The following is a 72,089-nucleotide window of genomic DNA, read 5'->3' on the forward strand; positions in this document are numbered from 1 at the left end:
TGTTCACCAAGTAGCAAGCAGTGTTGACTGCCTCTTCCCAGAAGCTTTTTTCTATGCCACTGTCAATTAGCATAGTTCTTGCCATGTCTTCAAGAGTTATATTTTTCCTCTTCATAACACCATTTTGTTGGGGTGTTCTAGGAGCTGAAAAATTGTGGCTTATGCCATTTTCAGCACAGAATTCATTGAATTTTACATTGTCGAACTATGTGCCATGATCAGACCTTCTTCTTACAACATTATGACTCATCTTCACTTAAATATTCTTCACAAATGCAACAAACACTAGAAAGGTTTCATCATTAGTTCTAAGAAACAAGGTCCATGTGAATCTCGAGTAGTCGTCAACTATGATAAGGATGTACTTCTTTCCTTCTCTATTGGGCACCCTCATAGGTCTACATAGATCCATATGGAGTAGATCAAGTGGCCTTGAGGTGCTTACTTCATTCTTGGGCTTAAAAGAGGACCTGACTTGCTTTCCTCTTACACAAGCATCACACACCTTATGCCTTTTGAACCTTGACTCGGGCAACCCATGGACCAGGTCCTTCTTGACCAACTTGTTAAGCAATGAAAAGCTTGTATGTCCCAATCTTCTGTACTAAGCATCATCATCAACAACACGCAGACATGTAAGATCCCCATTGTGCAAGGACTCAAAATTAGTAACATAGATATTTTTGTATCTTTTTGCCAATAGTACCACTTCACCAGTCACGAGATTTGTGACTATGCGGGTTTTTTTATAAGAATTTCACTTTGTTTCCTTTGTCGCAGATTTGAGAAACACTCTGTAGGCTATATTTCAAACCATTCACATAGTACACATTCTCAATTGAGTGAGTGAGCGTCTTCCCAATTCTTCATACTCCCAGAATATATTCCTTTTTACCATTGCCAAAGGACACACTCCCTCCTTATAGAACTTTGAGTGAAAGGAAATCATCGATGCTTCCAGTCATATGCTTAGAACAGCCATTATCCATATACCATTTCTGGTTGCTTCCTTTCACTGCTCCCTGCACAAGAAAATCAAGGATTAAACTTAGGAACCCAAACAAGTTTGGGTTCCTTGTAGCGAGGAAACGGGAGAATTAAACTTCTTCTTGTCCAAGCAGGTAATACACATTTTTTAATGAAGGAACCATGTTTATTAGCAGTAGTTACCTTTTCAACAAAAAGTTGGTTTTTCCGTTGCAACTGAATTCTAGCCTTACAGTTTTCTTTAAAGTGTCCAGTGTTGCCACAGTGAGTGCAAAGCTAATTATCAGGGACAATAACATACTTGCTATGTGGATTGTAGGGAGTCCTTTCCTTTTGAAACCCGACTCCCTGCATGTTCCCACCATTGCTTATAAACATGGCAGTGATTGTATCAGAGGACCAGGTCCACTTTAGAGATTTTTCTAGGTCATTTTTAACTCTGCCTAGATCTTCCTAAAGTTGTCTATTTCTTTCAAGTTCAGCACACATACTAGATTTCACAGATTTGAGTTTATTTTCAAGCATAATGTGTGCCTCACTTGCAACTTCCTTTCCCTTTTGGATATTCCAAGAACTGTTTCCCCTTTTTAGTTCCTCTGTTGTTTCTTTTAGGTCCACAACAACTATCAACAGGTCATCTATCTCATTTTCTACGTTTTCAATTTTTTTAGTCAGAACATCTTTTTCTTTCTTTAGAACCTTGATGGTTTCTTTTAGGTCAACCACTACGACTACTGAATAATCTCTCTCATAATCTACCTCTCTTAGTTCCACAGTTAATGCATCTTTATCATTTATAAGACTATGATAAGCATCAATTAAAATATTTGCCAAAGATATAAGCTTCTTCTGAGAGTAAGACTTCAAATTTCTTTGAACGTCTAGAAAGTTTACCTCATCATCATCATTATCAACTTCATCATCGTCAGATTTTGCCATCAGGGCAAAGATAAAGTCATATCCAGCTGCTTCACTTTCAACTGCCATCATGGAGGTATAACCTTGTTCACCATCTTCTCCAGATTCGCTGGAAGAATCTCCCAATACAGCAAGAGCTTGTTTCACAACATTGCCAGCGACATATTTTCTCTTGAATCTTTTGTCAGGAACCGGGTTCCTTTTGACTGCTTTGTTTGTGTTGTACTTGTACTGGTCTTGCTTGAGGAGAGGACAGTATTTGATGAAGTGTCCTGGCTTACCACATTTATGACACAAGTCATAACCTCTTGGGTTGCTGGAGTTGCCTCTTTTTGGAATGCCTCCATTCTAGCGATCATTTTCAGAAATCACTTCGTTAGGTAGGCCATGTCAGCATCCTCACCACTTGAGTCATTATTGTCTGCCTTGAGGACCAGGTTTTTCTCTTTTTGGGGCTCTCTTCTTTCATGGTCCTTCTTCTTCTTCATTTCACAAGCCTTCAGATTTCCAATGAGTTCATCAATGGTCAAGTTTTGCAGATCCTTTGCCTCTGTGATAGCATTTACTTTGCTTTCCCAGGAACTAGGTAATACACTGAGTATTTTCCTGACAAGTTTGTTTCTTGGAATGATCTCTCTTAGAGAGTGGAGCTCGTTGATGATAGAGGTGAATCGAGTGTGCATGTCCTGAGTGGACTCATCGTCCTTAATCCTGAACAGTTCATACTCAATGGTGAGCATGTTGATCTTCGACTGCTTGACTTGAGTTGTTCCTTCATGTGCTGTTTGGAGAGCTTCCCATATCTCCTTGGTAGATTGACAGGCAGAGATTCTGTTGTACTCATCTGCTCCAATACTACAGACGAGAATCATTTTTGCTCGGAAGTTCTTCTCTATGGATTTTCGGTCACCATCGTTGTACTCCTTCCTTGTCTTTGGAACTATCACTGCTGGCTCGCCAACCGTTTTTATGTGGACGAAGGGTCCATCGCAGATAACATCCCAGAGTTCTGAATCTTCAGCCATGATAAAGTCATGCATCCTTGTCTTCCACCATCCGTAGTACTGTCCATTGAATCTTGGTGTCCTGTAGGTTGATTGACCTTCTTCAAAGTTTGGTGGAGCAGCCATTTGGATCCTTTCTAGGTGTTAGCCTCATAGAAAGAACCCGCTATGATACAATTTGATGGAAACTTAGGGTCCACTAAACTATATAGGGAACCGGGTTCTCTATCAGTTCCCACTAAATACACACAATAAGAGATAAGTAAATGACACAGCAGAGTTTTACGTGAAAAACTCTCAGCTCACAGGATTAAAAACCACGACCTACACTCGTAGGATTTCAACTTCACTAACCGAGCAACTTTAGATTACAACCTATTGTAACCTAGGAATTAAACTCTTAACCCCTTACTCACTTGTAATAACTCTATTACAAGCCTCTTTGTAATAACTCTATTACAAAGCTAACAACTTGACTAACTCTAGTCAAGACACAAACACAAGTTTTATGATTTTACAAATGGTTTTCTACACAATACTTTTAGCTAAGCTAAGTAGGAATTACAAATAGTTCGTTCTAACAAAGGCATAACACAACTAAGGACATATTGATAACACAGAGCTAGAAATTGGTCCTTCGTTCCATTGTTCTTTGTTCTTGAAGCCTGGAAGTCACTTGCAAGATGGCAACACACTTGAGAGAAAACTTGATTAATTTTTTGGATGTGCAAGTGTGTGTTTTCTTCATTGCTTCACGTTAATAATATCCAAGTGATATCACTTGGATGATGCAAGCAATATCCGGTACAAGGCATTCCCCATAAAGTGACTGTTGCACTGTTCACACTGTTGCGTGTGTGCAGAGGAACAGTTGCAATAACTTTACAACTGTGAGAAGTTGATTGGTACAATTAGCAAGGGAACTAATGTTCATCTGTTTCCTCTGTCATCTCTTTGACTCTAGCTGTTGGAACTTGTGCCGATTTGAGATTTGTTGTATTTTGGCACCTTGAGGATGTGTAACATGTTCCCCATCTGGTTCTTACCATAAAGTTTGTTAGATCATCAAAATATGAAAATGCACACATAACATGAAAAGGCACACATAACTTATCAATTTTGGTTCTAGATTTTGAAATAATACGAATTTTCCTGAAAACCCTCTTAATTTTAAACAATTTTACAGAGTTCCTGATTGAGCTCAAGAAGTCTAATAAAATCTTTAGCTCAAGTTTTTCATATTACCTCAGTAATTATTAGTTTCATTTGATTTAAAGTTCCTAAACAAGAAAAGGAGAAGTGAAGAAAGTTAGGGTGTTTGGCTAAGCTTATAAGCTGGTCAAACTAGTTTATAAGCACATTTCGGCTTATCTATGCATTTGATTAAGTTAAAAGTGCTTATAAGCCAAAAGTCATAAGCTGGCCACCCCCTTATGAATTTTTAGCTTATAAGCACTTTAAGTTTGACCAAGAAAACTCTTACATCTATACTTAGTGCCTCAAGTATTATTTTAAACCTAATCCTCCCTCCCCCCCCCCCCCCCCTTCAAGTCTATAATTCTCATTGACTATTTAAGATAAGTAAATTCTCTATTCCTTTGCATATTTGTATCTATGTGATTGTGTATTAATCTTTGAACTGTATGTAATAAATGAAGACATATCAAATTCTTGGTGTATTGCTTTCTAAGTGTTGTGGTGATGAAGACAATGTTTGTTTCTCTTCAATATTTTTTCCTATTTAGGTTTATTTTCTACTGAGAAACTTTTATCAATTTATTAATTATTATAACTTATGATTATATGCTTATCATAAAATAAATTATATTTATCATAAAAATTATCTTATCTAAGCACAATTATATTTAAAATAAAATGATAAATAGAATATTTTATGTTTGAATCGATCTGGAATCTAAAATGTTGAAAAAATTACGCCCTTATAAGTGTAAACAGTTCTAAGGTAATTTAAATTATTTTAACAGAAAAAGAGCTTATTAGCACTTTTTTATCAAATACTGCAGCAACTTATTATCAATTTTAGCACTTGAATCCAAACATGTAATTACTTATTTATTAAATCAGTTTCAACACTTAAAAGTGCTTTTCAGCACATAATGCTTATCAACTACTTCAAATCAGCTAATCCAAACGGGCTCATAGTCTTGTTTGATTTTGAGTTCCTTGACAATATGTTATGTTCTAAAACATTGGATACTATATTAAACCATGGCACCTTCAAGGTGATGGTGGGGAAGTTAGAAACTTGAAAATGTGATTCTTAATCTACTCTTCACACTTTTTCAGACATCGCTTAACTTATATAATTTAAAAGGGTAATGGATTTTTTACATCACAAATATGATTAACAATATAAAATATAAGACATGTAACTTGTCACAACATGTATATTATAATAATTCTTTACATAATCAATATATGGTCACACATGCGGAGAAGTTACTCGTACAAATATGACCCGCCAATTAGTCCAAACATGTTAATTTGGGCTAAATGCGTGACTCAATGGAAAAACTGTCAATCTATTTTAAAAGACTTTTTTTTTATTAATACATTTGATATAGCATAATTAAAAATAAAATTTTGTTATTTTAGTTGGTAATTAAATTTATAAGAAAACAAATAAAGAAATTAAAACTTCGTTAGAATTGTTAGTAAACTTCCAAAATGTTATAAAATAAAGACCGTAAAATAAAGACAAGTATAGAGAAACTGATATATTATTCTGACTTCAAACTTCTGTACATAATGAACTCAATTCTCCTCTATTTATAGAAGAAAGGAAGCTGATGTGTAAGCTGCTACTGCAAGTTGCTGTGTAAGCTGCTACTGCAAGTTGCTGTATAAGCTGCTTGTGCCAGATATAGATAATCTTCTATCATGAGTAATATTTATCCATAACGGAGTACCGAAAGGATAAGCTTCTTCAGGAGGCTTATTTCTAATAGAGTACTAAATAGATGAATATATTTATGACGGAGTCTAATTTGAATAAATTTCTTCAGAAAACTTATTTACAACGTAGTACTAAATGAACATCCATAATATAATATATTCATAACGTTCTTATTTTCGCGAAAATTGGATGAAAAACTTCTATAGTAGCTTTGCTAGTATTGACTTAAGTCAAAGTATTCGAGAAGTATTAAAGCGGTTCATCATTATCTATTCCCGCTATCTAATAATACTAACGTACTAACCGCCAAATTACTTAACTCAAAGAAAGAAGACAAGGGAACCAAACCTCACAAATTTAAGCCGATAAACTCGAACAGAATCACAGAGATGGGTATAGGAGAAAAGGGTCGTCTTAACAAGAAGATTAAATTCTCAATTAGGCCTACAATTATTGAATCAGAAGACGAAGAAGAAGAAAATGGAGATAATTATTTCGATTCTGAACTCCTAATTTATGACAGTGACAATAAAGGAGTAGAATTACTGAGAGATTTTACTAAGTTAGAGCTCAAACCTGATCATGAAAATCGTCCGTTGTGGGTTTGCTCCGACGGTCGTGTTTTTCTGGAAACTTTCTCTCCGCTTTACAAGCAAGCTTCTGATTTCCTTATCGCCATTGCTGAACCTGTTTCTCGCCCTCAATCAATTCATGAATTTAACCTCACACCTCACTCTCTATACGCTGCCGTTTCGGTCGGCCTTCACACTCATACTATTATCTCTGTTTTCAACAAATTATCAAAAACGAAACTTCCCGAAGAAGTCGTTGATTTTATTCAAGCTTCCACGTCTAATTACGGTAAAGTAAAATTAGTACTCAAGCAAAATCGTTACCTCATCGAATCCCCGTACGCAGAAGTGTTGGAAAAGTTGCTTATGGATGATGTTATATCTCGAGCAAGAATTGCAAGTAGTGATTTAGGGTTATTATCAGAGTTGACGAGTGAAGAAAAAGAGACGCGATATTCATTTGAAATTGACTCTGCACAAGTTGAAAGTGTAAAACAACGTTGCTTACCAAATGCTTTAAATTATCCAATGTTGGAAGAGTATGATTTCAGGAACGATACTGTAAATCCTGATTTGGATATGGAGTTGAAAGTTAACGCGCAGCCGCGGCCTTATCAAGAGAAGAGTCTTAGTAAGATGTTTGGGAATGGTAGAGCTAGATCTGGTATTATTGTGCTTCCGTGTGGCGCGGGCAAGTCATTGGTGGGTGTTTCTGCAGCCACTAGAATTAAGAAAAGCTGTCTTTGTTTAGCTACAAATGCAGTATCTGTTGATCAATGGGCTTACCAATTCCGGTTATGGTCAACAATTCGAGATGAACAGATATGCCGTTTCACTGCTGATAGTAAAGAACAATTTCGCGGGGATATTGCTGCTGGTGTAGTGGTGACAACTTATAACATGATTGCTTTCGGAGGGAAACGTTCCGAAGAATCTGAGAAACTTATTGAAGAAATAAGAAATAGAGAATGGGGATTACTTCTCTTAGATGAGGTCCATGTTGTTCCCGCTCAAATGTTCAGGAAAGTTATCAGCCTCACAAAATCTCACTGCAAACTTGGACTTACTGCAACATTAGTTAGGGAAGACGAACGGATTACTGATTTGAATTTCCTTATTGGTCCCAAGTTGTACGAAGCGAATTGGTCCGATTTAGCCAAAGGAGGATTTATTGCAAATGTGCAGTGTGCTGAGGTTTGGTGTCCCATGACTAAGGAGTTTTTTGCCGAGTACTTGAAACAGGAAAATCAAAGGAAGAGACAGGCATTGTACGTAATGAATCCGAATAAATTCAGGGCGTGTGAGTTTCTCATCAGGTTCCACGAGCAGCAGCGTGCTGATAAGATCATCGTGTTTTCTGATAACCTGTTTGCACTAATGGAGTACGCAATGAAGCTTCGGAAGCCTATGATCTATGGTGGTACCAGCCACGCGGAGAGGATGAAAATACTCGAGGCGTTTAGAACTAGTCCAGAAGTGAACACCATTTTTCTTTCAAAAGTGGGTGATAACTCCATAGACATTCCTGAGGCAAATGTGATCATTCAAATTTCGTCGCATGCTGGTTCAAGGCGCCAAGAGGCACAACGACTAGGTCGTATACTCAGGGCAAAAGGGCGCCCTAGAGGGAGATCAGGGATAGAGGAACATGATGCCTTCTTTTACTCGCTCGTTTCAACGGATACACAAGAAATGTACTACTCAACAAAGAGGCAGCAATTCTTGATTGATCAAGGTTATAGCTTTAAGGTGATCACAAGTTTGCCTCCGCCGGATTCAGGACCTGAGTTGAGTTATTACCATGTTGAGGAGCAGCTTGGGCTTCTTGGGAAGGTACTAAGTGCCGGCGAAGATATGGTTGGCTTGGAGGAAATAGAAGAAGAAGAAGAAGAAGATACAGATGGCAAAGCGCTTCGTAGAGCAAATCGCAGTGTGGGATCAATGAGCACTTATTCAGGAGCCAAAGGAATGATCTATATGGAATACAATGGAGACCAGAAGAAACCTGGAGTTGGAGGACTTGTCCAGACAAAGAGCAAGCCCAAGGATTTGTCCAAGAGACACTTCTTATTCAAAAAACGCTATGTTTGAATAGGGATTGTATTGGTAAAAATGCGTTATATAAGGTTTGTCTTAGATAGTGTGAAGTAGTAGTTAGATGTGGCATCCAGCTGCTTGTCTAGAGCCTTTTGTGAATAGTTTTAGGTTCATTTAGTAGGAATGAGTATCACCTGTAGTTTCAGCCACTTAACTTCTTCTTTTCTCTTCTTAATTTGGGGTGGAAAGATTTTTCTTAGGACTGGAAATTGGAATTCCGAACAACAACAATAACTATGCTTTAATACTAAGAAAGTTGGGATCGACTATATAAATCCTTGCTGTCCATGTACAAATATGACTAAACCATAATCCTTACTATTGGTATCGCCAATATAGATATTTTTCTTTCATTGTACCCTATGGGTTCCAGGACATTGTAGGTTTTCGAGACAATTCCTGTCGATGTGATTTTAGGTCTATATCATTTTCTTTAACACCTTCAATCACCCCTATAAACCAGTGCATCTAGAGGTCCATGTGGTCGATGTAGGGCATGATCAAGTAACCTGGAAATCCAAAGAACACCAAAAAACTTCGTTACAATTTTTTGCTTGCATTTGAGATATAATTGCAATATCACGTACAGCTACAGCAAGAATGCCACGGGCAGATTCTGAAGGAACGTCACCTGGATCTCTTAACATCTTCCCCCAAGATAGGGCAGCCTTGACTGTAAAAATTCCTCAACCTCTGTATCTCCCTTTTCTTTGATCCACCTGGGATTATATCGCCATCACATCTCCTGACTGAACTCCTCAGCGAGGCACTAAAACCACGACTCTATGAGCTGCAATTCTCGTCTGCCGACCTTTGGTTAAGCCTATTCTCAAGCTCCAGCTCTTTCTGTTGGTATTATTATTACTTGGTAATGTAAAGTCAAAGATTTCTTTGTGATCCTTTTTTTTTGTGAAAGATAAAAGTCCCTCGAAATAAAAAGTTCATTGTGGTTAATTACCTTAGGTACGTTTCCGATGTTGCATTGATCCTTTTAGACTTCTCTCTTCCATAAGCTGTTCTTTAGCCTTTTTTGGGGCCTTGCTATTGACATCCGTCTAGGTTTTCTTTGATAGTTCAATCCAGAGATAGAAGAGAAGTCAAGTCCTACTCAGTTCCTGTAAAACTCTTTGTAATCTCGGAATTGTGAAGTGCGAAACTCAAATCTAAGAGAACAGAGATGGAATATTTTGTGTAAAATATAAAATGAGCATCCGAACCTTCTAGAGTCGGATCCCCTCTAATATATACAGAAACAATATGGGTCGGGTAGTTACAACTCAAAATGAAAATGAATATCCTACTCTATTATAATTGGGCCTAACTATACAACTAAGTAAATAAATACAATTGGGCCCTAAGAATATCTGCTAAATAACTACTCGCCCTTTTACTAGCCAACACCCCTCCCCCCCCCCCCAGTTGGAGGGGGGAAGCACCTTCAACTTGGAGAGGAAACCATGATGGGATAAACCAGTGAGGGGCTTAGTCAATATATCTGCCAATTGATTTGCACTGCTAACTGGAAACAAGGCAATAAGACCATCAGAAAGCTTTCCCCGAACAAAATGACAATCAACCTCGATAAGCTTAGTACGCTCATGGAACACAGGATTACGAGCAATATGCGAGGCTAATTGATTATCACAAAACACAGACACAAGAGTAACACCTTCCACACCCAAATCTGCTAACAATCGAGTCAACCAAGTCAACTCTGCAGCCAACTTACTCAAAGCACGATATTCAGCTTCAGCACTACTGAGAGAAACAACTGATTGTTTCTTGGACTTCCAAAACACACGACTCCAGCCAAGAAGCACAAAGAAACCAGTCACAGACTTGCGGGAATCGGGGTAAGCAGCCCAGTCACTATCACAATAACCATGCAAAGCAAAATCAGAAGAATCGTTAAGAAGTATACCTTAATCATATGTCCCTTTGAGATAGCGCAGTAAATGGAGAGCAACGGAATAATGTGGAATCCGAGGAGATTGAAGAAACTGGCTGAGATGTTGTACAGCAAAACTTAAGTCAGGTCTTGTATGGGTAAGGAAATTGAAATTTCCAATGAAACTTCGATAGAGCTTGGGATTAGGAAGCAAATCCCCGTCAGCAGCCTTCAATTTCAAAGTAAGATCCAGAGGAGAAACTACTGGAGAAACTTCAGTGCACTTGTGATCAAACAACAAGTCCAAAATGAATTTCCTTTGATTTATCAACAGACCAGCAGAAGTGGAAGTCACTTCAACCCCCAAAAAATGGTTCAAATGTCCCAAATCCTTTATTTTGAATTGATCATCAAGATAAGATTTTAATGCAGAAATTTCTGATGCATCATTCCCTGTTAGAATAATGTCATCTACATATACAACCAAAATTATCACAGAATCACCACATCTTTTTGTGACCAGACTATAATTATTTAGAGAATGAACAAACCCCTTAGCACAAAGTGAATTGGAAAGCTTGGAATACCATTGCCTAGAAGCTTGTTTGAGCCCATAAAGAAAATTTTCAAGTTTGCAAACAAAAGGCTGGGCAGAACTGGTTTAAGATTCAACAAAAGAACCTTAAGGGAGTTTCATATACACTTTTTCATCCAAATCCCCATGAAGAAAGGTGTTGTTTACATCAAGCTGGAAAAGTGGCCAATGTTTCTTTACAGCTATGGCAATGAGACATTTGACAGTAGTCATCTTGACCATTGGGAAAAAAGTTTCATTGTAATCTACTCCAGCAGTCTGTGTATCACCCCTAACCACTAACCTAGCTTTATACCTTTCCACAGACCCATCAGCCTTAAATTTGATTTTATATACCCATTTACTCCCAATAGCCTTTTTCCCAACAAGTAATGGAACAACAGACCACGTACGATTAGCCTCTAAACCCTAAAATTCTTTTCTCATTGCTTCTTGCCATTCACGCACCAAAGCAGCTTGAAAATAAGAGTGAGGCTCAGAAAGTATTGTTTGTGCCTTAGGTTGCTTAGACTTAGACCCTGGAGGAAAGGAAGAAGATACAGAGGGGGCAATGGATATTGGGCTGGTAAGGAAATAGAACTGAGCAGGAGTGACAGAAGAAGAAGGTTCAGAAGTGGAAAGGGAATCAGGAAGTGGAGCAGAATATGAAGAAGAATGTAACGACCTGGCCAGTCGTTTTAAAAGCCGTAGCCTCGTTCCCCTATTTAATTCTCATTTTGTACCTTATAACTGTTATATGACTTACCGGATAATTGGTTCGGGTCCGATGTGATTTTTAGAATGAATTGGAATACTTAATTCCAAAGTTTAAAAACTTGAGTTAAAAAGGTAGGCTGGATATCGACCTAACAGTTAAAAAGGTGTTATGAGTCACAAGCAGGTTTAGTAGAGTCTTGTGGATCGGTACGGAGACGTCTGTACTTATCTTCGGGGGGATATGGAACTATTAGGAAAATATTTACTTCTTCGATTCCTTATCGTGCGCATTTGTTGATTTCAAAGTTCTAAACCATCGTCTTTCTATTCTCTCACAGATGGTGAGGACACGCACAACTAGATCCGATGATCAGACACCCGCGCCCCCTGTTGGAGCAGCAAGAGGCCGGGGGTCGGGGCAGAGCCAGAGGCCGAGGAAGACCACGTGGTGCAGCCAGAGCACCTGCACGAGCTTCTGCACCAGAGCCATCAGTAGCTCCAGTTGGAGAGCAGGCACCTGAGACGCCTGTTACTACTCCTGCACTTCAGGAGACTCTTGCCCAGTTTTTGAGCATGTTTGGCACTCTAGCTCAGGCAGGGTTAATGTCACGACCCCAAATTTCCTCCGCAGGAGGTCGTGATGGCACCTAATCTCTAAGACTAGGTAAGCCTATCAATGCGGAATAATCATAAATATCTTAAATTAATAAACCACAATTCAAATAATTACAACTCTAAAAACCCGGTAGAAATAAGTCACAAGCTTCTAAAATTTTATTCTCAAATTCTTTATGTATCAAGGTCTAAGGAAAAATAAGGAAACAACATAAAAATAATAGAAGGGGACTCCAGAGTCTGCGGACGCTGGCAGATATACCTCGAAGTCTCCGTGCTCAGGTAACTCACTGACGTCTAGACTGGTAAGATGTACCTGGATCTGTACAAAAAGATGTGCAGAAGCATAGTGTGAGTACATCACAGCAGTACCCAGTAAGTGCCAAGCCTAACCTCGGTAGAGTAGTGACGAGGTCAGGTCAGGCCCTACTGGAGAATAGATAATGACATGAAAAAATGTTTAAACAATTTAATAAGATAAAATGACTATGGAAATAAATCAAATAGTATGTCACATTTAATGACACCAAATAATTTCAAATAATATCTCGTGGAATCAAAACAGAATTCCTTTCAACTTAATGAAAATCACAATAATTAATCGAAGGCAACTATGGCCATAAATCAATATCAACAAGGGCACTACCGAGGTACCACCTCGTAGTCCCAAATCATAAATAAATTCACAATATCTCATTTCCTTATCTCACCGCGGGAGCCTTCACAATTTATTTTAAAGAAAACGTTTTTCCCAAAATAGCATCCCGCGTTTTAGCCATCCTTATTACACCACATGACTTCTAGTAGTTTCTCCTACTAGCCACGTGTATCAAGCCATCCTTATATCACCGCATGCGTTTCAATATCACTATATATCACAATTTGTACCTCAAGTGCTCAAATAATTTAACGTGCCAACATAATTCAACAACAATGTTTTTCAAAATAAAGAGCTCACGGATCATGCCAAAATAAGTCATCAATAATATTTTTCCACAATAAAGAGCTCACGGCTCCATCACAATGAGTACAGAAATCTTACACAAATATTCAGGAATAAATAATTCAGCAAAATAATATATCAAAATCCTTAATACATTGCTTCAATAGCAAATTTAAAATGTCAAATATTCCATATTAATAATATTTAAATTTAAGAAAATCAATTTCAAATAATGCACCGAATAAAAGGAACCAAGTTTCAACTAAGCAGGTAAAACAATTAGCAGGAAAAGGTCAAACAAATTTAAAGTATACAAATCAAATCAATGATGGAAAATATAACAAGATTTAATAAATTAATTAATATGAAACAGTGATCTTCACAATTTAAAAACATAATCCTTCACATTTAGTCCGTGTACACACTCGTCACCTCGTGTACACGACTTCCATCACATTACAATTAATACCAATCCTAGGGAAAATTTTTCCCACACAAGGTTAGACAAGTCACTTACCTCGACTTGCTCCAATTTAACCAAGTAGTATGCTTTTTTCTCGATTTTTCGATTTTGGTCGACTCGTATCTAGTCATAATTAATTCGATACAGTCAATAAAAATTATAGAATTAATTCTGTAAGAAAATACTATATTTTTTAATAAAAATCCGAAATTAACTCAAAAATGGCCCGTGGGGCCCACGTCTCGAAATCTAGCGAAAGTTATGAAATATGAACGCCCATTGAACCACGAGTCTAACCATACCAAAACGACTAAATTCCAATAAGAGTTCAACCCTCAAATCCCCAAATCTATCTAAGAGTGTTTTCAAATTTTTCCAACTTAAATCATCAATTAAATGTTAAAAACAGTGATAGATTCGGGTAATCTAACAAAGATTGAGTTAAGAACACTTACCCGAACGTTTAAATTAACTCTACGCGATCGCGTATATCCTCACGCGGTCGCAGAGCACAAAATTTCCAGCTTTACGCGATCGCAGTCCTCTTCACGCGTTCGCGAGTCACAAGGTCTCAAAGCTACGCGATCACATCCCGCTTCACGCGATCGCGAAGCACAAAACTTAGCAGCCCTCAATTAACCTTATGCGATCGCGAACAATGCCACGCAATCGCGATGCACATCTTGCCAAACCTATGCGATCGCGGTTGACCTCACGCGATCGCGAAGAACAAAATTAACACTGCCTTTACTAAGCCTACGCGATCGCGTCCCAATCTTCACGATCGCGAAGAAGGTTTAAAATACCAGAAATCAACAGCTACCAGCAGTGCCAAAATGAAGGAAAATACTCTGAATACCATCCGAAACACGCCCGAGCCCCTCGGGACTTCAACCAAATATACCAACAAGTCCTAAAATATCATACGGACTTAGTCGAGTCTTCAAATAACATCCAACAACACTAAAAACACGAATCAATCATAGATTCAAGCCTAATGAACTTTGAAACTTTCAATTTCTACAAACAACACCGGAACCTATCAAATCAAGTCCGATTGACCTCAAATTTTGTACGCAAGTCATAAATGACATAACGAGGCTTTGAAAATTTTCAGAAATGGATTTTGACCCCGATATCAAAAAGTCAACTCCCCAGTCAAACTTCCAAACTTAATTTCCTATTTTAGCCATTTCAAGCCTAATTTCACTACGGACTTCCAATTAAAATTCCGATCATGCCCCTAAGTCCAAAATCATCATAAGGAGCTGTTGGAATCATCAAATTCTATTCCGGGGTCGTCTGTACCTAATTCGACATCCGATCACTATTTGAACTTAAACTTTTAATTATTCATCAAAATTCCATATCTCGAGCTAGGGACCTCAGAATTTAATTTCGGGAATACGTCCAAGTCCCAAATTATGATACGGACCTACCGAAACTGTCAAAATACTGATCCGAGTTCGTTTGCTCAAAATATTGACCAAAGTCAACTCAGTTGAGTTTTAAAGCTCAAATTCAAATTTTAATCCATTTTTTTCACATAAAAACTTTCCATAAAATTTTACGGACTGTGCACGCAAGTCGAGGAATAATAAATAGTACTTTTTGAGGTCTTAGAATATAGAATTAATTATTAAATTTAAAGATGATATTTTGGATCATCACAGTTAATGCCACTTGCTCCTGGCACATCTCAAGCCGGGGGAGGAGCACAAACTCCCGCCGCCCGTACTCCAGAGACACGGGCCCAAGTTGACCATACCCTAGAGGTTATACCAGTGCAGCCAGCTGCCCCAGTTCGGCCTGATATTAGGACAATAGTTTCAGAGGGGGAGCAGCTCAGGCTCGAGAGGTACAAGAAGTACCACCCTCCCACTTTCAGCGGTTTAGCTTCAGAGAATGCGCAGGGTTTTTTGGAGGAATGTCATTGTATCCTTCATACTATGGGTATTGTGGATTCCAGTGGGGTTTCTTTCACGGCATTCCAATTTAGAGGAGCAGCCTACCAGTGGTGGCGGGCATATGAGTTAGATAGTCCCGCTGAGGTATCTTCACTCAATTTTCAGATATGTTCTAAAGGGAGTATATTCCTCAGAGTCTTAGAGATGCATGGAGCGTAGAGTTTGAGCAGCTGTGCCAGGGTTCTATGACCGTGTCAGAGTATGCGGTCTGATTTAGTGAGTTGGCTAGGCATGCACCAGCCTTAGTTGTTACTGTTCGAGAGCGGGTTCGCAGATTTATTGAGGGTCTCCACCCTAGTATCAGATTCAGTATGACCCGAGAGCTAGAGATGGACATCACATACCAACAGGTGGTGTCAATTGCTAGGAGATTGGAAGGTATGCGGACTTGGGAGAAGGAAGAGAAGGAAGCTAAGAGACCCCGAGATTCTGGCACATATAGTAATTCTTGTGCCCAGTTGCAGCCCGTCATGGTAGAGGTTATGTGAGCCGTCCTATTCATTCAGCACTTCCAGCTTCCAGTGGTATTCTGGCTACTCCCAGACCTTAGGTTCCATATTATGCACCGCCAGTGTCTACTGTACCTCCTGTATGGAGTACTTTCAGCGGGCAGTCTAGTCGATCAGGCCCGAGCCAATCCCAACAGCCACGTCCTCTGAGGGCTTGTTTTGAGTGTGGTGACACTCGTCATATCATGAGAGATTGCCCCAGATTTAGGAGAGGTGCACCTCCACAGATTTCTCAGGCCCCACACATTCCACAGGGACCTTAGGCTTCTCAGGCCATGATTACTGCACCAGTTGCCACTCCACTTGTACAATCAGCCAGAGGTGGAGGTCGGGCAGGTAGAGGTCGCCCTAGAGGGGGAGGCCAGGCTAGATATTATGCCCTTCCTGCTAGGATAGAGGCCGTTGCATCCGATTCTGTTATCACATGTATTATTCTGGTTTGTCATAGAGATGCATCAGTCTTATTTGATCCAGGCTCCACTTATTCTTATGGGTCATCTTATTTTACCCCGTATTTGGGCGTATCACGTGATTCCTTGAGTTCTTCTATTTATGTATCTACGCCCGTGGGTGAATCTATTATTGTGGACCATGTGTATCAGTCATGTTTAATTGTTATCAGTGGTTTTGAGACCAAAGCTGATTTATTATTGCTTAGTATGGTGTATTTTGATATTATTTTGGGCATGGATTGGTGGTTGCCCTATCACTCTATTCTTGATTGTTACGCCAAGAAGGTGACATTGGCTATGCCAGGTCTACCGTGGCTAGAGTGGAGAGGTACCTCGGATCATGTTCCTAGCAGGGTTGTTTCATTTCTTAAAGCTCAACGAATGGTTGAGAAGGGGTGTAATGCGTATCTAGCCTATGTGAGAGATATTAGTATTGATACTTCTACCGTAGAGTCAGTTCCTGTAGTAAGGGATTTTCCTAATGTATTTCCAACGGATCTTCCAGGTATGCCACCCGACAGGGATATTGGCTTTGGCATTGATTTGTTATCGGTCACTCAACCCATTTCTATTCCACCATATCGTATGGCCCCAGCAGGGTTGAAAGAATTAAAAATAGTTACAGGAGTTGCTTGATAAGGGCTTCATTCGGCCCAGTGTATCGCCTTGGGGTGATCTTGTCTTATTTGTAAAGAAGAAGAATGGTTCTATGCGGATGTGTATTGATTATCGCTAGCTAAACAAGGTTACAGTGAAGAACAAGTATCCATTGCCACGTATTGATGACCTATTTTATCAGCTTCAGGGTGCCAGAGTGTTCTCTAAGATCGACTTACGTTCAAGCTATCATCAGTTGAAGATTCGGGAGCCAGATATCCCCAAGACTGCTTTCAGGACTCGGTACGGTCATTACGAGCTCCTTGTGATATCTTTTAGGCTGACCAACGCCCTAACAATATTTATGCACTTAATGAATAGTGTATTTTAGCCCTATCTTGATTCTTTCGTCATTGTGTTTATTGACGATATTCTGGTATATTCCCAGAGTCGGGAAGATCATGAACAACACCTAAGGACTGTGCTTCAGACTTTGAGAGAAAAGAAGTTATATGCAAAAATTTTAAAGTGTGAATTTTGGCTTGATTCAGTGAGATTTTTGGTTCATATAGTTTCGTGCGAGGGGATCAAGGTAGATCCGAAGAAGATTGAGGAAGTGCAGAGTTGGTCCAGATCGTCCTCAGCTACGGAGATCCGTAGTTTCCTTAGTTTGGTAGGGTATTATTGCCGATTTGTAGAAGGTTTCTCTTTTATTGCTGCATCTATGACCAAATTGACCCAGAAGGGTGCTCCGTTCAGGTGGACCGAGGGATATAAGGAGAGCTTCCAAAAGCTCAAGACAGCTTTGACTACAGCCCCGGTATTGGTGTTACCTACAGGTTTAGGGTCTTATACTGTGTATTGTGACTCGTCGTGTATTGGTCTCGGCGCAGTGTTGATGCAAGACGGTAGGGTGATTATCTACGCATCCAGACAGTTAAAGGTACACGAGAAGAATTATTCGGTCTTTGACCTTGAGTTAGCAACTATTGTTCATGCCTTGAAGATTTGGCGGCATTATTTGTACGGTGTCAATTGTTAGGTCTACACCGATCACCGGAGTCTACAACATCTGTTTAAACAGAAGGATCTTAATTTGCGGCTGCGGAGATGGTTGGAGTTGCTTAAGGATTATGATATCACCATTCTCTATCATCCTGGGAAGGCCAATGTAGTGGCCGATGCCTTGAGTCGTAAGGTGGAGAGTTTGGACAGCTTAGCATATTTACAGGTAGCAGAGAGGCCTTTAGCCTTGGATGTTCAGGCCTTGGCCAATCAGTTTGTCAGGTTGGATATTTCCGAGCCGAGCCGAGTTTTGGCTTGTATGGTTTTTCAGTCTTCTCTTTATGATCGTATCATAGAGCGTCAGTACGATGACCTCCATATGTGTGTCCTTAAGGATACAATTCAGCACGGTGATGCCAAGGAAGTCACTATTGGATATGACGGTGTATTACGGATGCAAGGCAGGCTATGTGTGCCTAATGTAGATGGTTTGCGTGAGTTAATTCTCCAAGAGGCTCACAGTTAGTGGTACTCCATTCATCCGGGTGCTACAAAGATGTATCAGGACCTGACACAACATTATTAGTGCAGGCGGATGAAGAAAGACATAGTGGAGTATGCATCTCGGTGTCTCAATTATCAGCAGGTAAAATATGAGTATCAGCGGCCAGGTAGATTGCTTCAGAAGTTAGAGATTCCGGAGTGGAAATGGGAGCGAATCACTATGGATTTCATTGTTGGACTTCCACGGACTTAGCAGAAGTTTGATGCAGTTTGGGTGATTGTGGATAGGTTGACCAAGTCAGCTCATTTCGTTCCTGCGATGACTACCTACTCTTCCGAGCAGTTGGCTCGAATGTATATTCGCGAGATTGTCAGACTTCACGGCGTACCAGTATCTATCATCTTTGACCGGGGTACGCAGTTTACATCACGGTTCTGGAGGGCAGTACAATGTGAGTTAGGTACTCGGGTAGAGTTGAGTACAACATTTCACCCTCAGACGGACGGGCAGTCCGAACACACTATTTAGATACTTGAGGATATGCTTCGTGTGTGTGATAGATTTTGGGGGTGCTTGGGACCAGTTCTTACCACTTGTAGAGTTTGCTTACAACATCAGCTACCAGTCGAGCATTCAAATGGCTCCGTATGAGGCCTTGTATGGTAGGAGGTGCCGGTCTCCAGTGGGTTGGTTCGAACCGGGCGAGGCTAGGCTATTGGGTACAGAATTAGTTCAGGATGCCTTGGAAAAGGTTAAATTGATTCAGGACCAACTTTGTACAGCCCAATCTAGACAGAATAATTATACAGATTGGAAGGTTCGTGATGTTGCATTCATGGTTGGTGAGCGGGTCTTGCTCCGGGTTTCGCCTATGAAGGTGTGATGAGGTTCGGGAAGAAGGGCAAGTTGAGCCCTAGGTATATTGTACCTTTTGAGATTCTTGAAAGAGTTAGAGATGTGGCTTACAGACTTGCACTACCACCTAGTCTCTCTGCAGTTCATACGGTATTCCATGTTTCTATGCTCCGAAAGTATCACGGCGATCCGTTTCATGTGTTAGACTTTAGTTCAGTTCAGTTGGAGAAGGATCTATCTTATGTTGAGAAACCAATAGTTGTTTTGGACAGGCAGGTTCGAAAGCTGAGGTCAAAGAACATTGCTTCCGTGAAGTTTCAATGGAGGGGTCATCCGGTCGAGGAGGCGACTTGGGAGACCGATCATGATATGCGCAGCTGTTATCCTCATTTTTTCACCACTCCAGGTATAATTCTAAACTCGTTCGAGGATGAACGTTTGTTTAATAGGGGGAGGATGTAACAACTTGGCCAGTCATTTTAAAAGTTGTAGCCCCGTTCCACTATTTAATGCTCATTCTGTACCTTATAACTGTTATATGACTTGATGGGGCAATTGGTTCAGGTCCGATGTATTTTTTAGAATAAATTAAAACACTTAGTTCCAAAGTTTAAAAACTTATGTTAAAAAGGTAGGCTGGATATCGACATATGTGTAAATGACCCCGGAATAAAATTTTAATGATTCCAATAGCTCCGCATGCTGATTTTGGACTTAGGAGTGTGTCCGAAAAATTATTTGGAGGCCCGTAATTAAATTAGGCTTGAAATGGCTAAAATAAGAATTTAAGTTTAGAAGTTTGACCGGCGAGTTGACTTTTTGATATAGGAGTCGGAATCCAATTCTGAAAATTTTTATAGCTCCATTATGTTATTTATGACTTGCGTACAAAATTTGAGGTCAATCGGACGTGATTTGATAGGTTCTGGCGTCGTTTGTAGAAATTGAAAGTTTCAAAGTTCATTAGGCTTGAATCTATGTGTGATTCGTGTTTTTAATATTGTTGGATGTGATTTGAAGACTCGACTAAGTTTGTATGATGTATTAGGACTTGTTGGTATATTTAGTTGAGGTCCCGAGGGGCTCGGGCATATTTCGGATGGTTAACGGATCATTTTTTGGCCTTGGTGAGATAACTAATATGTGCAGCTGCAATTTTTCTGGTTTCCTCTTTCGCGTTCGTGAGAGGAGCCTCGCGTTCGCTAAGAGTGTTCTGAGATGGTGAGATTTTTATTCTACGCGTTCGCGGAGGAGAGGACGCGAACGCGAAGGGTAGGGCAGTGTGTACATCGCGAACGCGTGAGTGGCATCGCGTTCGCGAAGGAGAGTGAGGCAGCTGGGAACCCCAGTCTTTTGTTCTACACGTTCGCGAGGTAAGGGACGCGTTCGCGAAGGTCTGAGTTTGGAAAGCTTCGCGTTCGCAAAGCGTAGGTCGCGTTCGCGAAGAGGAAAGTTGGGCAAAATATTTTTGTGCTTCGCGAACGCAAGGCAAGGGTCACGTTTGCGAAGAAGAAACCACTGGACATAATGTTTAAGTTCAGAAAATGGGACTTCGTCCCATTTTTTATTTTTAACGATTTGGAGCTCGGATTGAGGCAATTTTTGGGAGATTTTCAGAGAAACCAAAGGGTTAAGTGTTCTTAACTCAATCTTGGTTAGATTACCCGAATCCATCACTGTTTTTAACATTTAATTGGTGATTTAAGTTAGAAAAATTTGAAAACCCTCTTGGATAGATTTGAGGATTTGAGGGTCGAATTGTTATCGGAATTTAGTTATTTTTGTATGGTTAGACTCGTGGTTGAATGAGTGTTCATATTTCATAACTTTCGCTAGATTCCGAGACGTGGGCCCCACGGGCGATTTTTGAGTTAATTTCGGATTTTATTGAAAAATATAGTATTTTCTTATGGAATTGATTTCATAATTTTTGTTGACTGTATCGAATTAATTATGACTAGATTCGAGTCGATCGGAGTCAGAAAGTCGAGGAAAAGGCATATTACTTGATTAAATTGGAGCAAGTCGTGGTAAGTGACTTGTCTAACCTTGTGTGGGGGAAATTTCCCCTAGGATTGGTATTTATGTGATAATTGTAATGTGTTAAAAGTCGTGTATACAAGGTGACGAGTGTGTACACGGGCTAAATGTGAAAGATTATATTTTTAAATTGTGTAGATCACTGTTGCGCATTAATTCAATTATTTTATTTTGTTATATTCTTCATCATTGATCTCATTTATATACTCTAAATTTGCTTGACCTTCTCTTGCTAATTGTTTTACTTGTTAGCTGAAACTTGATTTCTTTTATTCGGTGTATTATTTGAAGGTGGAATTTCTTTAATTTAAATATTATTAAAAAAATTATTTTACATTAAGAATTTTGATATTTAAAACAAGGTCATAAATTTGTGAAATATTATATTTGCTGAATTTTTTTGTGAGATTTTCGTACTAATTGTGATAGAGCCGTGAGCTCTTTATTGTGGAAAAATATTATCATTTAATTATTTTGGCATGAACCGTGAGCTCTTTATTATGGAAAAATATTGTTGTTAATTTATTTTGGAAAATTGAAATATTTGGGCACTTGAGGTACAAATTGTGATATATTGTGATATTGATACGCATGCGGTGGTATAAGGTTTGGGTGTTGAAACGCATGCGGTGAGATAAGGGTGGATTGATACGCGTGGCTAGTAGGGGAATCTACTAGAAGTCATACGGTGTGATAAGGGTGGATAAAACATGGGAAGCTATTTCAGAAAAAATATTTTCTTTAAAATAAATTATGAAGGCTCCCGCGGTGGTATAAGGAAATGAGATATTGTAAATTTATTTATGATTTGGGACTACGAGACGGTACCTCGGGAGTGCCCTTGTTGATATTGATTTATGACCGCAGTTGCCTTTGATTATTATTGTGATTTTCTTAAAGTTGAAAAGAAATTCCGTTTTGTTTCCACGAGGTATTATTTGCTATTATTTTTTATTATTATTATTAAATGGTGACATATTACTTGATTCATTTCCATTGTCATTTTATTTTATTATATTGTTAAACTTTTTTTTTATACCTTTATTATTTCCAGTAGGGCCTGACCTGACCTCGTCACTACTCTACCGAAGTTAGGCTTGGCACTTACTGGGTACCGCTATAGTGTACTCATACTATGCTTCTCCATATATTTTTATGCAGATCCAGGTACATCCTATCAGTCCAGACATCATTGAGCTACCTATGTACGGAGACTTCGATGTATATCTGCCAGCGTCCGCAGACTCCAGAGTCCCCTTCTATCATTATTATGTTGCTTCCTTATTTTTCCTTAGACCCTAATATATAGATACATTGAGGATAAATTCTTAGAAGCTTGTGACTTATTTCTACCGGGTTTTGGGAGTTGTAATTAAGTGAATTACAGATTTATTTATTTCATATTTCTATTATTATTCCGCATTGATAGGCTTACCTAGTCTTAGAGACTAGGATCCATCACGACTTCCTACGAAGGGAATTTGGGGTCGTGACAAAGAAGAAGGACTAGAAGTAGATGAATCAAAAAGAAAAAGAGCAGAAGGAGGAGAAGAACCAGAAGTAGGTGCAGAAACAGGGTAAGAAGAAGGAGGAGGTGAAGGAATATCATTGCCATAAGCAAAAATGGTAGGAGAAAATATGGAGGAAGAGGAAGAAGTAGAGGATAGCATAGCAAAAGGAAAAATTGATTCATAGAAGATAACATCTCTAGAAACAAAAAATGTTTTAGTATCTAGACTAAGAAATTTGTAACCTTTCTTCCCAAAAGGGTATCCCATGAAAACTGCAGAAATAGACCTGCTGGTAAATTTATCTCTATGAACATGAGGCTTAGAAGCATAGCAAAGGCAACCAAACACCCTCATATGAGAATAAACTGGAGTTGAACCAAAAAGCAACTCAAAAGGAGATTTATTCTGAAGAAATGTAGAAGAAAATCTATTGATCAGATAAGTAGCAGTGAGTACACATCCCCCCCCCCCCCTTCCCCGTATTTTATAGGTACCTTAGAGTGAAAAAGACGAGCACTGGATGTTTCAAGTAAATGTCTATGCTTCCTATCCACAACCCCATTTTATTGAGGGGTATAGGGACATGGAGTATGATGAATAATGTCATGTTCAGCAAAAAATGAAGAGTTAGAAGGGCCAGATCCCAACTCTAAGGCATTGTCAGTTCTCACAGTTAGTACCTTAGAATTGAATTTTATGTGGACCATAGCAATAAAAGTTTTTAGAATAGGAAAAGCATTTGATTTGGTCTTTAGTAAATGAGTCCATGTAGTTCTTGTAAAATCATCAACAATTGTTAGAAAATATTTGCGCCCATCATGTGTAGGATCATGATAGGGGCCCCAAGTGTCAACATGAATTAACTGAAAATGTGAATTGGTGTGAATTGTGTTATCTGAAAATGGTAGTCTAGTTTGCCTTGCCGTTGGGCAAATATTACAAATAAAATCCTGTTTATGAGAAAGTAAAGAAGAAATAGAAGAAATAGACTTCAGATTAACAAAAGGAATATGTCCCAATCTACTATGCCAAAGAGTGTCCATTTTTTTCAGATGTGAAGTATTTATAAATAGAACAGAAGAAACATAACACTTAACATCTTTCTTATCAAAAGCATGTAAAGCAGAATTATGAGAACAGGTAAAAGCAAATGGTTGAATAGAAGTAGTATAGGAAGTAGATGATGTTGAGGGAGGTAGGTGCAAGATGTAAAGGCCATGCTGTGTTTTACCAAACCCCAGAGGCTTCCTCATGGAAAGGTCTTGTATAAACAGGCAAAGGAACTAAAAATCAGCAAACAATGCAATTGTGAAACCAACTTGTGTACAAATATCAAATTAAAATGAAAATTAGGAACCAGAAGGACATGAGACAGAGTAGTTCCATTGGACAGAGGTAAATCTCCAACACATGTTACTTTGACTTTATAACCATTAGGCAAGGCTACTAAGTAAGGAATAGGCAAAGGTTTAATGTTTAGGAGGAGATTACTGTGTGAGGTCATATGATCAACGACCCCAAAGTCTAAAATCCAAGAATGTTTATCAACCTTACACAACAAACAACTACTAACTAAACATTCAGGCTTATTACAAGAAAAGAAGCTAAGGATACCTGCAAAGTTTGCAGAAGTAGTAAGATTTGGAACAAAGGTGGACAACTAATCAGAGACATGTTATCGTTGTAACAGAGAAAGGAGTCGGCTGCATTGTTTATATGTCAAGCCTGGAATAACTGAAGTAGTGGATGCATTGTTCATATTAGAAGTTAGTGTCTCAGTGGAAGACTTAGTCTCAGGCTAAGCAAATTGCTTAGAAACATCTAGCTCAGTTTGGACATTGGCAGTAGACCTTTTAGTGCTCTTGGTGAACTTGAAGTTTGGGGGAAATTCATATTTTTATAGCATTTCTCCACTGTATGATCGAGTTTGTTGCAATAACTACACACCATATTGGGCCTCCTGGGATAAAAAAAGGTTCTAGGATGAGAAAACCTCTGAGATCTCACTGAGAAAGAAGCAGATTCTGATTTGAAATGAGGAGGAGGTTGGATCTCTCTTTGACGCTCGTCGTACCAAGAGGGAGTATGCCTTGTTAATGGTAGGTAAAGGGCTAATCATAAGTAGATTAGTTATAGCATTGCCATAACTTTCATTCAGGCCCATCAGAAATTGATACAACCGTTGATCCTCCTCGCGTTTGTGAATATCTAGTCTACCACCCCCACAAGTGCATTGAGATTGAGAATGAACACTCATGAACACTCAAAGTGTTGAGTTCATCCTAAACACTCTTCATCCCCGCATAATATTCAGGAATACTCATAGAGCCCTGAGACATGGAAGCAAGCTCTTTCTTAACCTGATAAACTCTAATCCCACTAGGCTGTCCATACATGTCTTCTAATTCCATCCAAACATCTTTGGCAAGCTGACAATAAAGGACACTCTTACGAATTACTGGAGAAAGAAGGTTGTGAATCCACGAGATTACTATATTGTTACATCGATCCCATTGACAGGAGAAAGGTGAATTTGGAGGTGGCCTTTCACAATTAGGTTGAATGAAATACAACTTATTCTTAACAGAAAGAGCAATGAGCATGCTCCTTCGCCAGTCGCTATATCCAGTCCCATCAAAAATACTTCTCCCTAGTGAAACCCCCAAATTATCCGATGGATGAATGTAAAGGGGATGATTGTGATCGATTGTATCATCGGACGAAGTATTACAACCGGAATGATCAGAAGAGGTAGAATGAAACTTATCAGCAATAGGAGAAACCATAATGAAAGAGATGAATCTAGGGTTGTCGCAAATTTAGGGTTTCGCTATTGTAATAATACAGTGATCGGAACAACCAAATTTCAGCAAAGTAACAAAGAACAAACAAAATACAATGTAAATCAAGAGGAAATTGTAAGAAATCACCGGCGAAATGCAGAAATCCGATGAAATTTCGACGAACGAAAAATGCGATCTTTTTACCGAGAATGAAAAATAATAGATGCCCATGTAACTGAAGAACTCTGCTCAAATCACCCGGGTAAACTAAAGAACTCTGCTCTGATACCATGTACAACTCATTGTAATCTCGAAATTGTGAAATGCGATACTCGAATCTGAGAGAGATAGAGAGAGAACACAGGTGGGATATTTTGTGTAAAATGTAAAATGAGCATCCAAACCTTCTAGAGTCGGATCTCCTCTATTATATACAGAAACAATATGGGTCGGGTAGTTACAACTCAAAATCAAAATGAATATCTTACTCTATTACAATTGGGCCTAATAATACAACTAAGTAAATAAATATAATTGGGCCCTAAGAATATCTAACATAACTACTCGCCTTTTACTAGCCAAACAGTTCCCTAAGGAGGTAGAAACAATTCTTCCAATCATCGAGCGAGTAAATATACTACTAAAACCCAAGTAATAATAAATAATTTAAATCTTCTGAAAAAATTATTTACTATAACATAAGCTAATTTAGCACCCTAATTTTGAAAAAACTATTCCTCTTATGCAATTTGCAATTTCTAGTGCGTCGGTTTGTAGTAACATAAGGATTTGTGTTTTTAGAACCGTAGCTTAAGGTAAGTATTTATTACAAGAGATTGACAATATTTTATCTCATTGGGCTGCGATTCTTATGATTCTCAGAATCATTTACGTATCTCTTTTATTTTGTTACCATTATAATAAAAGTCTTCTTTATGATTTGTTTCCTATTTTTTTGTTCAATTCTTTATGTTGTGTTACCACTAATTTCCACTTTGCATTAAGGAAAAAGAACTAAAGAGGAAAATGATAAAAACGAAAATACAAGAAAGGCATAAGCTAGAGGTACTAAAATGTGAATATTAAAAGTGGAGTGATAATAGATAGTCACTTTTTACATTTTATATTATATGTGGGTATTTTTAGTAAGTTGTGAATATAAATGTGAACTTTTGATTTTATGTGACATACTAACAATATTTGAGTATTTGACTAAAAAGGTAGTTATGATTTTTAATTTGAATTACTTACATTAAAGAATGTGGAAGAAAAATTTAAAAAATATTTTGATAAAATAGAAAAATTACATTAAATTTTCTAAAATGAATTAGTATGAAATTTGTATGAAATTTATATAAGAATAAAATGATATCATACATTTAGAACATGGGTGAAGCTAGAGTGGGGAAAGAAGGTTTATTTGAAACCCCTTTGCCAAATTACACTATGTATATAGAATTAATTTTTTTATGTAAATATATTAACTGTTAAATATCTTTAGTTTTGTTGTGTATTTACTTTTTTATTTTTTGAAAAAGATTTTGAATGATTTTGTTTTCCAAAAAAAAAAGAGAAAGTGTTACTAGTATAAATTTATTCCAAGTCCACCAAACCAACCAAGTCTGAGCACATTGGCCTGTGGTTCTAGTTAAATCAGTGATAATAGCAACTGCTATTGCCTTTTCAGTTCTCCATTTCTCTTCACTGTAAACAGCAGCAAAGGCAACAATGGCGGCTGCAAGAGTAATGCTATCGGCCAATAACACTCTAACAACTTCTCTTACATCTAAAATTCCTCTCCAAAAGCCCAATAGTTTCAACCTTTGTTTCCGCAATGGGTCTGCTGCTGCACACAGGAGCCGACTTTTCACTTGCACTGCTATTTACAATCCTCAGATTCAAATCAAAGAACAAGGCCTGCCCGAAACTTTAGATTACCGTGTCTTTTTCGTTGATGGTTCCGGCAAAAAGGTTAATACTTCCCTCAAAAATCAATTAATTAATCAGTTAGATATGTCAATGCCGAACTAGTTACAGTTTACTATATGAATCTGCATTCATTTCGTTCAATTTGACTTTGAATCGGTAACTCCTTGGGTATATTTATCACTCTATTGGAATATTATTCATTTCGTAATATCGAGTTTACTTCCAAAAAAAGATGAATTCAGAATTTTAAAAGTCGTGTATTGTTGCGTCCTACTTATGTTGAGACTTGGAGAGAGTAAAAATGATTTTTTTTGGAAAAAATTTCACGGATTGAATGCTTAATTTGGAGCTTTGTTCTGTCATTCTTGTTCATGTGAAATGTTGAGTCTTTGCACATGGATTTAAGTATATACTGACAGTGCAGGGAAGTTATATGTTGGTGTACTTTAATCTGTTGTAGCAGATTTTCCAAATTACTGATTCACGCCTACAAGATAGCTATAGTAGAAGTTCTTAACGCTATCAGTTTATAAAAGTTAAACTTTTTGCACATTGTCTCGATTAAGAAGATGCAGAGAAGAGGAAGCAACAAAGAAAATCCAATTAAAAGAAGGAAAAGAATGATGTCACATATAATTTTACTATATGGTGAAGTTGTCTCCGTGTGACCTATAGGTTACGCGTTCGAGCCGTGGAAGCAGCCACTAATGCTTGCATCAGGGTAGGATGTCTACATGGCACTCCAAGGCAGACCCTGCATGAACGGGGATGCTTCGTGCACCGGGTTGCCCTTTTTATTTCTTATAATGCCTGAAGGTTCTTCATTTTTGTTAACTTTCACTTGTCAACATAATTTTGAACTCTATAGTCCACATGAGCATATTAGTTCTGGTCACTGTTTTCACATTCATGTGATCTGCAGGTGTCCCCTTGGCATGACATACCACTGCATTTAGGTGATGGTGTTTTCAATTTTATTGCTGAAATTCCTAAAGAATCAAGTGCAAAGATGGAAGTTGCAACAGATGAGCTGTACACTCCAATTAAACAAGACACAAAGAAGGGGAAACTTAGATACTATCCGTAAGACAATTCTGTGTCACTATTTCCCAACTTACTTTTAGTATGATCTGTTACTATCTTGCTGTGTCAAGTGGACTAATCTATTTGGCCCATCAGTTTCCCTGTGGCCTGGTGCTACGTGAGTTAACTACTGAGGACCAATAGGGTTTAGTCTGTTGCCTAATGGTTGTTGTTAAACATTGACAGACACATTTCAATCATCAATTTTTGGCTGATAAGACTAATAGCTTTTCGCTCATATTCTGTTATGATAGTTGCATGAAATGATTATTTTCATGATGTCATGTTGGTTCTTTGTTTGATTTGATGCACGTCTTTGTACCATTCTCAGATATAATATTCATTGGAACTATGGATTGCTTCCTCAAACCTGGGAAGACCCTTTATTTGCAAATGCTGAAGTTGAGGGGGCATTTGGAGATAATGACCCTGGTATATTTTCATCACCCATAAATTGTTAAACGAGCTTTCTTCTAACCATCCATAAAAAAGGCAACAAATGATTTAGAGGACGGTGTAGCTGATTAACTTTCTTGATGACTAATTTGTATGTAGTTGATGTTGTTGAGATTGGGGAAAGCCGTGCTAAAGTTGGCCAGGTCTTGAAGGTCAAACCTTTAGCTGCTTTGGCAATGATTGATGAAGGAGAACTTGACTGGAAAATAGTTGCTATTTCCCTAGATGATCCCCGAGCGTCACTTGTCAATGATATTGATGATGTGGAGAAACATTTTCCGGTATGCTTGAATGCAATAAGGCTCTTATGTTTTTCACTCTTCTCTACTCTCAGACTGCTGATGATTTTACAAAACTTCATGCATCATCATTGTCTGGCACTCTTTTTGTTGTGCTGTTATATGTGTCCTGTTAAATATTTTCTCTTTATGGATTTTTCACCTTTATATGTTTATGGCTGTGTTCTTTGGTTTAGTTAAATTATCCATAATTTACTTCTTCAATAGTAACCAGTGATTAGAAGGTCTGAAAAGTTGGTCAATGATCATTGCCTTAAGAACAGCAATAGAAATAATAGAAAGAAGTAACTTTTATGCATAACAAGAGTGACCTTGCTGATTTCAGAAATTAGCTGCATACTTTGTTGGACTGAGAGTTTAAAGCAAGTACATAATGGTCAAAATTATCCAGGCAAAACTCCTCTTGTAACTGCTGGTGGACGAATCCTTCCAGCAAATCTCTAACCCTTCCTCGCAATCTCAACCATACAGCTTCTTCTCTCAAATGAATCTTTGCTTGAAGGAGGCCTAGTTCGTCTGAAGTAAAATCACCAGTCCTTATGTGAAGTTCCACCATTTAAGTTGCACAAAACAAGTGGAGAAGTATGAAGATGAACACCAAATCTTGCTCCCTATTGTTTCTTGGCTATTATCGGCAATAGCCTCCTTATTAAATATTAGTACGATGAATAAGAGAATAGCAGAGCATGGCAAGTACACATACCATATATTCACGCGGAAAAGGCAAGAAATCTGGTCTTTACAACAATCCTCAAGGCTTTGTGTTATTTCCACAAACATTGCTGCATCGTGCAAAAACTGTCCCATTGCTTTTGATGATCCATTCACATTGCATGAGGAGAAATCTTCATTGCAGAGTTTCTTTGTTAAGTGAGGCTGCTTCGTCTTCTTACTTGAAGTAACTACATGCACTTCTCAAAGTGTATCCTAGTCCATACATGGTTCCTCTACCCAGATCCTGAACTTCTATGATATTAGTGTTCCATGCCTTTTTTATGACCTTTACTGAACTGCATTCCTTCCATTCTTTAGTGCATCAATACCTGCAACTAGTTTAAATTCCTACTGGATCAAATCAGTTACGTGGTATGAAACTTTGGAGGTTCTCAACTGTGGTACTTAAAAAAGTCAATGCTGTATAGATGGTTGGGCAGTTTTGACAGAAAATTGTGGTTGAGCCGCATCCGTATCTTGTGCATGTTTTTCCACTCTATTTAGTGTAGTAGTAATGATTACTTCTGATTTATCAAAGCTTGCTGTTGTTCTTAAGAACACTTACTGAAGAGATTTCCGTTCTGGCTGCTGAGTGAGGTTCCTTGATTTTATTTTGCTATCTCATATGGAGTGACCAAATGCTGTTGAACATTAACTGCAATAAAGAGGCAAACTTGTTCTATACTGTGCTTAAGTAATGCTTCAGTGCCTTTCGAAAAGCCAACACTGTTATAGCCTTTAACAGTGTAGGTTCAAAATGGTTATTTCAAGTCATGACTAAGATAGCTATTAATGAGATAAATCAGTACTTTGTTTATATGTCCTGAGATCTTCGATTCTTTTAACTTGTCAATATTCTCAAACTGATCCTGTGAATTTTTCAGGGCACTCTGACAGCTATCAGGGACTGGTTTAGAGACTATAAGATCCCTGACGGAAAGCCTGCTAACAAGTTTGGACTTGGAAACAAGCCAGCTAACAAGGTACCCTCTTCAACATTACTATGTTGATTTCTTCATACTGATGAAATATTGGGCAAATTTGTAAATATTTGTTGAAGATCCTTGTTTCTGATTTTCTGTGTATCTATTAGTGTGTTGAGATATGCATTGAAAGAGACCGTTCTTAAGTTTCTAATGGTTGTTGGTGCTAAGCAAAATTTTGACCTCCACATTTGAGGATCGCCTTTAAGTTATTCCACGTGAAGATAAATTCTCAGTCCCTCTTCTGCAGTGAATAATTAAATAATATCTTGCATGTGTTTTCCTGTTAGAATGAATCATTTTTAGCACATAATGACATGAATGAGTGAAGTAATTGTATTTAGTACTTCTGCAAACATTTAATCTCCCAATGCTCCAAAACGAACGTAAAACAAAGGAGACTAGAAAACTTTGTCCAGTTAGACAAGCCTGTGCTACCTGGCTTTGCATAGTTAGAATTGCCTGTTCTGCTTTTTTTGCATGACCCTGCTGATTATCTTATTCCTTTTCAATCACAGGATTATGCACTTACGATTATTACGGAAACCAACGAGTCTTGGGCAAAGCTTGTTAAGAGATCTATCCCTGCTGGTGACCTTTCCCTTGTGTAGATGCAAATTGATAAAGCTTGAACAGCTAGTTTTTTTGCTGTAAACTGAACTGGATGTTGAAACCCTAGTAATTCTTTTACTCTCTCCTCATGTGTGAGATGGGAATGAGTTCATAAGATTCACTCAGTATAAAAAGATACTGCTTTTTCATCTGTGCCTTCTGCATGAATTTGACTTTTAAAGCTATCCGAGAGGAGAAAGATTCAGATATAGCTTAATTGATCTTCGACCTCTAATTGCATCAACCAAGAAGTATCAATGTTTCTTGGTTACAAAGTTACAGAGATATTTGCAAGCTTCCAGGGTCTTGCATGATTCCACATATCCCATTTTCCATTAGTTGCAGTCGCAAGTCGCAACGGTTACATAGTTTGTAGCTTCTGAACTACTCTGCCATGAAATCAGACAATGAGTGAGATTCATCCATTGTGATTTCTGGAGTTGCATCTGATCTTTTCTGAACTGGAAGAAGCATTCATACGAATGATGAGCTGTTTTCTGGAGAAAGTGATACGCTTCCATAGCCAAATTTTAGCAATACTACTATTGGTAAAATGACTCAGATTACTATTGGAGATTGGCACTTAAAACGTATGTATTTGCATAGACTAATGGGCATACATATGGATAAAATTTCGAAATCATAGACTCTCTTTGTGTTACAGTACAGGATCTGCACATGGTGTTTATTGATCGGGAGAAAGCGTATGACAATGTGCCTAGAGAGGTTCTTTGGAGATGCCTAGAGGCTAAAGGTGTTCCGGTTGCTTACATTAGGGTGATTAAGAACATGTATGATGAAACTCAGGTTAGGACAGTGGGAGGCGACTCTGAGCATTTTTCGGTTGTCATGGGGTTACACCAAGTATCTGCGCTCAGCCCATTCTTATTTGTCCTGGTGATGGATGCACTGACACACTATATTCAAGGGGAGGTGCCATGGTGTATGTTATTCGTTGACGACATAGTTGTGATAGACGAGACGCGAAGCGGCGTTAATGAGAGGCTGAAGGTTTGGAGACAGGCCTTTGAGTTTAAGGGTTTCAAGTTGAGCAGGACTAAGACGGAATATCTTGAGTGCAAGTTCAGTGCTGAGCCGAGGGAAGCAGGCATGAACGTGAGGCTTGGATCGCAAGTCATTCCCAAGAGAGGTAGTTCCAAGTACCTTGGGTCAGTTATCTAGGGAGATGGGGAAATCGACGAGGATGTCACACACCGTATAGGGGTAGGGTGAATGAAATGGAGGTTAGCATCTGGAGTCCTATGTGACAAGAAAGTACCACTGCTACTCAAAGGTAAGTTTTATAGAGCGGTGGTTAGACCGGCCATGTTGTATGGGGCTGAGTTGTTACATCCCGTAATTTTATATGTTCAGTTCATCATAAGTTAGTCGAGGTGAGCTCAGAGAGCAAGAAAATTCTCAAGTATGAGTGTTTAAAACATGTATAGCACATGATGGAAGGTTTAGAAGTTAAACAAATCAAGAGAATAAATTTCGCCAATATAATGTAACACCTCGTACCTTAGTGTTTGGATATGTCGTAGTAAAACCATGTGAGTTGGAAGAGATTAATATCGTACATGAGGTCATAGATATAGGACCCCGTAAGTTTGAAGAATTTCGAAACCGTTATATATATATTGCCTTGATATGATATTTTCTTTTAAGTGCGTCAATTATTCTAATAGTTTGGCAAATATGATTTTATATAGTTATTAATAGTACTACTTTTTGGATAGGATTTAAATTATACACATGATATGAGAAAGTTTATAAATGAGATTTTTTTATTATAATGGTAGAATTTATCTTCTAATAAGAAAAAAAAATTATCTTTTTACCATTTTAAGAACTTATAGTACAAAAATTGTACTCTTGATATTTGGATGGAAAAATTATAATTTGAAAGCATATATTTTCTAGATGTCATAATGTTTATGATATATTAGTATAGTTTAAATTTATAAAGCACTTATGAATTTTTTTAATAATAGAAATGTGATGAGTTGTTTATCAAATGAATTAGATAAATTAATTGAAAAATAACCATGTGGGTGCATGTAAGGGGGGTTATCATATTATATATGTTATGGTTATATTTTATTAGATGACCATGTGTCATCAATTAAGGAAAGAGTGGAAGGGGGAGGATCCCACGTGTAAGGAGGGAGTGATATATACATATGTAGCTTATCTCACTTTAGGAGATGGATGGCTTAAGGAATACATATGCAATACCTTGTATTAGGTAGTGAAAACGTGAGTTATGAAGGCATCACCTTCTAATTTGATCTTCTTCGCTTCAGCTCAATATTTTGTGATTTGAGATATAGTAACAATACTAATTCCTTTCCAACATAGCAGTAGCATTCTCTTTCCATTAATAGCAGCAACGCTAAGTTAACCAAAGACGGATTTGAGGTATGTTAAAGCTATCCCTTCTTTCCTTTTGGCATGATCCATACTATACAAATGAAACGAGCAAACACACAACTTTCATAAATGCCGCTTTTCATAAAAGCACTAGGGGTGCATATCTCAGAAAAATACGTAGTTGATAAAGGTTTATCCGAAGGCATATTGATCTTATGACATTCTGAGAGATCTTATTAACTTACTTCATTATGCATTGCAATCATTTATACATGTACATTGACCCATGATCAGATGACGTTGTATACGCGTATATTATATGTATATGGGGTATGAGAAAAGATTACGACGTTATATACGTACCACCACCTGATCAGATGGTATACGTTGATGATTTCGCTCACAAAAGTCGAGATGATATGATGGGATGCCCTCACAGGCTTGATGATGTTATGTACGCATATACCTATGCATGATATGACATTTATATGCACATGCATGATATTATAAATGTTTCAGGATTCACAGAGCTATTTAGACTTACAGGTGGATTCCTTTACTCCATGTTTCTTTTATGTCTTTTATGTACTGATTTTCACGCCTTACATACTCGGTACATTATTCGTACTGACATCCCTTTTGCCTGGGGACGCTGCGTTTTATGCCTGCAGGTGCAGGTAGACAGGCTGATGGTCCCTCTTCTTAGGATCCTAACTCAGTGAGAGTTGGTGTGCTCCACTTGATCCGGAGCTGTTATTAATTTTGATACGCTATTTTTGTATGTGGATATGGGTACGACGGGGCCCGGTCCCATCCTTTATATAGTTGTACACTCTATTAGAGGTCCGTAGACAGTCATGTATAGTTGGATAGTATGTGGCCTTGTTGGCTTCTAGTTTTAGATATATAGTTGTCTATAGCAGCCTTGTCGACTCGCCCTACCGTATTGCGCATGTATATGTATATATGTATTTTGGGTATGTTTTTCTCACGTATGTTATTCACGTGATTCAGTAGTTTATTAACAGATGTTATACATGACCTACCCTTAATTCATGTTTATATCTTAGACGCATGCTTAGGGGTGTTCGATAAGTAGGACTTGGGCACTCGTCATGGCCAGTAGGTTTGGGTCGTGAGAAAAGTGATATCAGAGTAGTTCTGTCCTAGGGTTGTCTACAGACTGTGTCTAGTAAAGTCTTGTTTATGGGTGTGTTGTGCACCATACTTATATACAGGAGGCTACAGGATATTTAGGATGGTTACTTTTCTTTCTGATCTAGATTGTGCGATAGAACTGAGTCGTAAGTATTCACTTCTAAGTTTTACCTTATTTATGTTCTTAGTGATGCCTATTACTACTAGACGACAGGCTTAAGCCGCTAGTATGGGTCAGAAGTCTATGAAAGTGTTAAAAGGAGATATAAGTTACACTATGGAGTCAGACCCATCGGAAATCATGGGTTCTATTGAGGAGGATCCTTTCGAGGATCCATATGAGTCATCCGTTCGAGTAGTTTCAATTTTGCAGGCAGCAAATGGGGTGAGATGAGTTTCGACCTCACCAAGGCCCTTAGTTTCATTATCAGGGCCCGTTGATCAGGGTATAAGGGGAGTGGTGCACAGATTGGCACAGTCGGGTTCCCCTCAGGCTCAAAACTATGTCAGGGTATTTACGGACACCAGCTCTTCTGAGGTGCCAGATAGTCCAGTCTTGGGAATCTGTTAATCAAGGTTCGTTTGTGTATGTCATGGGATATGCATAGGAAGAGGAGAGTAGTCGGGCCAAGAGGAAGAAGGTAGCTAATAAGGGTATGAAGATTCCGCTTCGACGTGTGTCTGATCGAGGCTCTCATATAGGACGAGGCGAGGACCCTCCACAGTAGGCTGCCTCCAGATATCAGCTTTTGGTTGGTGAGCTCCACTTCTTCCTGGAGTATTGGCAAGTCAGGTTCTGTATATGTTATGTTGTTTTATGAGGACGTCGAGAGCCTTGTCTCGATTTATATATATTATGGTCATGTTTTCTTAGAGGTTTTGCAGATAGTATCTTGTGTATAGTTTTGGGTATGACATGTCGACGGCCTTGTCGGCCCCTATGTATCTATATAAATCTTTTTTTTGAATTATTTATGCGAGTTAAGTTCTAATATTGTTACTTATATATATAGAAATGGCCTGTAATGGCCCGTGATAAGTTTGATAATAAACAAGGATAAGGTACGTGGTGCTCGGTTGAGTAGACCCTGGGTGCCAGTCGTGGGCCTCTGGCTTGGGTCATGATAAACTTGGTAATGCTGCATCAATACATAACCCAATCCAACGCCCGAAGTGTCACAATAGATAGCATAACCATTGGTTCCCCCTGGGAGTGTCAGAATCGGTGTTGAAGCCAATCTGTCCTTCAATTCCTGGAAACTCCACTCAAAAGCATCAGTCCACTGAAACTTAGCTCCCTTCTGAGTCAACTTGGTCAATGGTGCTGAAAGAGAAGAAAATCCCTCTACAAATCTCCTGTAATAATCTGCCAAACCCAGGAAGCTACGAACCTCCGTCGGTGTCGTGGGTCTAGGCCAAGTTTTCAATTCCTCAATCTTCTGAGTATCAACCCGGATACCTTTACCTGAAATAATATGCCCAAGTAAAGCTACAGAATTCAACCAACCCACGATTTAGAGTTAACCGCGGTAATTCATGCACTAAAGATGTGGAGACACTATTTGTATGGTATTCATGTTGATATCTATATGGATCATAAGAGCCTTCAGTATATCTTCAAGCAAAAGGAATTGTATGTTAGAGGAGATGGTTAGAGCTACTAAGTCTATGACGTTGATATTTTATACCATCCGAGGAAGGCGAATATAGTAGCAGACGCCCTCAGCCGTAGATCTATGGGTAGCCTGTCATATTTACAGCCCAAGAAGAGTGGAATGGCCTATGAGATTCATCAGCTAGCTAGTCTTGGAGTTCGATTACTGGACTCAGGTGATATCGGAGTTACTATTCAAGACACAACAACATCCTCTTTAGTAACTGAAGTGAAGGAACGCCAGTAAGAGGATCATGTGTTAGCTCATTACAGAGATACAGCCCCTCAGAAGGAGAAGACACCATTTGAGATTTTAGGAGATGGAGTCCTCAGATATCGAGGACGATTATTTATCCCTAATGTTGCAAGGCTGCACCGGTAGGTTATGGGAGAAACTCAATATTCTCGATATTCTGTTCATCCAGGAGCGACGAAGATGTATCACGATATCAGGGAAATATACTGGTGGGACGAAATGAAGAAGGATATAACAGAGTTTGTTGCTCAGTGCCCTAATTGTCAGCAGGTTAAGATTGAGCGTTAGAAACTCGGTGGATTATTGCAGGCTATAGATATTCCTACTTGGAAATGGGAAGTAATTAATATGGATTTCGTCATAGGCTTACCTCGTACCCAGTGTAAGTTCGATTCTATATGGGTATTGTTGATAGACTTACAAAATTAGCACATTTTCTGCCTGTCAGGACTACGTATTTAACAGAGGATTATGCCAGGCTTTACATTAAAGAGATAGTACGACTCACGGTGTCCATATATCTATTATCTCAGATAAAGGTGCTCAATTTGCAAATAATTTTTGGAGGTCCTTCCAGAGAGGATTGGGGACTCAGATAAGTCTTAGCACATCATTTCGTCCCCTGACAGATGGTCAGGCTGAGCGTACTATTTAGACACTTGAGGATATGTTACGAGCCTATGTGATAGACTTCAGGGGTAGCTGGAATAGCTATCACTCCAGCATTCAGATGACTCCATACAAAGCTCCTTACGGACGGAAGTGTAGGTCGCCTATAAGATGGTTCGATGTTGGGGAAACTAAGTTAGTAGGACCAGAGTTGGTACAACAGGCAATCGAGAAGATTAATCTTATACATCAAAGGCTATTAGCAGCTCAAAGCTGTCAGAAGTCTTATGCGGATAATCGATGACAAGACTTGGAGTTTCATGTTGACGACTTGGTATTCCTAAAGGTATCACCGATTAAAGGCGCTATGAGGTTCGGTAAGAAAGGAAAACTTATCCCTCGGTACATTGGACCATATAAGATCATACGCAAGGTGGGCTAGATAGCATATGAGTTAGAATTGCCTTCTGACTTGGAGTCTGTACATCCAGTCTTTCATGTGTCTATGCTCCGTAAGTGTATCGGAGATCCTTCCAGAGTCGTGTCAGTTGACGATGTTCAGGTCACAGAGAATCTATCATATGAGGAAGCTCTCATTATTATACTAGCTAGGCAGGTTCGGAGATTGAGGACTAAAGACGTAGCTTCAGTTAAAGTACTTTGGAGAAACAATAATGTGGAAGAGATGACTTGGGAAGCTGAAGAAGACATGAAGTCTAGGTATCCTCACTTTTTTTCGCTTCCAGAGGAGGATCACACTGAGACATCACAACCTCTAGGTGCGTGTATGGATTTTTGTGTTAGTTACTGTCATTGGTCGTGTGAGGCCATTGGCGTATTGATGATTGTGGCCCTATTGGGTTTGCTACGTGAAAGGTTGGTAGTATTATTGTTGCAGAGGAGACTGCCAAAAGTTTTATAGACTGGAAATTTAAACATTCGAGGACGAATATTTCTAAGGGGGAAGGATGTTAAATTCCGTAATTTTATATGTTCAGTTCATCATAAGTTAGTCGAGGTGAGCTCGAAGAGCAAGAAAATTCTCAAGTATATGAGTGTTTAAAACATGTATAGCATATGATTGAAGGTTTAGAAGTTAAATAAATCAAGAGAATAAGTTTCATCAATATAATGTAACACCTCGTACTTTAATGTTTGGATGCGTCGTAGTAAAACCATGTGAGTTGGAAGAGATTAAGATCGTACATGAGGTCATAGATATAGGACCCCGTAAGTTTGACGAATTTCGAAACCGTTATATATAGTGCCTTGATATGATATTTTCTTTTAAGTGCATCAATTATTCTAAAAGTTTGGTAAATATGATTTTATATAGTTATTAATATTACTATTTTTTGGATAGTCTTTAAATTATACACATGATATGAGGAAGTTTATAAATGAGATTTTCTTTATTATAATGGTAGAATTTATCTTCTAATAAGAAAAAAAGTTATCCTTTTACCATTTTGAGAACTTATAGTACAAAAAATTATACTCTTGATATTTGGATGGAAAAATTATAATATGATAACATATATTTACTAGATGTCATAATTTTTATGATATATTAGTATAGTTTTTTTATAAATATATTATATTATGGATGTTCATTTAGTACTACGTTATAAATAAGCTTCCTGAAAAAGCTTATTTATATGAGACTCCGTCGTAAATATATTTATCTATTTAGTACTCTATTGAAAATAAATCTCCTGAAGAAGCTTATCCTTTCGGTACTCCATTATGGATAAACATCACCCACGGTAGAAGATTATCCATATCTGGTACAATGAGCTTATCCTTTCAGTACCCCGTTATGGATAAACATCACCTCCGGTAGAAGATTATCCATATCTGGTACAATGAGCTTATCCTTTCAGTACCCCGTTATGGATAAACATCACCCCCGGTAGAAGATTTTCCATATCTGGTATAATAAGCTTATCCTTTTGGTACCCCATTATGGATAAACATCACACCTGGTAGAAGATTATCTATATCTGCTACAATGAGTTTATCCTGTCGGTACTCCGTTACGGATAAACATTACCTCTGATAGAAGATTATCTATATCTGATACAGTAGCAGCTTACACAACAGCTTGCAAAAGCATCTTACACAACAGCTTGCTTTCTTCTATAAATAGAGGAGATTGCAGTTCATTATGAATATAAGTTTGAAGTTTGAATAATATATCAGTTTCTCTTTATAGTTGTCTTTACTTATTCTTTATTTTATAACACGTTATCAGCACGAGACTCTGTCATCTCGAGCAAATACTTTGAAAGTATCAGAGGTACGAACTTTTTTTTTCTAAATAATGTCAAATCTTTCTAAACTTGAATTTGTAGCCCTGGATATATCGGGCAAAAGCTACATGTCTTGGGTGCTTGATACTGAAACTCATCTTGATGCGATGAGTCTGGCAGACATTATCAAGGACAAAAATCAAGCATCAAACCAAGACCGTGCCAAAGTAATGATATTCCTACGTCATCACCTTGATGAAGGCTTGAAAATGGAATATCTCACTATTAAAGATCCAGTCATATTGTGGAATAATTTGAAAGATCGATATAACCACCTGAAGATGGTCGTTCTTCCACAAATACCTTATGATTGGACTCATCTAAGGCTACAAGATTTTAAATCTATCAGTGAGTATAATTCTGCTATGTTCAGAATCATTTCCCAATTGAAATTATATTGTGATTATATTACTAATCATGATATGTTGGAGAAAACTTTCACCACTTTTCATGCCTCGACTATGCTCCTACAGCAGCAATATCGAGAGATAGGATTCAAAAAGTATTCTGAACTTATCTCACATCTTCTTGTAGCCGAGCAATATAATGGGTTATTGATGAAAAACTATGAAAGCCGACCTACTGGTTCTTGTCCATTCCCTGAAGTGAATGAGACAAAGTTCCACCAAGCTAAGCGTGGAAGAGGACATCGCCCCAGTCGTTGTCATGGCCATGGTGGGGGAAGAAACTCTAATCATGGTAATAATAATGCACCAAAGAACCCTCCTCACCACCAGCAGTGGAAAAGGAAGAAACAAAAGCATGAAGCGGTGCAAGCAGCAAAGGCAGAAAATGCATGCTATATATGGGGAGAAAAAGGACACTGGTTACGTACATGTCGTAAGCCAAAGCACCTGGTTGAGCTGTATCAAGCCTCCCTGAAGAAGACAGAGAAAAATACTGAAGTAAATTTTATTTCTGAAGATAATTTAGACTTTATGCATTTGGATGTAACTGATTACTTTGCACTCCCGGAAGGAGAAACAAGTCATATGATCGGTGATGAATCTGTAGAAATGTAAATATTTTAATTTTTGTTGTTTATAGTAGATAGTATGGTTATGTAATTGTTGTACATAAATAAAAGTTATGCTTTGATAATGATGTTTACTATCATATTTATTTTATTTATGTCATTTTGAAAAAATTTTCTCTCATGATACCAGAAGTGTCTGAGAGATATTTGGTAGTACAAAATTTATCATAAGCTCCTGAAGAGCTAACTGTTTGTCTAGAAGACACATGACACAAGTAGTGCCTGAATAATATTTGATTGTGGATAATAAATTGAAGGCTCTCGAAAAGCTTATATGCAAATTTGTCATTCATATTATATGATTGTGGTCAAAACATATGTTATAATAAACCAGAAGTTTACTAATACGAATGGCTATCATACTGAAACTATAAATAATTGGAAGATTGAAAATCTTTATGTTTCCACAATCATAGGGGGTAAAATAATATGTATATGAGAACTTACCCGCCTTATTATTCAATTTGTACTACATCATGTATCACATTAAACTATAAGTTTACTAATGCAAAAGTTTATGCCATAGTAAACTAGAAGCTTAATAAGAGATAGCACATGCCATGATAAACTTGAAGTTTTCATTTGCCATTTTTAAATAAGCTATTTGAGAATTCAGATAAGCATATACTGAAGAACTAGAAGATTCTTCAGGAATTCTCTTGTGTTGCTTATTCTCATAATAAATTGATTATACCAGCTAAAGTTGGGACTAAGACCCCTGAATTCTGGAATATATATATATAAAAGGTGAATATGGGCACATTCACCTATCATGTGAACCACTAATAGATGCATATATGAGATGGTTACATGTGTGTTTATTGTCAACCTACAGTTTGGCATTTGAAATTGCTTTTCTCAATTAAGAGCATAATTTTCAGATTATGAAATCAAGATAGTTCATCTTGATGATGTTGGTTTATATCCAAGCTAGTTTAGAACTGAATACCTCCTATTAATGGCTAAACTATTGCTTATGAGAACAAAGCCTCATGTGTTGGTCTAAGATTTTTTAAATTGCATACAGCAACACTTGTATGCATCAGACCAACAATATATGATAAGTCCTCCCCTCACAATTGGTTTAGGATCAGAAATTAAATATTTTTACTATCTAATAACTTTTGATGTGTGGTATATGATTAATTTCTCTACCACAATGCACAAAGATAGGTTTCCCAAAGAAGATTGGGGATATGTGTTAGTTTTTCTAACATTTGGGAGATGAAATAAACAACTGAAAAATATGCTATATGAATCGAATTATCATTAATATGATCCTCATTCAGAAGATAATTCAAGTCAAATGCCAGAAGCATTTGCTGATTCAAAATTAAATATCATATTTTAGCTACAAATGCTCCTATTAAAATTAAAGTCCCTGAAGGATAAAGTTTACTGCATGCATGAAGCGTAGTAAACTGATCGGTTCCGAAGGTAACAATCCTTGAAAATGATAGGAGCAAATGATCGAAATGATCATAATAAGGAGGATATGAGCTCTAGAAGAGCCCACGACATAACATTTCATGAAACTCCAGAAGAAGTTCAGGTACCTGAAAATAATAAAAGTGATGAGATCTCAACAAGTTATGTTGCTTAGGAGCCGATACAAAATGATCGTCGACGATATATTTGATACAATATAGTTCACAATATTGTAAAAGATTGTGAGAATCGGACTTGTAGTCCAGACACCTGAAGATTTCATGCCATCTAAATGCAAGTCATAACCTATATAACTCATTTGATTAAGTCTATATGAAGATCCCTGAAAGATTTAAAATGCCTGAAGCATATAGTTCAAAGCATCGTGAAATGTATTTAATTAGAGTACAAAGATCTTTGTACGGTTTAAATCAATCTGGGCGCATGTGATATAATCGCCTCACTAAATTGATGAATGAAGGTTATGTATATGTATATATGTATTTTGGACATGTTTTCCTCACGTATGTTATTCACGTGATTCAGCAGTTTATTGACGGATGTTATACCTGACTTACCCTTAATTCATGTTTATATCTTAGAGGCGTGCTTAGGGGTGTTCGACAAGTAGGACTCGGGCACTTATCATGGCCCATCGGTTTGGGTCGTGACATGAGTGTTAGCTAGTTAAGAACTCACATATCTAGAAGATGAAAGTAGCAGAAATGAGGATGTTGAGGTGGATGTGCGGGCACACTAGAATGGATAAGATTAGGAATGAGGATATTCGGAGAAGGTGGGCGTGGCTCCCATGGATGACAAGATGCGGGAAGCGAGGCTCAGATGGTTCGGGCACGTACAGAGGAGAAGCCCAGATGCCCTGGTAAGGAGGTGCGAGCGGTTGGAGTTGATGAGTACGAGGAGAGGTAGAGGGCAGCCTAAGAAGTATTGGGGAGAGGTGATCAGGTGGGATATGGCAAGGCTTCAGATCTCCGAGAACATAGCCCTCGATAGGAAGCTGTGGAGGTCGAGCATTAAGGTTGTAGGTTAGGAGGTAGTTGAGCATATTTCTAACTCGTACCAATGTGAGGCTAGTCTGATAGGATTGTCTTAGACTGCTAGTGGTCAATGTTGTGTTCACACTACTCTTTTATTTTTCTAGTGCCGAGCATTATTTACTGGTTATTGGTTGGTTTTCATCTATTTACTGGTTCTTATGATGTTATTATTTCTATGGTTTTTGTTGATGGTACTGATATACTGTCTCTTTTCGTCTTTTTGAGCCGAGGGTCTATCGGAAATAGTCTCTCTACTCCCTCGGGGTAGAGGTAAGGTCTGCGTACACACTACTCTTTCCAGACTCCACTTGTGGGATTTTACTGGGTCGTCGTTGTTGTTGTTGTATAGACTCTCTTTGTGTTCTGAACTCTTGTTGACTGAAGCAAAACTGAAAATGTTTTAAGATGATCATATCTTTAGGCTATTGAGGTGAGTGATCTTATAGTTGGCATTAGGGGTGGCAAACGGGTGGGTCGGGTCGGATATGAACCGGTTGAAAATGGGTAATTCAAAAAACGGATAAATTATCCGATCCAATCCATATTTAATACGGATAAAAAACGAGTTACTCAGCGGATAATATGGATATCCATATTATCCACGACTTCTTGAATATAATCACTCTTGTGGGAATTTTTAGTCTTACAAACTTGAGGAACCCCCAATTTGAGGCTTTACAAATGTAAAAGTTAAACCATTAATTATCCATTGGTTATCCATTTGATTATCCATTTTCTAAGTAGATAATATGATTTTTATCCATAGTCGAACCCGTTTTTAAAATATTCATTATCCAACCCATTTTTAATGAATAATATAGGTGGATAATTGTTTCCTTTTAACTATTTTGTCACCTCTAGTTGGCATTATAGAAAAGAGACTCAAATTGCATATCCAGTATCAACTTTCCAGATTGGGGCATTCTGAAACTGCTTCTGAAATGCTTTGATCAACTGTTGTAGATCTATAACTTACCTATACTTGGGAAGCTTCAGCTTCTCAAAACACTTTGTATACAATGGATGGATGGAGTTGCATATACTGGTGAAGATTTCTATGATGGTGACACTCTCAAACCATTCCCATCGATGGCATATCTGATACTCGGGCTCTACCCTTGCTAAGGACAGAGGACTTGCACTTGACATATGAGCAGCGTTCCGTGCCAAAATGCTGCCATCAGTAGTTATATCAAACTCATGAAATATTTATATCAAACTCGCCCAGTTTTTCCTATATGTTGAAGCTACATTACAAAAGGTTAAGGATCAGTTCCACGAGAGCGCAAGGCTAAAAGTAACTTTTATTTCCAAAACACAACACTGTCATCAGTAGTTAATGTAGTATCTTATAAATCTGTGATAACCATAACATCCTCAGTCCGATGGATTAGGAATTTGCCGGTGCAAACTTGAGGGAAATACTATTGACACAATGACGCTCATCTGTTGGGGTAGGGAACCCCTCACCCTTGAAAACATGACCAAGATGGCCACCACAAGCTGCACAAGTAATCTCGATCCTCCTGCCATCGGGGTCAGCCTGAAAAGTGTACCATGATATCACACATTAGACAGTGCCACAATGTCAAATCTAGAAAAATTGCTAGGAGGACCCATACAACATAAAAACATTGAACAAATAATCTCATTACCAAAAATGTTCAAGAAAAATCAACTGGAATACCTTCTATATTTCTAATTTTTTTGAAAATATGAATAACAATAAGTTCAGATATGTGAGATTGATCATAAAATCACAGATGAGAAAAACTAAGCAGTTCTTTTAGGGGTTTGTGGTCGTGAGGGGTGGGGGGAGAGCAATTAAAACAAATATAAATGCAAAAGGTTCAAACTAGAAAAGAGTGAAGCAAATATAAATGCAAAAGGTTCAAACTAGAATTAAGATTTCATAGAGCCCTTACGTTGTCACCATTTAGAGGGGTTGGTGTTTTCATTCTCAAATTCAAAATATTAACTAATCCACCAAATAGCTTCAAGAATGACAAACAATTTACTCCAGCATCCTTTGGAAAGGAAAGGAAGAAAAAGAAATATGGAACATAGCAAAAGGAAGTCAAAAGAAGGTGCCAACATAGGGACGTAGACCTCCCAAAATCTAAAGAGTAGACCCTACTTCTGGTCCCAAAGGCAGGGAGGGCATTCATATTAAAAAAACCTCATTTAGGAATTATATATTCTATTTCTATCCCAGAAGTTAGGGGGAGTGATGACCCTTCCACAAAAACAATGTCTCTCCCAGTTAATGAGCATTATGATCTAAAGATTTAAGAAAATGACAAAACCATATTTATGTGGCCTGGAGGAAAAGAAAGATGCTCACAGTGCGATTAATAGCTCCAGGAAGACCCTCAAAGAAAGCTGGCCAACCACAACCTGAGTTGAATTTTGTTGTGGACTTGTAGAGGGGAGTACTGCATCCTGCACATTGGTAGATTCCTTCACCATAAAACTTGTCATACTCCCCAGTACCAGGATACCTGTGAAGTAATCCAATATGGTAAATAGTTGATTTTAATCAATTAATAAGCATCACGGTCATTCAACTACGCTATTTTTCCTCCTTGAATATTTGAGCCTAAAGTAGGGCAGCCCGGTGCACAAGGCATCCCGCGTTCATGCAGGGTCCGTGGAAGGGCCGCATCCCAAGGTGTGATGTAGACAGCCTACCCTAATGCAAGCATTAGTGGGTGATTTTACAGCTCGAACCCGTGACCTATACGTCACACGGAGACAACTTTACCATTGCTCCAAGGCTCCCCTTCAATCACAAGCTTGGTGACGAATTTTATAAACCGACATGGTGAGATACACGACAAGAACAAATTCAAGCAACTCTCCTTGAAGAAGCTCTTATCTTGCATCAAATCCAACTAGGAAGATGAGATTCTGCAAATTAGCATATAATATGCACACCCAAAAGTGATAAACTTAAATAATAAGCCTTCTACAACTAGGAGCTATGTCCTTGTACATAGAATGTGGCTGAGCGCTGGTTGTCAGACATTGGCAATCTCCAGAATATATGTAATGGTGTCCACTTCAAAGGTAACATATGAAACAGTTAAACGTCAAGAATCACAAAATTGTGTTAACCCTCATGCCAAAGTGGTGCATAAATCTTGAACAGAGCTAAGCAGTCTAGTAAGCACCATTAAACTCCAACATACACCGCACCTCTTCCCCCCACCCCCACCCCCTTCTCTCCAAACATTAAAGGAAAGAGAAAAGAGATAGGGACAGAACAAATAACCAAGGAAAGCAAAAAACGTATGAAGAACCCTTTGCAATGTGATTATGTGACCCCAAATATAAGCAGAATAAATCTAGTTTTCTTTGAATAAAAATAATTCTCATGACAAATATTCATTTCAAAAGAAATTCAGTTTTCTTATCAAGATCAAAAAGCAATTCCTTTCGGTAAATCTCATTAAAAATCCAACATTTTCAAGATTTCTTGCCATTCCAACAAGAGATTGGGTGAATTCAGAAAGTAACTCCATAAACCTGCATCTACCCTTCATTAAATTTGGTCAAGTTACACACTTTCTCACTGATCTTGAACAAATATTAGAACTGAGTTTCATATTGTTCAGTGGAAATCATATATTATACTGAGTGGTGTCACAAAACTGCAGAATCTCATCAATGTCTCTAGCAACTTGAAACTCTACAACAGTTTTTGAACATATAAACACCTAAAACGGGTTACTGGCATCAGTTTATAAGCTAAAAAGTAAATTGAAATAACAAGCATTTCTTATAATAAGAACAGCAGCACAAGAAAACTTGAATCAACGACAAAGGGAAAAAAAACTCAGCATGCCAATTAGGCCATGAATTTGGTAACAATCGCCTAAAATGACCGTCCATAACCCACCACATACAGAGAGTAAACCTAGACCTAAATATGTTGAACATTACACATCTAGTCATAGGCAATAAGCTTGGACTAACAACAATAGCTGCTAATTTTGCCATCAACCAATAAATTTAAGTAAAGAAACTAAACAAGAATTTGTTTTATAGCTTATAATGACAATAAAATGAAAGCGAAGTTATACTAATAAGAAAATCAAGGGCACATCACAAGTTGGAACACGAAAGCCTGGTATCGGTTTGGTATTTAAGTAAGGAAGGTATAGGGATGGGCCCATTATCCACCAAGTTTCAAAACCGTGGGATTTCTGGGATAACAGAAAAGAAATTTTCCACATTAGAGTGCATATAGTATGAAGTCAAACTGTTGCAATTACACAGATGAAGTGGGAAAAGGGGAGAGAAATCAAAACAACATACTCAGTGCCTTTCTGTCTGAGAATACGGAACTGCTCAGGGGAGAGAATAGCACGCCACTCCTCCTCTGATTTCTGAACGGACCCTCCTGTTGCAGCAGCCATAGCAACAATCCCACCTCTCAAACCTCTCTTATTATTAATTGAAGGAACAAACCCAGATGAGGAAATGAGGGGATTTGACCTGATTCTGAATTGGGTCTTAGAAATGGTGAATACCGTTTTGGCTTGGAATCTCAAGAGTGGAGTGGCGTTGAAAATTGAAGAAGAAGCAAAAGGTGAGATTTTGAGAATCTGAGAGCCCATTAAGATAAGATTCTATACTATTGGTTGACACAGAGACCAATTCAAAGCATTTGTGATGATTCTCTATCTACAAGTCTACAAAAGCTCCGCACTAACCATTTGTACCTCCTCTCTCCTTTTACTCTCTTGTCCCAATTTACATATTACATTTTTATCTAGCGTTTCGCCATAAATTTCCAAATTTATTCTGAAAAATTTAATTTGGATGAAATTTGGTTTGAAGATGAAAATGTGTTTGTATTTCTGTTTTGGATGAAGTTTGGTTTGAAAAAATATAAAACATGACTTATACCCACAAGTTCTAAAAACTATCACAAATACCCAACAATACTATTATCAATAACATTCATTATATTATCGCAAACTATAATCCTGAACATAAATAAATTTGATGCAAAATTATCATTTTTATAATAAACTACATGATACACTATAAGATGACCTAGAAGACGAAGCATCATCGTTACAAAATAATAAATGGTGGGCTCTTTTATAAAATACAAAAGTTTGGGGCAATTTTTAAAAAATATAATAGTGATATTTTGGCCCAAAATCAGCTATTGAGCTGGTTTTGGGTTTTGGGATTTGGCATTTGGCATTTGGCATTTGGCATTTGGCCAAAATGTAGGCAAAATCTATGGCCAAATATGTGTTTGCCAAATAAAACTCAAGTTTATTTTGGCAAAATCTATGACCAAACGGGTCCTTAGTTTTAGTTTTCAAAAAGAATACTACTTATTATCTTTTTATATTTAAAAATAATTATTTAAACTTATTTAAGATTTATTTTATACTATAAATTTCAAAAGAAATTATTATTTTTTAAATAAAAGGTGCTACATAAATTAAGACGAAATGAGTATTTTATTTTTAAGGAATTTTTACTTTCCTATATTACATATGAAACTTTATTACCCTCCATAATTAAGTTTTAACTTAAATATATGGGCATATATAATTTATCAATTGTATACAAATTAGTATTAATGAGTATCTCTTTATATTAGAAATTGAATAAGGAATCAGTTATCCCTCATCTCTACTCTCTCTCTCTCCGTCTCTATCCCTTTCTCTCCTTCTCTGTTCTTTCCCCAATTTTTCTTCCTTCATTTTTCTCTGCTTTTTATCCTTTCTTTTTTATCAATGAATTTCAATTGTTTTAATATAGAGTTTTAACTTAGTAATTTTCTTTCATGTTGCACAATTGGTGTTCGAATTGAAATTTCCAGTCAATAAATTTTGAAGTGTTTGATTTTCCACCATTAACAGCCATTAAAAAGTTTCAAAGCTTTGAATTCGAATTTGGGTTTTCAAAAATTATTGTTTGTTTGGATTGGGTATTGTTGCAAATAATTGGGAATATTCTTTGGAGTTTATATCTCAATTTTGAGGCTGTTTGGTAAAGATTAAAATTGATTTTTGTTGAATTTCAGATTGAAACTTGAAGAAGAATAAAGTTAAAAAATAGTTGTATAATGTGTTCTTCGTTATATAAAATTTGTATTTAAGTTATAAATACTATCTTTTTACATAAAGTTGTTGATATGTATCAAAATTATTTTAAGAGAGGAAGTTTTGTTTAGAATTTCAAAGAGGAAGAACACGCCACTTACAAAATATATACAAATCATATACAAAATACATACAAAAGACATATTGTATAAAATTTATATGAAAATGTATTTAAGTTGTATGATGTTATAGTTGTATTTAACTAGGTAAAAATAATGTAAGGAAGTTGTAGATAAGTTATAAATAAGTTGTATATTATATAATTAGTTGTATAAAATCTATTTTTAGTTTATATGGTGTTGTAGATGTATCAATTTTTTACGAAATTTATTTTTTAATTTGTATGTTGTTGTACCATACAAATTTATCATCTCTCTGTTCTGCTTACACTTCAACTCCAACTAATCTCGAGATCATTGTTATATATGTCATGTTTGCGATATTCACCATTGTAATTCAAGTTGGGTACATGGCTATTGTTGGGTCCTTCCCATTCTTAAAAGAATTGAATCTTTTGTGATTATCTGAACATATATAAGAAACAAAAAAAAAAGATTTGTTTTACTTAGTTTAAAAAAGGTCAAATCAAACACAATAAAAACCAACCAACATAAAAAAATGGAAAAAAGGGAAAACGGCAATATTTATAAATTGGAAAATAAAAGAAAAGGGCTGCCATAAAAAAGCATATAATAGGGAACGAGGGATATTGAACGATTGAACGATGGACTTACCAGCACTTTAGCATAAACAATCCCAAAAAAGAAAACGTGAAGTTAAGATATTGAACGAGGGACTTACCATCACTTTAGCAAAAAAATATGATTGTAAATGGAGAGAGAAGGCAGAAAATAGTGAGAGAGGAGTGGAGAGAAAATAGAAAAAAAATATAACTAAATTTTCTAATTTAAAGCACTAATAATATATTATATATAATTTATAAGTAATCCTTGTTTAGAACGGGTAATATATAAAATTAGGATAATTTTGATAAATAAGTTTTAAATATTGTATAAAAACGAAAAAAATTCCTATTTTTAATATTAAGAGTTGTAGCTTTGGAAAAATGAAAAGTTATGTATGGTGAAGTTTTTCTTCTTTGTCTGTGCAATGGTTAATTAAGTCAAAATTTGAGTGTTTTCTTTGAGAAATGTATTCGCAATTAGCAAAATGTACTATGTTGATGTTGCTTGGGCACGTCAAAGGATTGGATATGGGTACATATATGTCCTATAATGCTTGGGCATCAACGTGGACTATTTCGGCGCCTATTAGAGAGTTGGCGATACGTAATGCAATGCTTGGCCAATCCAACATAAACGTGGATGCTTATTGGAGAATTGGTGATATGTATTAATATTTGGTATTCTAAAAAATTTATGCACGCTACTATTCTCGTGAGAACGTAAAAAAGTTTTTTTTTTAAAAAATAAAAATTGCCCACAGTATAGGGGTAAGAAATTTCATTTGAGTGCCAAGTGGAAGGAAAACCCCAAAAACTATTCAAGTCTTGAAAACTAGCAATACTAAGTGACGATTCAACGTTCACGCGGTGCAGCCAGAGCACCCGCACGAGCTGCTACAGAGGAGCCCCTAGTAGCTCTAGCAGGAGGGCAGCCACCTGAGATACCTGTTGCTGCACCAGCTCTCCAGGAGACTCTAGTCCAGTTTCTGAGCATGTTCATCACTTTAGCTCAGGCTGGATTGATTCCACTTGCTCCTGCCACATCTCAGGCCGGGGAGGAGCACAGACTCCCTTCGCCGGTACTCTAGAGCAACGGGCTCAGGTCGACCAAGTTTCAGAGATTTTACCGATGCAGCCGGTAGCTCCAGCTCAGCCCGAGATTAGGGCAGCATTTTCTGAAGCGGAGCAGCTCAAACTTGAGAGGTACAAGAAGTACCACCCTCCTACCTTCAGTGGATTGGCGTCAGAGGATGCCCAAGGTTTTTTGGAGGATTGTCACCGTATTCTTCGTATTATAGGCGTAGCGGAGTCGAGTGGGGTTTCTTTTACTACATTCCAGCTTAGAGGAGCATCCTATCAGTGGTGGCGTGCTTATGAGTTGAGTAGTCCGCCTGAGGCAGCTTCACTTACATGGACTCAGTTCTCGGACATGTTTTTGAGAGAGTATGTCCCTCAGAGCCTCAGGGACGCATGGCGCGCGGAGTATGAGCAGTTACGCCAGGGTGCTATGACTGTATCAGAGTATGCAGTTCGCTTCAGTGATTTGGCCCGACATGCACCAGCCTTGGTTGCCACAGTTCGAGAGAGGGTTCGTCAGTTTATTGAGGGACTCCATCCCAGTATTAGGCTTAGCATGGCTCGGGAGTTGGAGATGGATATTTCTTAACAGCAGGTTGTGAGTATTTCTAGGAGATTGGAGGGTATGCTTGCTCGGGAGAGAGAGGGGAGAGAGGCCAAGAGGTTTCGAGAGTCTAGCACTTATAGTGGTACTCGTGCCCCACCTGCAGTTCTCCATGGTAGGGGCTATGGGAGTCGCCCCATTCATTCAGCTCTTCCAGCCGCCAGTGGTATTCCGGTCCCTTCTAGGCCCCAGGAGCCTTATTAAGCACCGCCAGTATCTAGCGCACCTCCTGTACGAGGTGCTCTTAGCGGTCAGTCCAGCAGACCTGGCCCGATCCAGTCACAACAGCCACGCCCTCTGAGAGCTTGTTTCGAGTTTGGCGACACTCGCCATATGGTAGGGATTGCCCCAGACTTAGGAAGGGTGCACCTCCATAGACTTTTCAGACACTGCGTGCTCCACCGGGTCCTCAGGCTGTGATTACAGCACCAACTACCGCCCCACCTACTCAGCCAGCTCGAGGTGGAGATCGGGGAGGTAGAGGTCTCCCTAGAGGGGGAGGCCAGGCCAGATATTATGCTCTTCCTGCTCGTACAGAGGCAGTTACTTCCGACTCTGTCATTACAGGTATTGTTCTGGTCTGTCATAGAGATGCGTCGGTCTTATTTGATCCAGGCTCTACTTATTCCTATGTGTCCTCTTATTTTGCCACGTACTTGGGCTTATCTCGGGATTCTTTGAGTTTCCATATTTATGTGTCTACTCCTATGGGAGATTCTCTTGTTATGGACCGCGTGTATCAGTCGTGTTTGGTTGCTCTTAGTGGTTTTGAGACCATAGCCGATTTACTATTGCTCAGTATGGTAGACTTTAATGTTATCTTGATTATGGACTGGTTGTCGCCCCATTATGCTATTCTTGATTATCACGCTAAGATCGTGATGCTGGCTATGCTAGGATTACCGTGATTAGAGTGGAGAGGTATTTTAAAGTATACTCCCAACAGAGTTATTTCATTTCTTAAAGCTCAACGAATAGTTGAGAAGGGGTGTGACGCGTATCTAGCTTATGTGGGAGAAGTCAGTATCGATACCCCTACAGTTGAGTCAGTCCTAGTAGTGAGGGATTTTCCAGATGTATTTCCAGCTGATCTACCGGGCATGCTATCCGATAGAGATATTGACTTTGGCGTTGATTTGTTGCCGGGCACTCAGCCCATCTCTATTCCTCCATATCGTATGGCTCCTCCTGAGTTGAAGGAGTTGAAGGAGTAGTTACAGGAGTTGCTTGATAAGGGCTTCATTCGGCCCGGTGTGTCACCTTGGGGTGCTCATGTCTTGTTTGTAAAGAAAAATGATGGTTCTATGCGTATGTGCATTGATTATTGCTAGCTGAACAAAGTTACAATGAAGAACAAGTATCCATTGCCTCATATTGATGACTTATTTGATCAGTTATAGGATGTCAGAGTGTTTTCCAAGATTAACTTACGTTCAGGCTATCATCAGTTGAAGATTCGGGAGCCACATATCCTAAGACTACTTTCAGGACTCGGTATGGTCACTACGAGTTTCTTGTGATGTCATTTAGGCTAACTAATGCCCAGCAGAATTTATGCACTTGATGCACAGTGTGTTCCGACCCTATCTTGACTCATTCGTCGTTGTGTTTATTGACGACATTTTGGTGTACTCCCGGACTCGGGAGGATCATGAGCAGCACCTGATGACTTTGCTTCAGACCTTGGGAGAAAAGAGGTTATATGCAAAATTTTCAAAGTATGAGTTTTGGCTAGACTTAGTGGAATTTTTGGGTCATGTAGTATCGAGTGATGGGATCAAGGTGGATCCGAAAAAGGTTGAACCAGTGCAGAATTGGCCCAGACTGTCCTGAGCTACGGAGATCCGAAGTTTTCTTGGTTTTGCGGGGTATTACCGTCGATTTATAGAGGGCTTCTCATCTATTGTAGCACCTATGACCAGGCTGACCCAGAAGGGTGATCCGTTCAGGTGGACAGAGGAGTGTGGGGAGAGATTTCAGAAGCTCAAGACAGCTTTGACTACAGCCCCAGTATTGGTATTACCTACAGGTTCGGGGTCTTATATAGTAAATTGTGATCCGTCACGGATTGGTCTCGGCGCAATGTTGATGCAGGACCGTACGGTGATTGCATACGCGTCCAGACAGCTGAAAGTACATGAAAAGAACTATCATGTCCATGACCTTGAGTTAGCAGCTATTGTCCATGCCTTAAAGATTTGGCGGCACTATTTGTACGGTGTCCCTTATGAGATCTACATCGATCACCGGAGTTTGCAATATCTGTTTAAACAGAAGGATCTTAACTTGCATCAGCGGAGGTGGTTGGAGGTGCTTAAGGATTATGATATCACCATTTTGTACCATCTTGGGAAGGCCAATGTGGTAGCCGATGCTTTGAGTCGTTGGGCGGAGAGTTTGGGGAGCTTAGCATATCTACCACCAGTAGAGAGGCCCATGGCATTGGATGTTCAGGCCTTAGCCATCCAGTTTGTGAGATTGGATATTTCTGAGCCGAGTCGAGTATTGGCTTGTGTGGTCTCTCGGGCTTCTCTTTATGATCATATCAGGGAGCGTCAGTATGATGACCCCCATCTGCTTGTCCTTAAGGACACAGTCCAGCACAGTGATGCTAAAGAGGTCAACATTGGGGATGATGGTGCATTGAGGATGCAGGGCAGGCTATGTGTGCCCAATGTAGATGGTTTGCATGAGTTGATTCTCCAGGAGGCTCACAGTTCGCGGTACTCCATTCATCTGGGTCCCGCGAAGATGTATCAGTACTTGAGGCAGCATTACTGGTGGAGGAGAATGAATAAGGACATAGTAGAATATGTATCTCGGTGTCTAAATTGCCAGTAGGTAAAATATGAACATCAACAGCCAGGTGGATTGCTTCAGAAGTTAGAGATTCCGGTGTGGAAATGGGAGTGGATCACTATAGATTTCGTTGTTAGGCTTCCACAGACTTAGCAAAAGTTTGATGCAGTTTGGGTGATTGTGGATAGGCTGACCAAGTCAGCTCATTTCATTCCTGTGATGACTACCTATTCTTCCGAGCAATTGGCTCAAATTTATATCCGCGAGATTGTCAGGCTTCATGGCGTACCGGTATCTATCATCTCTGACCGGGGTACGCAGTTTACATCATGGTTTTGGAGAGCTGTACAACAGGAGTTGGGTACTCGAGTTGAGTTGAGCACAACATTTCACCCTCAGACGGACGGAGAATCCGAGTGCACTATTCAGATATTGGAGGATATGCTCCGTGCTTGTGTGATAGATTTTGGGGTTATTTGGGACCAATTCTTGCCACTTGCGGAGTTTTCTTACAATAACAGTTATCAGTCAAGCATTCAGATGGCACCGTATGAGGCCTTATATGGGAGGCGGTGCCGGTCTCCAGTGGGTTAGTTTGAGTCGGGTGAGGCTAGGCTATTGGGTACAGACTTGGTTCAGGATGCCTTGGAGAAAGTTAAATTGATTCAGGATCGACTTCGCACAGCCTAGTCCAGACAGAAGAGTTATGCGGATCGGAAGGTTCGCGATGTTGCATTCATGGTTGGAGAGCAGGTCCTGCTCCGGGTGTCACCCATGAAGGGTGTTCTAAGGTTCGGAAAGAAGGGCAAGCTGAGCCCAAAGTTTATCGGCCCATTTGAGGTGTTGCGACGTGTTGGAGAGGTTGCTTATGAGCTTGCCTTGCCTCCCAGTATTCTATGTTTCTATGCTCCGGAAGTATCACGACGATCCATCCCATGTGTTGGATTTCAGCTCAGTCCAGTTGGACAAGGATTTATCTTATGTTGAGGAGCCGGTGGCTATTTTGGACAGGCAGGATCGAAAGGGGAGGTCAAAAAACATTGCTTCCGTGAATGTGAACACCTAATTTTTGACCACACCCAAATTCTATTCTATTTTAGTGTAAATATTTCTTTTAGGTCTAATTTTAATATTTTAAACTTTTATCTTACTCTTAATAGGCTTTATATATATAGAGGATTTCTTTCAATAAGAATTTTAATAACTAAGCTATGGAATCTTGCTTAGTATCATTTAAAATACATGTAAATATTTAATTTTCCTATACTGTAAGAAATGTTGGTTATTCTTCTTATCTTCATAATTTAATTATCTTTTAAAATAAAAGACAAAAAAAAAAGAGATTCAAAATGAAGTAAAATCATGTTAAAGTGAATCTGATTTTTTTTAAGAGAATCTGATTTTTTAAGTAAAATCCCCCATATCCTTCACGTATCCCCACATATCCACCCCACTTCTCATTTTTCCCACTCTTCTCACCACTTCCTCACATTAGTTATACAACACACACACATCTATATATTTTAGACACTTCACAAATGAAAAGGGGGGGAGGAATCTGAAGCAGAAAAAATAACGGAAGAAAAAAAAAGAGGAAGCTAGTCATTTGGAAAAACTTATGCACTGTCGCAGCTCTCAACCCAAAAAATTGCCGAACACCACCATTTTTAACTAACGACCTTCATAGCCATGTAGCTAGCCAAGCACCTCATCTCCACTTTCATTCTCACCATTGAAATAGCTCCAAAATCACCAAAAATCAGCTCCTTTATTCCACAAAAAAAAAATATCAAAAACACCTTGAACCAGTCCCCTTTTTCACATGAAACAGCAGCAAAAACCAACCCGTTTGAGTCAAGATTGTTGAGGCCACTGTTCGAGTTTACCGGAAGTAGATTCTAGCTTCTGTTTTCGTTTTCGGCAAAGTTTGCCGATGTCAGATTTATTTGTGCAAAGTTGTTATTGAAAGCTAAAGAAAGGTCCATTCTATCCACCCTTGTTTGTTTCAAATACTTTGCTTGTATGTATCTGGTATGCCGTACTTATTTTGTGAGAATGAAATTTTCTCTAATGGCTGATTGTTTGGTTTATTTGATTGTTGAGCTTTTCTTAGTTAAATAAATAAAGTTGATAGAACATAATACTTAAGTGTTAGTTTCTTAAAGAAGGATTCATGTTCACTTTCTTTATTAAAAACTTGACATGGCAGAATTGGTATGGATTTAAGTTATTAATATTTAGCAGAGTCTTGGAAATAATTGGATCGTATCTTACTGATTGTATGCTTAGGTTACTCATATCTTATATTAGCACGTTATCTTGTTTTATCTACTTTATTAGTTAATTATTTGATTTTAACTTAAGTCTTTGATGAATAGTGGTAGTCAGTAGAAGAAATCAAAGGGGCCATAGATTGTGATAAGTAAAATTAGCAAGCTGGCCCATATCAAATAGTGCTGCCTTTTAAGACAAATAATTTAGTACGAAAAATACTAAAAATTATTTTTAGAAAAATAATTCATTCAAATCGCTAGCATACTTTAGGCATGTGTTAAATCAAATTATCATGGTTATATATACGTCTGCATGACATAATTATGATTCTCAAATTAAAGGCAAAGTATGCGTTCACGCAACTTTGACAAAACAATCTTAAAAATAATAAAGTGTTATTAATTGTGTACACGTCCGCGTGATATGATTCATGACACACCAAACAAAACGAATACACGTACGCGTGATTCGTTTCAAGATAATTTCATAATTACAAATAATCAAGCAATTAAAAGTGGTTTAAGACAAAAGTGCACAAAGTTCCCTAGAACCTAAAATATCCAGAATTGGTTAAGCCACGTATAATTATTAAAGCGACCGTGCTAGAATCACAGAACTCGGGAGTGTCCCACACCTTCTCTCGGGTTAACAGAATTCCTTACTCGATCTTCTGTGTTTCGCAGACTTAAACAGAGTTAATTTTCTTGAATTGAGATTTTAAAATAAATGGTGACTTGGGACACCGTAAATATTTATTCCAAGTGGCGACTCTTTAAAAATAAAATAAATTAATCCCTTTTCAAATAATGTTACTTAAATTGAAAAAACTCCTTTGGCACCTATTCCTCGGGAAAAAGGAGGTGTGACAGTGAAGGTTCAATGGAGGGGTCAGCCGGTCGAGGAGGCAACTTGGGAGACCGAGCAGAATATGTGCAGCCGCTATCCTCATGTTTTCACCACTTCAGGTATGTCTCTATGTTCGTTCGAGGATAAACGATTATTTTAAGAAGGGGAGAATGTAACGATCTGACTAGTCATTTTGAGTGCATTAACCCCAATCCCCTATTTACTGCTTCCCCCGTATCGTTTTCTTCTTATGTGACTTGTTGGGAGGTTTGGTTGCAATTTCGGAGTGATTTGGGATACTTAGTCCCTAAAACGGAAGCTTAAGTTCTAAGATTTTTAACTGTAGTTAGAATTGTGTGAAGACGACTCCGGAATAGAGTTTCGTCGGTTCCGTTAGCTCCGTTGGGTGATTTTGGACTTAGAAGCGTGTCCGGAATGTGAATTGGAGGTCTGTAGCTGAATTAGGCTTGAAATGACGAAAGTTGAATTTTTGAAAAATTTGATCGGTAATGGACTTTTTGATATCGGTATCGGATTCCGATTTCGGAAGTTGGAGTAGGTCCGAAATGTCTAATATGACTTGTGTGCAAAATTTGAGGTCAATCGGATGTGGTTTGATAGGTTTCAGCATCGGTTGTGGAAGTTTAAAATTTTGAAGTTCATTAGGCTTGAATCCGTGTATAATTCATATTTTTAGCGTTGTTTGGTGTGATTTAAAGGCTAGACTAAGTTCGTGTGATGTTTTAGCACTGGTTGATATATTTGGTTGAGGTCCCGGGGGCCTCGGGTGAGTTTCGGATGGTTAACAGATCATTTTTGGACTTAGAAAATTTTCTGGTGCTGGGCTGGTTCTGCTGTAATCGCACATGCGCAAGCTCAGCATGTACGTGTTGAACTACCCTAATGCCTCATTCGTACGAAACACTACGTACCACTAAAAGGTTTGCTTTGATTCAACTAATCATCCGAATAAGGCACCCAAAGTTTCAGTTTTCAAATATCAAGTATCATCTATCTCTTTTTTTCTCTTATGTATAAGCCAAAATCTGCCTCAAGGAGATTCGTCATGAAGTGGTATTATGAAAAGTAAACTGGCCGAGGTCGATTAGTAAATGGCAGGGCTCAAAGCCGAGCAATCAATAACGGTTGAGGTCAAGTATTAGGGCAGTAGTAACGGCTAGTTTTGCAATAGGATCTTTAGAAGAATATCCCATTGAATATTCTCTGTACTTTTACTTTTAGGGTTAACTAGGGATATGTCTCATATAAATAGAAAAGGATATAAGGTGAAAGGCAGGCGATATTCTCTAATAAGAACACTCTTTGAAAAGAAGACTTTCTCCCTAGATAAAATACAAACACTACCCTTCTAAAAAGATTCGATTGTCTATTATTCCACACTTTTCTATTAGATCCGAGAATAGTTCCAATATTCTAGTATTTATCTATCACGCATCATTGTCAGAAGGAGGAATCATCCACCTCATTCAATATTGGGTGAATCATTCTCATTATTTACCTTAATGTCATTTATTGTTATTTATTGCTCGACATTCTCCTATCATTACTCCTCTTGAAACATTGAATGTACACCGCATTTAATCTCCTACCAACACCGTTCTATGTTATTTATGTTAACTGATTATAGATTTGAGATTATTACCACTAGCTAAGATTAACCCCTCATTACATAAAATTAATTAGTTTAATCAAGGGTTTACACTTTTTGGTCAAACAATTTGGCGCCGTCTGTGGGGATTTCCTAGTTAAAATTTTAGTTTTTTCCAGATCTATAACGGGCACACTTTACAAAAAAAAAAGGAAAAAAACACAAAACCCCCACTTTCTTGTACACACGGATCTGACATGGAAGGTAAAGGAGAAGAAAGGATGAAGGCAGTGGCTGACCTCACCACCAACCTCTTAAACACTATCAATGAGATTTCTGAAACCGAAGGCGAAGATGTAACGCCTAGTGCCTCTCCCGGGCGAAATGGCTCGCCTCTCCCTCATGGCAGCGTCACAATATCCCGCGATAAAGGGGCTTCCACGTCTACAACGGAAGAGACGCCACCAGCAGTAAAAAAACTATTTGAGGCTTGGCTGACAATAACGCTGGCGTGCATCCTCGACAAGCCCGCCCAAGAGGCAACAGAGAAAATGTAAAGACTTGCATTACACCAACAACGGCCGAGTAGCATGGCCCTCCTCCTCCAGTAACAGGTATCACTCACAATGCTAATAATGCAGGTGACGACGCCCTCACAGCCATTCTCAGGAAGATGGAATAAATGGAAAAGGAAAACAAAGTGCTTCAGGACCAAATGAGAGAGTACCAAGAAAGAGTCGATAAAATACCGGGTGTCCCAAAACTCTTGCCAAAAAGAGATGCCGGCCGGTTCTTTGAGCAATCCTACAGTGATGAAGCCGCCCAGCATGCCATACCCAAGACCTTTAAGATGCCGCCTTATCTGAAAATATATGACGACACGACAGACCCCGAAGACCATGTGACTCACTATGTTACTACGGTAAAGGGCAACGATCTTGCCAAAGAACAGGTGTCTTCTATCTTGTTGAAGAAGTTTGGAAAAACCCTCACTGGAGGAGAATTAACTTAGTATTCACAGCTGCCCACGCACTCCATAGAAACATTCGAAGAGATGGCACAAGTTTGTAACGACCCATATCGGGGCTAAAGAAGTGGAGGCAAGAGTGAATGATATATTTGCCATCAAACAATCACCTAGAGAGGGACTGGGGGACTTCCTCGCTCGATTCAACCGAGTGAGGATGACCTTACCAAATGTATCAGAAGGCATGGCTGTAGCAGCTTTCCAAAACGGACTGAACAGGAACCGTTCGAGGGCGACGAGAAAATTGTTAAGTCGGCTCATGAAATATCCCCCAACTACTTGGGATGAAATACACAATGCCTATTGTGCCGAAGTCCGTGCCGACGAAGACGAGCTGAATGGGCCAACCCGTCGGTTGACCTCGGTACAGGCCGAATCTTGGAAAGATCAAAGAAACGATGCCATGAGGGATCTAGCAGCTCCACGACCCAACCGAGAAAGGCATCAACCATATATCAGGAGCGCCATCATCCCCCCCCCAACCACGAAGAAGGCCCATCTAGACCAAGGACGGGGACTCACCGGAACGAGAGAGGTATGCCCCCTTTACTATCTGCTCAGAATTTTTATGTCTCACCTTCAGAAATAGTGTACGCGTTGAAAAAGCTCGGACCAAAAGTGAATGGCCACCAAAGATGAGGTCAGACCCAAGCACCAGGAAGTTAAACACCCTCTGCGAATTCCATCAAGAGCGAGGTCACAAAATCGAGGATTGCATCGCTCTAAGGTAGGAGGTCGTGAACATGCATCACCAAGGACACCTCAAAGAATTGCTGAGCGGCCGAGGGAGAACCAACTTTGCCGAGGATGTGAACAACACCAGGGACCACCGAAACCACCCTCACCGACTTGCACCATTCAAATGATCATCGGAGATGGCGACGACGTCTCGATCAACAGTGTAAAATTCACCACAATCCGCAAGCTCAAACGGTCGATCACTCATGAACGGTATGATGAGCTCGAAGAAAGTATCATCTTCGATAAGCCAGATACCCACGGTTTGGTTTTCCCTCACTATGATTCCCTTGTTATTACTTTAAGAATTCTAGACACGGATGTAAGACGCATTATGGTGCACGATGGGAGCGGCGCGTGCATTATCCACCCTCGAGTACTTGCACAAATGAAACTTGAGTTAACAAATTTTAACAATGCAGTTGAACGAACGTCCGGGGAAATCACGCTCCCCGTCCTGGCCAGCGATGTCACCCTGGAAACCACATTCCACATCATGGACCAGGATACGGTGTACAACGCCATAATAGGTCGACCATGGATACACGCCATGAAGGCCATCCCCTTCAGCTTGTACCAAGTTATCAAATTCCATACCCCATGGGGGGTGTTCAGCATATGATGAGAGCACCACACATCCCGAGAATGCTATCGCATCGCCCAAGATTGCACGTATACCCAACAAATGAATTTCAAAATAAAAGATGCATAGCAATTAACAGGGTTGAGGTCGATTTGTGACGAAAGAGCGGGCATCATCAGAGATCCCGAAATAATAGAGGCCACAGGATCAATAGTAGAGGACCTCGACCCCGTCCAAATTGATGATAACGACCATAGCAAGAAAGCCTACATCGGATGCAAGCTTCCGGAACTAGGTAAATTCCGTCAATTCTTAACTAATAACACAGACTTGTTTGCTTTTTCCCATGCAGACATGCCAAGTATCCCAAAGGAGGTCGCGGCACATAAGTTAAACGTCGACCCATTCTACCCCCCGGTAAGGCAGGTTAGGCGAAAGTTCAATTCCGCAATAAATGATGCAGTCCACGAGGAGGTCAAAATATTGCTGGAAAATGGCTCCATCAGGGAATCAAAATACCCTCAATGGGTCGCCAACGTGGTCATGGTGAAAAAGAAGAATGGAAAGTGGCGGATATGCGTAGACTTTATAGATTTAAACAAAGTATGCCCAAAAGATTCATTCCCGCTACCTCATATCGACCAGCTCATTGTCGCAACGGCCCGGCACGAACTGCTAAGCTTCTTGGATGCCTACTCGGGATATAATCAGATCCTCATGGAAGAGGAGGACCAGGAGAAGACTACCTTCATCACCCACCAAGGAATGTACTGCTACAGAGTGATGCCTTTCGGACTGAAAAATGCGGGGCCGACGTACCAAAGGTTGGTGACCAAAATGTTCAAAGACCAACTCGGCAAGACCATGGAGGTCTACATAGGCGATATGTTGGTCAAATCCAAAAGGAAAGAAGATTACATCGACCACCTGAAAGAAGCCTTCGATATACTCAGGTGGTATGGGATGAAGCTGAATCCTGAAAAGTGTGCATTCGGCGTGACCTCAGGAAAATTCTTGGGCTTCCTAGTATCACAAAGAGGCATCGAGGTCAACTCCTACCAAATCAAAGCCATAGAAGGAATACCATGTTACACCCCATATTTTCGTACGCAAAAGTACGCCATAAGTAAATTGATGAAAGCTCGAAAATGAGATGTTACATCCAGCATTTTCGTACATTAAAGTTTCGTCGTAAGTTAATCGATGTAAGCTCGGAAATGAGATTATTTTGAGATTATAAGTATTACGCTATTTCAAAAAATTGATAAGTAAATTCGTGAAGGTGAGAGGGTAAGCGAATCAAAGGAAGTGAGTTTCGTCGAAGTTTGTCAATTTGGGATAAAATACGGTCCGAGCTATAATACCCGGCATTTATGGACTAGTTCCATACAAGGTACCACATGACCATGATAGTAAGGTGTATAATGTGTGTTAAAAGTGAGTAGTATTTTAAGTAATTTGAGATAATTCTTAATTATGTGGGTAAATAGTTAATTATTGATTTAAGTGGATAAGTGTAAAATTTATTTTATCCACGTGAGACCAAGACAATTAAACTAAAGTATGACTAATGTGTTTGAAGGAGGTGGTGTCACATTTTGGGAATAATCATGCTTGCTAAGCATTAAAGTGTATTTAGATGGGAAAGTATACAATATTTGGCAAAGTTACAAAAGGAGATGAAACATTGAGAAAGCTTGAGAAGTTACCTACTAGACGTGAAGGGAACTTTGTAATGCCAAACTGAACGCATCACAATTCAATCAACATATTATTATGACACCAACATGGATACTTGTGAAGAAGGGAGGTCGTTGCTAAAAAGAAGACTTTCTGCAGCTACTGTTGAAATAGAAAGACAGAGGATGAAATGCTTTCCTTGATCAGGTGGAAAACTAGACAGCAGTTCCAGCGACATTCTTATATGATTAATGAAGAAGGCAAAATATGGAACGGCATTCATGGACTCCTTTCTTGTACTACAACAAATTCATACGAAATATCATAAGGTAGTAGCAACGGGAATTTCGATTCTAAGAGAGAACGGTACAATCTTTCTCAATAATATCATACGGATTTTTCCCTACTCTGATCCACCATTACGTGAATTACTGCAATTGACGTCTGTTAGAGGGATTGTCAAGAGAATCGGCTCATGTATGTTAAGGTTAAGCCCTTACTTCATTTTGGAATAATCTCGTAATTACACGAGTTTGATAACGAGGCATAAAGAGAAGTTCGTATTCCTGAACTTATGTACATTATCCTAGTCTCATAAATTATAATATTCTACTTTATCGGGACTTTATATTTAATTGAGTATTGTCTTCTTCTAGTCAAGAGAGAAGAGGTTCTATATATATAGTATTACAGTATTTTCACCACCATTGAGCTATAATCAGTGGGCAGGCCCCTATTGGGCAACCTCTGATCAGATGGTAAGTTATATACCGAGCCTACTGTGGCCGAGCACCTATGAGCGAGCCCAGAATAGCCGAGATACAGAGCCTAGTATGGCCGAGCGCCTATGAGCGAGCCTACTATGGCAGAGCAGTTACATATACCGAGCCTTATAAGGCCGAACAACTATTTCACTTACTATATTGAGAGAGTTGAGTCAGTATCAGCAGGTAAGCATATCTTCAGATTATTTTTGACTCCCAATTACTTTCAGGTATTATATTATCAGTTCAGTTTCAGTTTTCAGTTATTTTGTTGCCTTACATACTTGGTACATTATTTCGTACTGACGTCCCTTTTGCTGGAGACGCTGCATTTTATGTCTGCCGGTCCTCATTGACAGTTGGACAGACCCTCCCAGCAGACAGAGCCAAACATCAGCTTGGTTGGTAAGCTCCACTTCCTTGGAGTTACCAGGTCTAGACCTTGGAGTCCATTTTATATATACATATTTGATGGGTAGGTGGAGGCACTGTCTGCCCATGGTACAGTTCAGTTATCTCTAGAGGCTTGTAGACGAGTCCTGTATATTTTGTATATCAGTATATGTTCATGGTGGCTTCGTCATATATATATATATATATATATATATATATATATATATATATATATATATATATATATATATATATATATATATATATATATATATATATCAGCTTTTAGGTATGTTTATCCCACGGTTGAGAAAGGCGTTATTTTTAGACGATTCAAAATATGGCCTTATCGGCCTAAGTGAGGGTTACCCCTCCAGAGTTCACAGTTACAGAGTGGTACGCTCGGGCCGAGTATGTCATCGGGTGCCGGCCATGCCTCTCCAGGTTTGGGGCGTGACATACTAGAGCACTTAACCAGCAAAAAACAGGTTCAGAGGCTAATCGGCTACATTGCCGCCCTGTCGAGATTCATCTCACGATTGTCTAACATATGCCATAAGTTTTTCGGCATACTCAAGAAGGACAACAACCTCCAGTGGACTTCCGAGTGCGTTCAAGCCCTGAAAGAGTTAAAGGCTTATCTATCATCACCGCCGTTGTTGTCCAAAGCAGAACCCGATGAACGTCTTCTCGTCTACCTTGCCATATCTGAAGTAGCGGTGAGTGTAGTCATGGTCCGAGAAGATAAAGGTACGCAATCTCCCATCTATTACATTAGTAAAACTTTAATCGACGCCGAGACGAGGTACCCCCACCTCGAAAAATTGGCCTTAGCCTTGGTCGTAGCTTCACGAAAGCTTAAACCCTACTTTCAATGCCATCTTCACAACCTTCTCCTTGAGGAGTATTTTGCATAAGCCCGAGCTATCGGGTAGGTTAGCCAAGTGGGTCATAGGGTCAAGTGAGCATGATATCACTCCTTGAGGAGTATTTTGCATAAGTCCGAGCTATGGGGAAGGTTAGCCAAGTGGGCCATAGAGTCAAGTGAGCATGATATCACATATCAACTGCGGACAGCGATAAAATCACAAGTCCTTACCAACTTCGTCGCCAACTTCAGTGCAAAAATAATGCTCGAAGTCGAAAAAGAAGCCGCCCACGCTTCTCCACAAACACAAGATTTATGGATTTTGTACACCGACGGTGCTTCTAATGCGTCAGGGTCCGGACTGAGATTTGTGCTCGAAGTCCCGACAGGCGAAGTAATTCGCCAGTCCATAAGATGCCCCGACATGACTAACAACGAAGCCGAGTATGAGGCCGTGATTGCAGGATTAAGGCTAGCACTCAAATACGGGGCGAGACGGGTCATCCTACGCTGCGACTCTCAACTCGTCGTCAACTAAGTCACAGGGACTTTCCAGATTAAAGAGCAAAGGTTGCAAAAATATCATGCCGAGATCTACAAATTACTTCTTGAGTTTGAGGAGTGCCAGCTCGACCAGATCCCTCGAGCACAAAAAATCGAAGCAGACGGCCTCGCCAAATTAGCGGCGGCCACTAAAAGCATAACCGCGGAAGGAAACATGGTCACCCTCCTTCACTCGTTGATAGATCAAATCGAGGTAAGGACTATAAATCTAACTTGGGACTGGAGCAACCGTATTATTACATATTTGCAGGATGGCGTACTCCAGATGATAAAAAGGAAGCCAAGAAGCTTCGGATGCAAGCGGCCAGGTACAACATCATTCACAACGATCTATACAAGAGGACGTATGGTGGCCCCTAGAGAAATGCTTAGGCCCAAATCAAACACGGCGCGTCCTAGAGGAAGTCCACGAAGGCTACTACGGGGCTCATTCCGGAAACCGAGCTCTGGTCAGATGTCTCATACGGGCAGTAAACTACTGGCCTAATATGAAACAAAAGGCCGCAGACTTCGTGAAACAAATGTGAGCAATGACAAAAATATGCCCCAATGATCCATCAAGTGGGCGAGCACCTACACTCGGTCACTTCCCCATGACCTTTCATCAAGTAGGGAATGGACATCGTTGGCCCCCTCCCCGCGGGGCGAGGTAACGTACGTTTTCTTTTGGTTTTAATTGACTATTTTTCTAAATGGGTAGAAGCAGGAGCATTCGCTCAAATACGCAAACAGGAAGTGATTGCCTTCATATGGAAAAAAATTGTGTGCCGCTTCGGCCTCCCCAAAGAGATCAATTGCGACAACGGGCCCTAATTTACTGGAAAAAAGCTCACCGAATATTTTGAGAAATGGCATATCAAAAGAATACTCTCCACACCATATCACTCCGCGGGTAACGGGCAAGCGGAATCCTCCAATAAATAAATACTGAACACCATGAAGAAAAAACTGGAGGACACCAAGGGACTATGGCCAGAGCTATTACCAGAAGTACTTTGGGCCTACCGCACAATGCCAAAGACGAGCACAAGAGAGACGCCCTACTCATTAGTCTATGGGACTAATGCGGTAATACCAGTCGAAGTCGGAGAGCCTAGTTTAGGATACTCTCATGAGAGCGGGTCGAGGAACAATGAAAGCAGAAGGCAGGAGCTCGACGAAGTCGAAGAATGGAGAGATATGGCCTACATAAGGATGATCACCCAAAAATAGCAGACAGAACACTACTATAACAAAAAGGCCAAGATCAGACCACTCAAAGTCGGGGACCACGTGCTCAAGGCCAAAACACAAGCAAGCAAAGACCCGCGGGAAGGAAAACTAGGAACGAATTGGGACGGCCCATACAAAATCACGGCAGCAGCAAACAAAGGGTCATTTCAACTAGAAACAATGAAAGGAAAATTGCTATTAAACAACTGGAACGTCGCCCACCTCAAGTACTTCAACTTTTAAGAATAAGCATCCTCCAAGTCGTACTCTTTTTCCCTCACTTGAGTTTTGTCCCAATTGGGTTTTCTCAAGGAGGTTTTTAACGAGGCGACAAGGGGGACACTTTAAGATGAAGTACGGACAGAAAAAGGCACCGGACGGTCAATTCATTGCTCAACCCCTCGACATGTCTCCAGGTCGCCCAATGAAGGGACTAGATAGACTGTGACTAGAATTCCAGCCCGAAAAACATGCAAATTTCTCCAAATATATGAGCAAAACACAAACGTATGTTCGCCATGTTTCCGCCAGAGCAACGTTGCCTAAATATCTACACGGCCCCCGGCCATGGTTAAGTTTAAGTTACATTCAACCTCGCTCGAATTAACTACGGGTTACATTTTGACCTCGTTTGAATCAACACCCATACGGCCCCCGGCAATGGTTAAGTTTAAGTTAGATTCGACCTCGCTCGAATTAACCACGGGTTACATTTGACCTCGTTCGAATTAACATCCATACGGCCCCCCGTCTATGGTTAAGTTTAAGCTACATTCGACCTCGCATGAATTAACTACGAGTTACATTTCGACCTCGCTCGAATCAACACACATATGGCCCCCGGCCATGGTTAAGTTTAAGTTACATTTGACCTCGCTCGAATTAACTAAGGGTTACATTTCAACCTCGTTCGAATTAACACCAATACGACCCCCGGCCATAGTTAAGTTTAAGTTACATTCGACCTCGCTCGAATAAACTACGGTTTATATTTCGACCTCGTTCGAATTAACACCAATACGACCCCCGACCATGGTTAAGTTTAAGTTACATTCGACCTCGCTCGAATAAACTACGGTTTACATTCAACCTCGTTCGAATTAACACTACCGACCATTGTTAAATTTAAGTTACATTCGACCTCGCTCGAATTAGCTGATTCAACCTCGTGCGAATTAACACTTATTTTCCCCCGGCCATAACCAAAACTAAATTCAATATTTGACCTCGTCCAACACACATAAACCAAGCTTCTACGACTAAAGTGGCCAAACTGTAGAACAAAAGAAAGAAGCATACAGGACCGAACAGAAGAAAATAACATTTTATACTTCAAATATATTCCTTACAAGGGCTAATACAGACGCCCGAAAACGTATACACAAAATTTACAAACAAAAGAAGAATAATTACTCGCCACCTGACCCAGCAGCACCATCTCCACCATCGTTATCGCCATCGGGATACTCATCCTCGTACCAGGCATCCTGCTCAATCACATCCACATCTTCCTCACCATCACCGGCCTCTGGGGTAGCAGGGCCATAGGCGCAAGTGACTCGAGTTGCACGCGCCTTAGTACAAGCATCCTTAAAGTCGGCTTCAAGAACTTTCCCCGTCGTCATCAAACTTTTAACTATATCCAGTTGGGCCTCAGCGTGGATCCACTTCTCATATAAATCCCTCGGAATATAACGGAAAATAGAAGCGTGAGAGGACGCCTGAGCCGATAATTACGCCTTCTTGGCCTCGAGAACGACGACCTGGTCACCAAGGCTGGAAACCTCTCTTTATAGCTCCCCTATCTGCTCATCGAGATGCTCTTCTCTGAGTTTAGCCATCTCCAAATTGTTTGCCCGCTCAGATCAAAGAATGCGGATCCTAGCCTCCAAAGCCTCCACTTTTGTCGAAGCCGCCAGCCGAGCCAACTCGGCCTTCTCCAAGTCGGTTATCTTCTCGGTGACCTCGCCACTCAAGGCATCGGCCCTGACCAAATATTGCTCGAGCTCGGCTTGCAGAGAGATCACTTGGGCCTGAAGGTCCGCACATTAGGCCTCAACTCCCCTGCTCACCTCGAGCTCATCTTATTTGTCCCTCAACGCCCCTTCAAGGATGCTACACTTGTCGATGACCCTCACTAACGCGTCATCTTTCTGCTTCAACTCGTCCCTGATAGCTTGGAAGTTGCCACTCTCACCAAACCGCTTATAGATCTCGCGATGTTTGTTGCGGTATTGACGATACTTCCTCTCCATCTTCTTGAAAATGGTTTTGTACCTCTCCTATTGGCAAGCACTCTCAATTTCCAAGATAATGGTCTGAAAAGAAAAAAGAAAATGAAGAAGAAAATCAGTCAATCAAAAAAATAGTGTACAAGGCACGGGAACTAGAAAGGTCAGAAAACTTACCCTAAGGGCGAGGCCGGCTATGCCCGTCGACAGGGCGGCATCGTTCAACGTCTCGAGGGTCCTTCCCTCTGCATTGGAGAAAAGAGAACCTAAGGAAGGAACCACGTCTTCTGTGTTCACCAGTAGGTTCCCGTCCATAGGGACCACGATAGTACGAGTGGACCCTTCCAACCATACTTCCACTCGAGTGGACCCCTTGCTCAGCATCCGCACCTCATAGGCATCAATGTCGGAGCCGGTTTCATAGCTATCCTCGGCAACGCCCTTATCTCTCCCCTCAGCCGACGAAGGAACGTCAATCGGTCTCGAGGAAGTTAGCTCATATCTCAGTACAGTACTCGCAACTTCTACAGGTGATCCGCCAACTCCAACCTCAGCCTCAGGCAAAGGTATACTTTCCACGACCCCCGTTGACAGCGAAACTCCATATGACGGATCTGCATCACTTTCAAGCGCAGCAGTGGTTGGCTCACAATCTCCTTTTGCAGAATCCACTGCTCGAATTTTTCCGTCGCCAACATCCACCGACCTCATTTTACGAGGAACCAAATATTTCTCGCTCGGTGATGACTCATCTATTAAATGCAGCATAGAAAGAGCCGAAGTCCCTGATATTGAGGTCGCCGATGGTCGAGTTGGTCTAGCCGGAGCCAGAGGCTAAACAGAGGCGAATGGCCGGGTAGGCTTGGTCGCGATTGTGGCTGGGGCAGGCCCCGTTGTAGTAGTCACTTGGCGGAACGCAGGAGTAGGAGCTTTCGACTTCTTCGAAGCTCCTCGGGCTAACAACAAAAGAAAAGAAGGAGGTTGACATCAATCCCCACAGAACAATAGGAAGCAGCCGGTCAGAAAACCGCAGCAACAAAGACTTAAGATAAGCAAACTCACCGGTAAGCTTGGGCCCGAACCTCGTGCGGAAGGCCGACCATTCACGAATCCCCACTGTACGAGGGAGGACCCGACTAACCCAATCATGAATATCCTCGACCAAAGGAGGGGGTTCAACCTCGGCTACATGGAGAGAAGACGATATCAATACAATTGAAATTAACCAACGCGAAATAGAAGGAGAGAAAAAGAAAGAGGTGCTTACAGGCATAGTTCCAAATCTCGGGGAACCCACTTGCATTAACCACCACGTCCTCAGTTTTGACGTAGAAGTAATTGAGCCAAAACTGGTGGTTTGCCTTGTCATCCATTTTCACCACTAGACATTTGCTGCCTTGGTGGCGAAGATATAACATCGTTCCCCTGTAAACGTTGGAAGCGAAGAGATGCATCAAGTGACGAAGGGTAACCTCGACCCCGGCTAACTCCGCATACTTCGAGATCATACGGATGAGTTTATAGATGTATGGGGAAATTTAAGTCGGGAAAACTCGGTAATAACGGCAGAACTCCTCGGCCAAGGGGAGGATAGGGAAAGAATAACCTACATGGAAGGGGTATGCGTAGAAGGCGCAGTACCCAGGGCGGTGTATTTGCACCACATCATGCCCTGCAGGGACTAGGTCTATATGAGCAGAAATTTTGAATTTAGCCCTAAACTCGGCAAGGGCCACCTCTTTCATCAACGGCTCTGATATCTCGGGGTCGTCCTCAGGTATCTTCGAGAAGTCAGACCTAGCCTTCTCACTACAGGAAATTATTTTCTCCACCGTAGGGAAGCTGTTATCCTCAGCAACAATGGCCGCCCCATCATCATGGGAAGGCGCACGCACTGCCAAGGAAACAGGATCAGATACTCCCCCAAAACTAGAAGATATATTAACCATCTTTATTTGTTTATATGTGAAAAAGATACAAGCACGAAAGAATCGTGAGTAGCAGAGGTCACCAGAATCGCTGAAAAATAGGGATACGAGAGTAAAGGTAACGAGAGCAGAAACTCTGAATGAAAAAGGAAGAAAGAATATTTGAGAATGCAAAGAATAAAGCAAAGGGTTTC

General features: G+C 39.4%; 5 protein-coding genes across 5 annotated transcripts; 2 read left to right on the forward strand and 3 right to left on the reverse strand.

Moving 5' to 3' along the window:
- Window positions 1–2,273: 2,273 nt before the first annotated feature.
- On the reverse strand, window positions 2,274–3,035 carry LOC138899730 (uncharacterized). The gene has a single exon (XM_070186421.1). The coding sequence runs from the start codon at window positions 3,033–3,035 to the stop codon at window positions 2,274–2,276; it is 762 nt and encodes a 253-aa protein (XP_070042522.1).
- Window positions 3,036–6,098: 3,063 nt separating this feature from the next.
- LOC104085185 (general transcription and DNA repair factor IIH helicase/translocase subunit XPB1-like) lies at window positions 6,099–8,847 on the forward strand. The gene has a single exon (XM_009589165.4). The coding sequence runs from the start codon at window positions 6,216–6,218 to the stop codon at window positions 8,487–8,489; it is 2,274 nt and encodes a 757-aa protein (XP_009587460.1). The 5' UTR covers window positions 6,099–6,215; the 3' UTR covers window positions 8,490–8,847.
- A 16,571-nt stretch (window positions 8,848–25,418) lies between these two features.
- Window positions 25,419–25,922, reverse strand: LOC138899731 (uncharacterized). Its single transcript, XM_070186422.1, has one exon. It carries the CDS (start codon window positions 25,920–25,922, stop codon window positions 25,419–25,421), a length of 504 nt encoding a protein of 167 aa, XP_070042523.1.
- Window positions 25,923–27,531: 1,609 nt separating this feature from the next.
- LOC104103165 (soluble inorganic pyrophosphatase 6, chloroplastic-like) lies at window positions 27,532–32,144 on the forward strand. The gene is made up of 6 exons (XM_009611052.4): window positions 27,532–27,890; window positions 28,771–28,931; window positions 29,263–29,363; window positions 29,487–29,668; window positions 31,285–31,383; window positions 31,902–32,144. Exons 1-6 carry the CDS (start codon window positions 27,648–27,650, stop codon window positions 31,992–31,994), a joined length of 879 nt encoding a protein of 292 aa, XP_009609347.1. The 5' UTR covers window positions 27,532–27,647; the 3' UTR covers window positions 31,995–32,144.
- Window positions 32,145–45,066: 12,922 nt separating this feature from the next.
- Window positions 45,067–48,643, reverse strand: LOC104103163 (peptide methionine sulfoxide reductase B5-like). The gene is made up of 3 exons (XM_009611051.4): window positions 48,200–48,643; window positions 46,224–46,380; window positions 45,067–45,422 (listed from the first exon to the last, which is right to left on the reverse strand). The coding sequence occupies exons 1-3, from the start codon at window positions 48,499–48,501 to the stop codon at window positions 45,270–45,272; spliced, it is 612 nt and encodes a 203-aa protein (XP_009609346.1). The 5' UTR covers window positions 48,502–48,643; the 3' UTR covers window positions 45,067–45,269.
- Between the last annotated feature and the right edge of the window lie 23,446 nt (window positions 48,644–72,089).

This window comes from Nicotiana tomentosiformis, chromosome 10, assembly GCF_000390325.3.
Source record: "Nicotiana tomentosiformis chromosome 10, ASM39032v3, whole genome shotgun sequence".
In the NCBI taxonomy this organism is placed as follows: domain Eukaryota; kingdom Viridiplantae; phylum Streptophyta; class Magnoliopsida; order Solanales; family Solanaceae; genus Nicotiana; species Nicotiana tomentosiformis.

Coding starts and splice junctions, on each gene's coding strand:
- LOC138899730 (XM_070186421.1), bottom strand. CDS start 3,035: ATGGCTGCTCCACCAAACTTTGAAGAAGGTCAATCAACCTACAGGACA.
- LOC104085185 (XM_009589165.4), top strand. CDS start 6,216: ATGGGTATAGGAGAAAAGGGTCGTCTTAACAAGAAGATTAAATTCTCA.
- LOC138899731 (XM_070186422.1), bottom strand. CDS start 25,922: ATGGTTTCTCCTATTGCTGATAAGTTTCATTCTACCTCTTCTGATCAT.
- LOC104103165 (XM_009611052.4), top strand. CDS start 27,648: ATGGCGGCTGCAAGAGTAATGCTATCGGCCAATAACACTCTAACAACT. Junction 27,891..28,770: donor TTGATGGTTCCGGCAAAAAG/GTTAATACTTCC, acceptor TGTGATCTGCAG/GTGTCCCCTTGGCATGACAT. Junction 29,669..31,284: donor ATGTGGAGAAACATTTTCCG/GTATGCTTGAAT, acceptor TGAATTTTTCAG/GGCACTCTGACAGCTATCAG.
- LOC104103163 (XM_009611051.4), bottom strand. CDS start 48,501: ATGGGCTCTCAGATTCTCAAAATCTCACCTTTTGCTTCTTCTTCAATT. Junction 46,381..48,199: donor CTCAGACAGAAAGGCACTGA/GTATGTTGTTTT, acceptor ATTACTTCACAG/GTATCCTGGTACTGGGGAGT. Junction 45,423..46,223: donor CTGGAGCTATTAATCGCACT/GTGAGCATCTTT, acceptor TACACTTTTCAG/GCTGACCCCGATGGCAGGAG.